Source organism: Brachionichthys hirsutus, unplaced genomic scaffold (genome assembly GCF_040956055.1).
Source record: "Brachionichthys hirsutus isolate HB-005 unplaced genomic scaffold, CSIRO-AGI_Bhir_v1 contig_887, whole genome shotgun sequence".
In the NCBI taxonomy this organism is placed as follows: domain Eukaryota; kingdom Metazoa; phylum Chordata; class Actinopteri; order Lophiiformes; family Brachionichthyidae; genus Brachionichthys; species Brachionichthys hirsutus.
The window spans coordinates 141,821-213,909 of NW_027180353.1; the positions used below are offsets into that span (position 1 = coordinate 141,821).

At 42.6% G+C, this 72,089-nt stretch overlaps 2 protein-coding genes across 2 annotated transcripts; one reads left to right on the plus strand and one right to left on the minus strand.

Annotated features, from left to right (window-relative positions):
• Nucleotides 1-35,852: 35,852 nt before the first annotated feature.
• Nucleotides 35,853-37,367, plus strand: LOC137913952 (muscarinic acetylcholine receptor M2-like). The gene has a single exon (XM_068757574.1). It carries the CDS (start codon nt 35,862-35,864, stop codon nt 37,365-37,367), a length of 1,506 nt encoding a protein of 501 aa, XP_068613675.1. The 5' UTR covers nt 35,853-35,861.
• Nucleotides 37,368-44,284: 6,917 nt separating this feature from the next.
• On the minus strand, nt 44,285-52,958 carry LOC137913957 (pleiotrophin-A-like). The gene is made up of 4 exons (XM_068757578.1): nt 52,865-52,958; nt 52,052-52,225; nt 49,882-50,043; nt 44,285-44,340 (listed from the first exon to the last, which is right to left on the minus strand). Exons 1-4 carry the CDS (start codon nt 52,956-52,958, stop codon nt 44,285-44,287), a joined length of 486 nt encoding a protein of 161 aa, XP_068613679.1.
• Between the last annotated feature and the right edge of the window lie 19,131 nt (nt 52,959-72,089).

Below are 72,089 nucleotides of genomic sequence, written 5' to 3' on the forward strand. Positions count from 1 at the left end.
GATGGAGGAGGTATCCGAGGGATTTGGATTAAATTGCCCTGATGGGCAGCAGAGGGGCGAGATGAAGCACGTGCTGAAGTTCTGTGGTTGGAGATAATGGTGGAGATTACAGGGTTTGGGCAGCAGGGGGAGCTGGCGATGAGGACCGGTGATGGAGAGGTCCCTGAGGAGGAAGAGGGGCCATCAGAGGCCGGCGTGGTGACCTGTGCCGTCGGTGGTGTGGTGGGATAAGGAGGTGCGGTCAGTCAATGATGGGGAGCTGTGGAGACTGCATGGGAGATGTTCAATGAGAGAGCACGCGTCCCCTGGAAGCTGGGATGGAGACCGTCTCTGCTGAAGAAGGAAGCTCGATTCCAGAAAAGGTTGAAATTGTCAATAAAAACCAGGTTGTGTTCCGGACAGGCCGACTGCAGCCAGGTGTTGAGGGCCAGCAGCCGGCTGAAGCGACCAATGCCTCGGTGCAGCGTGGGGATGGGGCCAGAGATAAAAACGGACTTTCTGCTGTCTTTCAGTTCGTTAAAAAGACGCTTAAAATCCTGTTTTAAAACCTCCGACTGCTGCTTGCTGGTGTCGTTGCTTCCTACATGGACGATGACGTTCCTGATGTGCGGGTGATCCGTGAGGATCTGCGGGATGTGTTGCGCCACATCAGAGACGTGAGCCCCCGGCAGAGAGTGGGTCACGGCGTGCTTGGCCCTGATGTGCTTGATGACGGAGTCCCCAACGATCAGTGAGGTGGGACGCTGCTCCGAGGACCTGCGGGGAGGGGACGTCGTCGGGGTCACGGAGGAGACAGGTCCGCCAGCTGAGATGTTTTTGCCGGCTTGTCTCGGCTGGCGGGCGGCGCGTCTCGGCATGTCGCTTGGCCGAGGGACGGGGGACGGCTGAGACCTCCGGGGCCGCCGGTGTAAGGGGGAACTGCGGTGTGAGGCAGCTGGCAGCGGGGGGAAGTCCGCCTCATCCAGGACGGTGAACCGGTTTGAGAGCTCCAGGTCGCAGGGTGGCGCGGACGGCGACTTCTTCCTGCCGCTGTGCCCGTGCGCTGCGGACCAGAGCCCGTGATTGACAGTGGAGCTATGGATCAGTAGGTTGGGCGTGAATGTGGCCTTTACGGGCCGCCTTGGTTTTGCTCCCTGTCGGAGCCAGAGATCGTCGGCGCCTGGGGACACGACCGGGATGGTAGAATCCAGGTCTGGCCCGACGGCCGCGGCAGCGGCGTCGGCAGCGGCAGCGGCGCCAACTGTCACTCGTGAATCTAAGAACGATTCACTCTCTCGGATGTGGTAAAGAGTGCAAATGCGACCCTCCAGCTCAGCAATCGTCTGACTCAGATGGTGGCAGCGATCGCAGCCGGACGGAGAGGCGAGTGACGGCATCTTAGATGAGGACGTTTTTTTGGCGGCACTTCCTTGAATGTCGCAGGTTCTTCGTTATTTTGCGGGATCTTTCCACACAAGCAGAGCGGAGGAGTTCCCTCTGTCCGCCGTCCCCACGTATCTGCTGTCAGTCTCCGATCTGTCTGGAGCCTGTAGAGCAGTCATGCATGCCTTCCCGACATCCCAGAGATGGTCCCCGTCTGCTATCCCCAGTCTCGCTGCTGTAGTTTTGGTGTGTAATGCGCTTAAGTGGTAGCAGCTAGTTTGTCCTTGTTTGAAATGTTTCTCCTGAGGTAGACTGTAATCTACCATCGTAAATCTCCACAGATCAAATTATGATGAAGAATCTAATTATATACACACATCTTGCATGTTAATGCTTTTTTCCATTCAAAGTTAATGCCTATCCAGCTTCGTCGTCGATATAAAATATGGAATCAGTTATGTGCTTCCATTTAATCTGTACTTCTGTGGGACATGTGATGCTATTTATCAATATCAAGAAACAATATTGTGTAAAACAGGGTGGAGCTAAGGGTTGAGAAAATGTGTATTTTGCAAGTGGAAACTATTTAAATGTAAAAATGTTTTTCCTCTAATTGACTATAAAGTCCCAAAAGCTCATGGCTCATGGTTTTGTAGCCAAAACTGTTCAGGTGTCATTTCACATTAAGCATTTTGAGAGAACTATACATTTCAACAGTCTGCTCTTAGATTCTTATGCATTTGGATTCGTGCATAAGATGCATTTTCACTGCTGTTTCAAGGAGTGACAATGAGCAAAATATGTGATTTAACCAAGCAAAAATTACAGCACGTTGCAAATTTGGTGCAATGAATCCAAAACGAGTTCAACACCATCTGGATATTGACCACAAAGTTGGAGTCATATATCACCCATTGATAAGACATCTGACTTCTGCAGTTGGCTATATTTTCGGCGAGGAAGTTGTGGACTATAATGACATATATTTATAATATGCTACAAACTAAATGTACTCTTTTGTACTATTGTGGTTTTATTGTGGTGAGTAGTTCTATTTAATGCACTCCATCACAGAAACACATATTCTATTTTCATTGCTACACTTCTTTAGTTTGCTGGTTGCATTTCGGGTTATATGTTGATATGCATGGCAAGCAGGGATAGGCTCCAGCAACTCCCACGACCCACAAAGCGGAGGAAGATGAATGCATGAATGAATGAATGAATGAATGAATAAATGAAGCATACTGTAATTGTTAAACATTTTTGGTTATTGTACTTGAATGCAAGACTTGCGAAGTAAACTTTCCGATCTGACATCTGATCAGAGTATGCGCTGCAAGCGGTCCGCTGACATCTGACTCTAGATTTTCGTGGCGTCCTAATCTTCATATAATAATCAACAGCCCTAAAGAGGGTTCTGCTGCAGCTTTATGTTAATCTCTCAAAAGAGGCGTCTGCTGCAGAAATGTAATTCTCAGCACCTTTGATTCGATGAGTAACAAAACTGCAGCTGATGGAAATTACTCTAAACATCTGGGGCCTGTTTCCACAAAACAATCTGCGAGCCATGGTTACTTAAAAAAAAAAATTGGGGCCCTAATTTAGAACATGAGAGTGTTAATGATAAGTGCATTCATGCTATAGTTGGAATGCATTTACAAAAGCAAAACAAAATAACACCAAAATAGCTCCTAACCCATCTTGGAAAAGAAGGAGCTGTTTTTTCTATTCCTTGACATCAGGGTCCTCCTTGTTTGCAGCAGTAGCAGGGCATCGGCTCATGAAACTTAGGAACGGGTGCAACTCTTTCTAGCTGGGAAAGCTGCATCCGTCATGCAAACTCCCCCGTCCCGTCTCTTTGAAGCGTTGTCTTGGATCTGTTGAGGCAATGTGGCTTCATCCTCACAACCTTCTCCATGGAGAGAGACACCAGATTATGAAAGGTCCGTGCTGCCGCGGAGCTGCTTATTGAAATACGCATCAAACCTGCATCCATGAGCGATGCAAAATGTTATGAGACCAGTTGTAATGCGGCCAAATCAATCAATTTCCAATTAAGCTGTGCTCCTTTAGTCATCCATAATTCTTTTCAACGTGTAAGTGTTTTTTTTTTAACTTTTCTTACAGAAGGTGTGCTTAACCCTTTATTTTTTGTCATACAATTTTGTGACTTTTCCTCATCTTGGGTCATGAACTTGTGTGTAAAATCTGGACACCTTGATGTGTAGTATAATGTCTGTGCAGACTTTGTATACGAATATGATGTTGGGGTCATTTTGACCCGGACACTTTAATGAGGGTAAGAAACTGTTCAGATCCAAAATAAACATTGATGTCTTTTATGTCCTTTATTTAGATTGCCCAATTATTTGTATTTTGACTCCCTCTGAATAGCTATTTCGACACAGAGACCCAGGTGTGAGTAGAGGAGGAACTTTTTCTCCCTTGTCCTTGTCACTGTTCTCATGTCATCTCTTTGACAAACACACCAAAAATGAGCCCCAGAAGGTTTACAGTTGATGCTACTTTGGCTTTAGTGATGCAGAGGAAGAGATTTCAGAGACCGGGGACAATGTTATTGATGATCCAGATTGTCAACTTTCCTCCAATGAGGAGGATTCAGAGGACGAGTCTGCCATTGCCTCTCCATCAGATGAAAACCAAGGAATGCAGCAATAATCATCCACAGAGGGGACATGGGCATCTAAAGTTGGTAATATAAAATGGTCAACAGCACCACACCAAAGCCGAGGTGGACTGTCATCTTCCAATGTCATCAAAAGGACTCCCGGTCCTACAAGATTTGCTGTCACACGAGTCGATGATATTCAATCAGCATTTCAGCTCTTCATATCCCCACCAACAGAGAAGATTATACTGGACATGACCAATTTGGAGGGAAGGCGTGTATTTCAAGACAAATGGAAACCACTGGATCAGACTGACTTGCATGCTTACATCGGAATTCTGGTATTAGCTGGAGTCTACAGGTCAAAGGGAGAAGCAACTGCAAGTCTATGGAATGAAGGGAATGGAAGGCCAATCTTTCGAGCAACAATGTCTCTGGAGACATTTCACATGATATCTCGTGTGATCCGATTTGACAACCGCGACACCAGAGCTGTTGAACATTGAAAATCTGAGGAAATGGAGCAAGTCGAATGAAAAAAAAAAGTGTTCATGAAGAGGAAAAAACTTCAAATAGTTCTTAAATATAGTGTTGGAATTAAAAATGTATTGTATGTCTCTTTTCTAAATGTTCATATAATCTAAAATGAAGATGTTATTGGTTTAACGCGTTTTTTTTTACTGTTTTGAGTGGATTTACACAGTGCGGGTCAAAATGACCCTAACATAAACAACGTAATTATTTTTCAACATAATACAAGGGTTAACCCATACGCCTTGGATGGAAAATGTCAAGAGGCTGGGGAGTATAGGGATTAATTGAAGGAGGCAATGTGTGTGATGGATAATATTGTTAATTCATCTTAATGACTGCATTCACATCAGGATGACACTGATGCACCGACCTACTCATTTATAGGAAAACTCCAGAGATTTACACTTTTGCTTCACCTGAATAATTTATCACTCCATCTCTCCAACAAAAGTCTGACTTGCATCTTGATTATGCATGAATAGTATAAGAGAGAGGAATTTCACTTGCATCTCAGGATTTACAGGTGATTTTATTTCGTTTTAGATTGATTTTCATGGTCTTTGGGATATTTCTTTTATTCTTATTCGGACTGTATTTGACTTTAAACTGCAGATACATGGCCTTAGCTTGAACTTGTAAGTATTTCTTGTGTCTATGGCGGTAAGGATGAGATCGAGCATGACTGGTGGCTGCTTACGCCTCCACTTGTCATATAATTCGATACCGCGATTGATTAAACTCACCTGAGAGAATTTTCAGCAGCCTGTATCCCATCCCGGGGCCAAAATGCAACCGGCCTGGCAACTGCTAAAGTTATGACATCATGAGGCCCTCATAAGGCACCTCCATTGTTTTTGAAATGAAGTGGCATCAATTTCATGGTCTCCACTGCCCCACAGATGATTTGTGAGCGCTATTATCCTTTGAAATCACCCCCCGGAAAATGGCTGCAGTGTGAAGAGAGGAATTGGTGATGGAGGGGGGATGTGGAGGCTGGTGGGTTGCATAGGAATGGGCCGTTGGTTGTAACCAATAAGAGCAAAAACAAGGCCAGAGTGTGTAGGGTAAAGACAATAGGGTGTTTTCAAAATGTGTTCATGAATCTAGATTTAAAGTTTCTTTATGAAATATGAAAGTATAGTCCATGAACATGTCACAGAGCAAGGTAGAAAAAGAGGAGGAGGAAATGGAGTGAGAGGAAGAACAGGGACTTGGAAGGTGGGGTGACCAATAGCCCAGTTGCAAAATCAGCATGCAGGCACTTCATCTTTTTCTTCTTGTAGAAGCAGCATGAACCGGCCCGACTCTCATCCATCCACCTGACAGTCGAAGTTTTCATTTCCAAGCATGACTAATTCATTTTAAAGCCATTTGAATGCCAGAGCGTCCCTTTTTTTTTTTTTTTCTTTTTCTTTAACAACCTGAAACTGAGAATTATAAACTGCTGATTGTCAGAAAGTATTTCACGGTTTAGGTCAGCATAAAATACATATTGTCACAAATTTGCCTCACTATCAACTGCACAATTTATATACCAATTTTGCATTTTAAAAAAAAGTACCAGACCTCTGATAAGAAATGTTAATTAATATAGTCGGTGCAGAATCTTCTATTTGATTATTTTGACCTTCATAGTTATTTGGGAACACAAATGTGTGAGGAGGAAAGCGAGGCCGACTGTGTGAACACAATACCTGGTCAGCTGTTGAAGTTATCAGCAGTAGGCAGACGTGAAGGAGCCTCTTCATCACTTTCGCTTTTCACACCTGTACTGAAGGAATTCCATTCATCATCAAAGCCCTGTATGACAGCTGCGCGTCATTCTGCCAGTGCCAGGCTCAGATAAAACACAACACAAAACAGTTGAATAATCAATTCCAAAGAAATGGCCGGGTTTTAACCGGAAGCAGAGGGCAGGACGGTGCCTGCTGCATGAATGCAGTATGATTTGCAGAGGGATTAAAATTCTCATCCCTTGAAAAAGCAATATGGCAATATTTATCCCCCAAAAAGACAGTTTTTATCATGTTATCTTTAAACAAGATTTTAAATCTGTTCGTTGAATTATGTGCAGCCTTGACACGGGAGGTGTTGTCAAAGCATGGCAGCAGAAGTGAAGAACATACAACGTTAGTGAGCACATCTTTTTATGAACACTACATGGGGCTAAATGAGGAATTCTGCCACAGGCTATCTGCATGTGGGGCAAACCCTGAGATGTGACAGGACAGTAATGTTTTACCAGCAATTAACAAATACATCCTCCAAATGTTTCTGCAGGATCAAGGATCAAATGTAAATTTATGAGAGATTGCTTGCCGCTAGCAAGAGCTAGGCAACAGATAGATTTGATCATTGTGGAACAAAAAAGAAAAATCAAGCTATATCCTTGCTAAAGCTATTAGCTGAATAGGAGTCTTTTAACGACCAATCCCAAGGCAGAAGTTACCAACACTTATTGTGGCGATACGGATAATCTTTGTATTTATCTGTGAGTTCAACATGGAAAAATTATTTGTGGTTTCAGAGAGACTGGAATGCATTATTTAATCACGATGTTCCACAATGGAACGCTTCAAATACTTGAACTGCCGCTTTAACTGCTGTGTTTACTGCTGTTTGCATTTGCAGGGAAGAATTATCTCACACAACACTCATTTTCAATCCAAACACCCCACATCTTTTGGGTCAGGCTATTATCGTCATAATAGTTTCCAGTATTCCTTATTTTTTCTTTTTTTTTTGGTATACATGAACATGTTCTTTTCTTAAACACAATGCAAGCATATTTCACCCTTGGGATAAAACTGTAAATTGCAGACCAGAACCCAAACAGCATGGTTTCCATTTTGTATGAATGTCTGCAACATCACAGGCACTACCAGCCACCCAGTTGAGTATGTATACTAAAATATACAATTTCAATGTCTGATCTTCACATTTGATAAGAGAATCTGAAGCTGAAATCACATCATGTTGAATTATTGTCCTCAAAAATGTTACTTCTCCAATCCACCAATGGCATTGCGTTGATCAGGAATGGTATACATGTACCTTTTCAAGAACATGCAAAGACACTAACAGAATTTCAAGAGGGCAAATAACTTCCACTCAGAGCTGCTTTGCCTGGATTTCAGAGTTATTCTCGATAGGAATATTTCCCACTGTTTGGCAAATTATTAAAGAGATACAAGTTTCCCTGAAAGAAATCCATTATGACTTTAATTACAGTCCAAGCAGAGCTTTGATCTCCTTCACCTCGATCTTTTATCTGCATCTTTTATAACACAGCGAAAGAAGCCGCTGAAGTGGAACTGACAAATCCGCCATGTGATTATGTCTATTCCAATTTTGGAGTGAAGCTTTGAAATGCAGTCGGAGACATGCATGATTATAAACCCCGATGGCATTGTGTGAAAGGTCCCGTCAGTTGTCATCAAGATTATTGTGAAATCAAAGCGCGGTGGAATTTCATCTAATCGCCTTCTGATTGGCTGTATTATCAAGACCTACCCTTTATATGATCCTTGACAAGTATTTGTTTGAGCCTTTTATCTGAAGCCCCATGCTGAACTTTTAGCTCGATATGTTTTTTCAATCTTGTCTTAGTGCAAAAAAAACTTTTTTTTTAAAGTAGTCATTTTATTTGTCTAGACTGCGAACCCAATAAAAAAATGTATTTTCAGAAGCATTGATTTTGAAAAGCTTTACAAAAATAGTCGCAGAGTGGTTCTGTCTGATCAACTTCAACTTGATTTAGACTTAGTGAAAATATTTAAAGGAGACATCTGAAGAGATACTTTTAGGAGCATCTATGATCTGCATCTTAGATTCACCTCAATTATTCTCTTGTTAAAAGCCTTAAGTGTGGTGACGCTCCCAACTCATAAAACATCATTAACATTGTTGTTGACATGTATCCTTTCACGCATCTCAAAAATGGCAGATGGAAGCCCGGCAGGAGAGTAGATAGATGCAGAATTTAGTTCAAAGCAGAGTTAGGAATATCAGCTAATGAGTCCAAACAGGCATGCAGATTCATCAAGGGGCAGGAAAGTAGGATGAACACTAACGATCTGGCAGGGAACTGAGGGCTGAGCAGAGTATATGTAGGGTGGAGATTGATTAAGGAAAAAGCAACGCTGCAATCCTGAGTGGATGAAGATATACTCAAAGTGGCACCAACAACTTGTAAAAACACTGATATGTACATGAGGGTTCACAACTTGTGACGCAACTTGACAATGCGTCAATGGAAAGGGGGCAGTCTGTCCTCAGAATGTAATGGCATATCATATACACCCCTTTGAAGTCCAGACACTGGTGGCGGTGGCTGATGAACCTGGTGAAGCTTATGGTTGATGAAGTTGGAGATTATTCAATGACAGAGGAGCAGTTCAACTCAGATTATGGCCATACACAGGTAATTAAGATGAATCATGCATGAGAGACGTGAATAAAGAATAGCTGGAGAAATAATGGAAGGCTCAAAGGTCCTGGCTGGTCTTTTGCAGGACCTTCATTTTTGCATTCATCCTGGACGTCTGCACATTTGGCCGTTCAGCTACCACTCATAATGAAATGTTTGGCAACGTGAGCATGCCGAGATACGTCACCTCCTGTAAAGGAGAACAATCTGATGCGCGCTTGGCATTTGTCCACGCGCCGTCAGCGAGTCGTGATTGAGCTCTCTGGATCGATGTAACCAGGCGGCTGTGCACTCGCATAGATCTATCATGTGTACCGAAAGGCCAAATATGCTACAGATATGCAGCAGCAGGGGGATGATTGATGCATTGGCCTGTAAACAGCCTGACATCCAGACAGTTATATAACCAAGGCTTTGTATCCAGACACATGCTTCGGCTAAGGGACTTCGGCTAAGAGCAAATAATGAAGAGTCAGTGCTCTATGATCAGGTTCAGACATAGAGAAGCTGGCCCTCCCTCCTAAAAAAATCAGGACGCCGATGTTGCAATAAAGCAGCAGCCCACACTTGAAGGAGGGAGCGGCAGTCAGGGGACACCAAAGTACTAGGAAATTGCATTACCGACAATCCCATCAGAGTATTTAAAATTGGAAACACTGGGAGCCTTGTTTGATTGCTTTTGCGTTAAACGAGGTCTCGCCAAAGCGCTTCTGACAGTTCATAGCGGGGTTGAACATGTTTTTGTAATAAGACAGCTAAAAAAAACGCACCTCTTAGGAGGATCTCGTGCGGATGCATAAGTCATCCGGCATAGAACAGCAATCTCAAGCCGGGGTACTCTGAGGCGAAGCCGTGACGAGTTGCAATGGGATGAACGCCATAGGAATGGTTTCATCTCCGTGGATATCTAATCAGTTGGCGAGCACCTTTTCTCATGTTCCATATCCTGCGTTTCATCTGTGTGTGGGCGCTCTAATTTATGGGATTTGATTATAATGCTACGCAGGGCTCACACAGAGGGAATCATATATTCAGACATGCCAGGTTCAACCGGTGACTGGTGATGGTGTCGGTGACACGGCACAGATTTATTTGACTTAGGGCGGCAGAAAAAGATTATTTTCATTACCGAGCCAGAAAGAAAAATGTCATTCACAATCCAGCGGCGATGTCGTGAAAGGCAGGATTTGCGGTTTAGGTTGCTGTTTGAATGCACTAAAGGTTATCTGTATGACAGAAACTTTGATGCCCAGAAATGTCCCAGATACAAGCAAATGAGAAAAGAAAAAGGACATTATTCATTTCATTATTCCCTCGAGTAGCTCGTTTCATCTAACCAAATTTGAAAGATAAAAAGTTAAACCAGATCAAATACTTACAATGGAGCAGCTGACAAAAACAATGTCTGTGTCTAAATGGAAATAAATTAATGTTTGACTTTGGTATTGATTAATTAAAAATGTTCAGGTTTGTTGTCTCCAATAACACAAAAAGTGAGTAAATTAATCAATTATATTCATAATCATAAATGAGAGGCAGGAAAACAACCACGACTCCAACAAGTTTTATAAATCCTGGTTTTTTCAAAAACATATCCACAACATTTTGTAACAATATTTTACGATAATATTTTATCTCTGCAACCCAACCAGCGCTAAGAAATTAAATATGAAACACATCTTTTTTTGGGGGGGGGGGGGGGGGATTAAACGCATGCCGGTGAAGGAGATTGCAATCTTAGTCAGGCCTATTAGATATTTTTTAACTCTTATCATGATCTTACAACGCTATGAATAATTTCCATCACCTTATTGCTGAGAGCCTTCAAATTTTGCTCGAGTATGATTCGGGAACGTGGAAGCGGACTTCTGTTTATGCACCGTCTTGATCAGACAAACGACTTTTCCTATTAGCATAATAAATGAATTTGGAGCGCCAGAGACAAAGATCATTAGGCACATTCTCGCCACGGGGAAATGCATTTGTTCTGTCTGGCAATGTAGCACAACAACAGCGATTTGTCTCGTACCCTGAACATGATTCACTCCGAGTCCTCTTAAGCCCCCGCTGCTCTTTGCGTTCAGACCAAGCACTCTTCCCTCCAGCCAGCTGTTGCTCCTCAAACACGTGAGCCGGGCTGGTGCAATTAGTCACGACGGTGAATGCCGTCTTTCAGACAGTAACGGCCGATGTGTCCACACAGCTTAGATGCCATAAACACAAGTTGTTATCCCCACATCTTTGTGGTGACGCAGAGCGACTTTGTGTACTTAAACAATGTAACCTCGGGATTTATCCCTTTTATCGGCCGAGCCTGATCTTCCCATTCGAAGCACACAGACAGATCCTTGTTTATTTAAGAAGCGGCCCCGGGTTAGGTAAAGACTATAAATCTCCTGTAAGGCACTCCGACTGATATTTGCATTTAAACATGAGATGTTCCTGTCGGTGGCTCATTTGGAGGTTTGAGTGAGAGTGCTCTGGGGTAATAATCTCACAGGGCTGTGGCTTCCATGTGGGACACGCATGTCAGACCACAGTCAGAGACGCCAGTATTTTGAATTGATTGCCATGAAAGATGTCTATATCATGTACCGTGTATATATAAAGCACTTTAAGGAACAATGAGAGCTGTGTAATTTACACAGTGAAGACTGGAGCTTAAGTACAACGTTGGGCTCATGCAGCTGGTCTCCGCTTTTAAACAGCATGCCTGGAATCTGATCATGGGAGACCATGCGTAGAATCCCCGAGGAGCCACATGGGCAGCTACTTTGCATATTTCCCCCGAACCTATCACCAAGAATTAATTTATATATTTAATCAAGTCTGATTCGATTAACCTTGCACATAAAGCCGTGTGTGTCTGAAGGAATGTTGGACAGGGTTACTGTTTTTTTGACGATGCTGGTGGATCTAATCTAATTCCTAACAAGACAGCTGTGTATCCTAAAATTTCATAGATTCCTTGGCGTGATTACCAAGCGAACATTTTAAAAGCACTCAATGTAATGACGCAGATTTGCATGCAGCAGCAGAAGCCAGCTGCTGATGACCATTTAAAACCTTTTCCTGCAGTGGCCATAACTACTTACCATGAAGCCGGAAGCCAGACGTGCCCATCGCTTCCTTATGTCCAAAAGAGCTGCTCTGGTGCTACCTCGAACACAAACACCCTGAATATGCCAGCCAAGTGATATTCAGAGAGGAAGCCCAGCGGACTGCTTAACACCAGCTGTAAGTACCAAAACCCCAAAAGACACAAACTCATCCTAGTGCTCCGATTTCTGACTTTTATTTTCTTCAAATTACGTCGTACACACGGATCACAGATTTATTTATTTTTTTTTTCACCCAAAGTGTTGGGTTTGTTGTTATATGTGATTTGTCTTTGCTTCATGGTGAATTTCAATTTACCAATGAAATCTTAACAGAGGGAAATGTATGCACACATAAATGACATATTTACATACAGCCCCTGAAGCCAGATCACTTCACTGAACCTGACAGGTGGCATTAATGATGCATACGAAGAAAAGTCGTCATTCTGCATACAGATAGAGAGACTCACAATGGAGGCTCGATGCTCTGGTTTATACGAGTGGACAGTATGCGGCACTTTTCTATCTTAAGTGACGCTACAATGGTTTATCCTACATAACTAGATTAAAAAAAAGAACTTTAGACCTTGAAGGAAAGCGTAGAATGCACCTTCAAATACTGCATGTATTTGTTCCTGTGACCTTGCAATGCAAAGATTCAGAAGGATTTAGGGCCGCAGGTAGGTGGGTTCAATTCCCAGGTAAGTACTTATTAGCATAAGAGTTTTATCCGTACATGCTGGGCAGCTCTGGAAAGCGTAATATGGTGCTGGGAGAATTAAATCAAAACAAGTTGGGGACAGCTTGTCTTCGTCTGTGCTCACGTAGCGATGACATAAACATTAGCGGTTCAACACAATGGCTGCTATCGGTTATCCCCAGAAGTTTGGTCAAAATATTCACACACCCCCAAGGATCTATTAAAAATTGCCCAACATATTTTTTATTCAAGTGTCAATTTTAAAAAATGTTCATTGCTAATTAGAGCATGCTAACACATTAAACCACAAACTATGAACGTCATTTCAGTGTCTCTACATTAGCATTTAAACTGTTATGTTTTCGGTACTACGCCGCTGCTGTAAATCTTTTATCTTGTGCCTAAACATCAAGAAAGAATCATGATTGAATTGTCATTCTTTTTATTTATTTATTGCCATCAAAAGAATTATGCGCATTAGTCAGCCATCACATTTTATAGCACATACATTTGAATCTGGGTAATTAAATGCACGTTGCAGACAGTCCTGTTTTGCGTAACAATTGACTCATTGGAATGGCAACAATGTCCTCTCTCTCTCCAGACGCACGACTGGTGTTCACCATTTGTTCCATCGGCCTCCCGGTGAAAACACTTTCACAAAAGCCATCAGATCAGCCGTCGCTCTGTCACGCCGGGCAATCTCGGCACTCAAATGGAGCGTCGTGTATCGAGCATCGCGTGAGCTCTTGACATCAACAGGCTCACTTCGCACGGTGGGAGTGCACGCTGATATTTTTAGCAAATGTGGTGCCGGCACACACACCCACACAATCAGCACTGTTTGATGCAGTTCCACCAACAGCACCATCAAGAGCTCCCCTCTCTGCCATTGCAGAGTTGGCCCTATCTCAAATGGAGCTGTGTGCGTAGACGTGTGCATTTTGCCCCTACGGTATCTGCGCAGCTCACTTTCAAGAGAGTCTTTATACATTCAATTTTCCACTGTTTTCCGAGTGCGCACAGGCCTGAAGGACTGACTGCCAGATCAGTTTTGTGTCAGGCCAGCCAAATTCCTGGCAAAGATTAGCAGCAGAGGGCACCGCCAGCGTTCGAGGGCACGCAAATTAGGACAGGCCAACCCTGCCCACTCAGACCTACACCCTGGCTGGCTTGAGATAACAGAAACGGCACACATGCTCAGAGAGTTGGGGAGACATGGGGAGGGGGGGGGGGGGGGGGGGCTCACGCTGCATTCACACCCACTCATAACTTGATAGCTAACACAGATGCACTAGCCAACCAAAATGCATCCATTAGCTGTAATACAGACCTGAACTGGGCTGCTGGAAGTGTCAAATAATGCATGAAGGAATGGAGGTCCATGTCTCACAATCCTCTATAGCAATGAATGCAATAGTTTCAGGGGCCAAGCACCAAGATACACAAACCTTTCCCTGGGCTTGTTGAATTTGTTTTTGAGGTTGACTAATTCCCAGGTATAATGGCCAGAGGCTTGCTTCTATGCATTCGAGCCATCTGAAAGCCATGAGCAGGCCATACATTGAAAATCATCCACCGTGCTGTACGGGGCTTTGGGGACCGCGTATTCACTGAGGAGAACAATGCTGGGAAAGCTGCATTTGCAGATTAAAAACCTTTCAATTCTGCTAATTGTAACTGCAGCACTAATTGAGTGATGATGTGGCATTAAACTGGGCTAATGCACACACAGTCCTGCTTTCACAGAGATCTTTGGTTTGAGAATCTTGATCATTTATGACACAAAAGCATGACATTTGTAGACTTTACTGTCACAGAGGATTGCTTTTTTTTAAATCCAACTCATTACGGTGCTGTTCCTGCAGAATGTGGGGTTGTCGGTATGTTCTGTAAAGCATTGAATCCAAGCCTTGCTTTTTTTTTTGTTTGTTGCTTCTGTCGATGTTTTTAGCCTTTGGTCACATATTGATTGGAATGCTCAGCCTAGCGTGAGGAGAAGGGGGCTGGTATTCATAGACTTTTTTGGGTTGGCGGCGAAGCAGTATTGATTGCGCTTAAAGTGACAAGATTGAGTAGGCCCACTTTGACATGTTACCCCCCCTCCCATTGCCGCCAACAGAGAAAGTGCGTGCCAGAAGAGAAGTGTGGATTGATTTCTGTGGTGGTGAATGGCCTGACCACCGAGAAATCAGCCGTCCAACCCGTGCTGCTCGAAAAAATAATTCAACAGTCTTTCACAGAGCTGTGGCAATTTATGGACTGACAGCCATTTTGATTTAACAGGACAAGTAAATGGTATCGTAATGATCCGGCTAAATGCACATTATGACAAGCTGAATGGCCCTCACATCTCAGGTGTAATAACCCAGCGTGTAAACCATGTAGACTGGTCGTACACGTAAGAGGACAGGTATTGTGGAGCAGCAGTTTTTTTTTTTTGGCATCTACAGGATTCTGCTCCAGATAATTCTCCGTTGAGGCGTGGAGCTGTTATAGCGCTGCTCTCGGGACCATCCATCAGCTAAAAATTATCTTTTGTTATTCTAACATTTGGCTGTCAACAAGAAATAACAAATGTAGCCATACAGATAAACACATTACAGGGTAATAATGCCCCGAGGTCAGGGAAATGTAACCTCATTCGGCAAGGCGGGCATTTAGAAACATACAACTATAGAGACAGTGGGCTTGAGTATAGAGATGATGGCTTTGAGGTGAGCCGAAGCACACAATTAATAAGTGAACGGCAAGATATAGACTGTGATTAGAGGGAAAAGGGGGGGGGGGGGATGTTAGACATGCTTCAGCAATCTTACTGTAATTTCTTCGATCCGCACCCCGTGTGTCCTCTGGGTGTCTGCGTCCATGTGCTGCACAGCCAATTGCCCCTGAAAACGAGAGAAAACGGCAGTTGCATGTGATTAATGGACACTGAACGATGTTGGACGTTGTAATGAATGACGCTTGGGGCTTGGCTGCCATTGCAGACAGAGGGATGGATGGTGTCTGAGGTAGATGCTGAACAATTGAGGAGATCTGTGCTATATTTATTTCCAAGAGTATATGGTTTAATATTTGTTGTTTTTTACATACCCGGTATATAATTTAGTTTCCAGTTACTTTTATCCGGACAACAACAGCAACAACAAAAGCATTTCATGGTCTTTGCACAGCAAAGTCCTCCCCCCTGAAGACCCAAGCTCAGCTTATGTCCACCATTGCCAGCGAGACTGAAACAAGTGGCCGAGAGGCATGTTTCTTCCTGATAAGTTAAACGCAACAGCTCAGACTCCGCTCAGCCCAAGGATGGCTTAGTGCGCATGAGCTTGTGAGCGAATAATGCAATGAAGTGCAAATATATTCTAATAAACAACTTTGTTCCATTTAAAATTCCATCTCCGATACATTTTGTTACCTAGATCCCCCCTCTCAGCTCTTACACAAAACGCAGAAGGTAATGCGGAATTTATGTGCATACATGCATCTTTAATGTCGCAAATGAGAGTTCCCTCTGACAGAGTTGTATATTTTAATCATCTCAGGATATCAGCGATTCAAATGAGCCGAGTGGGATAAGCAATACTTGACTAATGTGTGCATAGTGTTGAATAATGATTTGTCATATCGCATCACTGCCTATGCAAATGCTTTCATGCCTGTGTGTTTGGTCTTTGGCCATCTGATTGCATGGTTTTTATTTAAACACCTGTGTGAAATGACCTTCTGAGGTTTCCTGGATCATTTCCGTCCTGATTTTAATTTGTTTGCAAAATAGCAAATTATGAGCCATTCCTCTCCATTGTGTATATCAGGTATATTCTTGTTCTGGCACATGTTGGCTTGGAGGACAATCGGAGAATGTGAGCGGCAAAGACCGGGCCGTTGAATGCTGCATCTCTGAAACCACCAATTACGTCGCATATGCTTCACATGAGGTCTTATTGCTTAATCAAAGCCCCTGGAATAATGCGTTAAAGTAAACACTAATTACTGGAATGATGTCATTGATTACAGTTCTGTGTCTGACTGGCCCCGTGGGATTATCAGGCCGGGGGACATCACCAAATATCCACTTGGTAAGGACGTCATGGCGACCATTTATTGGTCGCCATTTGCATGTTGCCAAACCAGCCTTACTCAGACATTTAGATTGATGCAACTCCTTCCTACTATTCATATAAGAGAATTTACTTGTTACTGGACCATCTACCCCCCCCCCCCAATTTAGAATGGCGGACAGATGATATTAAATTTAAAGGTAATCCAATAGAAGGAGTTTAATTTATGGTGAAATGATATGGGTCACAGACAGAAGCTTGTTATTTTCGAAGCATTTGCTGTTTTTCCTTTTTGGATGATGCAACCTCCTCCAATGCCGTCTTCTCTTCGCAGCGGCTTTGTGCAATGATTAAATCGTAAGTCTGACTGAATCCTAAATAAACGCTCCTTCACAAATTTTACAGTCACACTAATTCTGGTAAGAAGTCCAATGAATGCATGGCAGCTTGACCAAGTTGGTGCATTAAATATACATGCAGTCAATTGCATGATATGTGAATGCTAGATGCAAAACCAATGTTTTTTTTCTCTGTAAGCCATACTATTGTGACAAATCAACAATGACTTCAGTAAAAAAAAAAAGCTTATTGGTAATTAAATTGTTTATTGCTGTTTGATAGGACAAACAAATAGACAAGGTTTTACAAAGGGTCACTCAGACCTGTCTTCTTTTTGTCTGTCTGTGCACATGCATGCGATTATTTTCTTCGTAAACACAATTCACGTCCACCGACAGAATGCCATCCCCGAACCGCAGCTTTGCAACATGCACGAGAGTTCTTTCACACAATGAGATGTGCTATATATTCTTGTTTTATATCATGTTAAATATTTTTATTTATCGGTTACATGTTCCCCCACAGAGTTTATAGAAAATCTAAACATCACCTGAAATAACCCCGCAGCGAAAGGGACTCCAAAAGGACGTCACCTCTAAACCACAAATTTTACTGCACAAGGCAGACGGTGCCGTCCAAGTCTCTCAATTACGTTCGGGGGTTCGGACAATGTTAAAGCAACCAGGAAAGACCATTAGCTGTGTGTCAATCTAAACAGCACTCTGTTGTACTTTAATGACAAAAATATTGAATTATCTCGATGCACTGTTTGTCTCCAGGGGGGGGTTAAAGTCCAGTATTAGCAGTGGGAACACAATAAGGCTGCACTCTCAGGTCATTACCATTCATCACACCCGTCATCATAAAAATAGGTGCGCCCATAAAAGATGCACATTGCCTCTCAGTGTGCACACATTATATGCTGCATGTAATCCATTACAAGCCAGTCCATTCAAGTCAGAGTCTCAGGCTGCAGCAATTAATATGCGCGTTAACGTCAGTGTGTAACATGAAAAATGTCATTTTCCTGTGTGACTTCTCATTCGGAATGGCAGCTGCGTGTTTGCGTCTCCGTGTGAAAGAGAGAGACGGGGATAGAGCGAGCAAGTTGCCTGTAATTGTAGGCGTGCCTGAAGTGCCTCACATCGACTGCAAGCGCAAACTGTTTAACGTCTGACATTAACCAGTGTCATGCCTCAGTAAAAGAAGCACTGTGCCATAACGCCTTTGCGAAATGTTCATGAAAACTACACAATCTTGCGTGTTCCCCGGGGGCTACTGGCCACCCCCTGCAATGAAAGTGTGTGCAGGAAGTGCACACTCGTATTTCCATCCAATGCAAAATGTTCAGCGAAAAAACTCAAGTAGCAGCAGAGACAGACTGGCTGTCCAGACCATAGTCATTTACCATTGCTCCTCAGTCACCGTTGTCATGGCAATGTTTCCGACCCTTCCAGTTCAGCCGTGGCTACCGTGCAAGAAGCTACCTGCTCATTGGGAGCGTCAACCATTCACACCTTCTACAATTTTTTCCTGTTAACATTCTTGCCTGGTGATGAGGTGGCGTGGTATCAGGGTAGATAATGGGCTTGAGTAAGTGGGGTCTTTAATTCAAAGCACATTTAGGACCAAGAGGGTACAAGAGATTTGGATTGTGTTGCACTGGTATGAAAAAGACAAATATTCTTAAAGAAACTGCTGATGCTATGCTGTGTAGAGACTTACACAGAAGCTGCATGTGCACGTAATAGAAACTGCAAATGGAAACATGAACACACAATTACTGCAGCGAGCATAAATTAAGCGCCACAAGGTCTCGCGGTTTGGCGTTGCCATTAACAGATGAATTCAGACGCCGTGCTATAAATCATAACTTTGCAGGCTGCTCCCTTGTGAAGTATAAAGCCAGTTTAGGTTGGTTGTGTTGTGATTAATGTTGGCTGCAGGTTTTTAGGAGGCACTATTGTACGTGGTGAATGCAGTCCTAATCTAAAAATTGCAGCTGTGTTTGTTGAATGATTTTTTTATTAAGTGCAATCAAGATGTTTTTGTACCCTTGAAATCCCAACAGATCCCCACTTCTATGTACGGTTTATGCAAAACGTCATTTTCTCTCATAGAACGGGACAAAAAATATAAAGAAAGGTGCAGCTGGCTCCCTGATACAAAAAAAAAGAATCCATCAGATCATAAACATTCCTCCAAAAGGTGAAAAGATGATCAAGAGTAAAATCACTCCCTGAGGCTAAATCAAACACATCAGTGACTTACTTTTATCCATTTTTTTGCTCTACACAGACAAACATTTAACTCCCTCTGTCGGATTAATGCTTTGACATGTCTATATAACCCAATGGAGAATATCCTCTAACCCCCACAGTGTCCAAGATATTTGATATGCTGGAAGCCCTTGTTCCTGTGAGGACTCTGATTCAACACATCAACAGCACTCAGTCATTTCTAAACAGAAGAATGAGTGGCCAGCACGATGAAACGCAATGTTGTCGTCTTTGGCACATGTGTGAGAATAAACCTGCATAGCCTGTGCAGGAACAAAGAGTTCTAGCATTGTGCCTTTTGGATTTTGGTGCTTTGTGTTTGTGCTCGCCGTGTCTTTGCCCTTTCATTGGACAAGGCACCAACTTCCCGGCATGCAACATTGGCGCAAAGCACCAGAAGAGTTTAGATCTGCAGTCAGAGAGCCTCAGCAGAAGAATAAACAGATTTGGGCTGGGGGGGGGGGGGGGGGGGGCAAGGGTACATGTCCCAGTTCTGGATGTTCTGTCAGTAGTTGATTAATGCCTTGCATCATTGTGCATTTTGTCTCGGGCAGGCTGATGCACACAGAGAAATTGCTGATGGATAGCTACCTTCCTCAGAGATACCGCTCTTTTTTTTTTTTCTTCCGGGATGTAGGCAATATGGGAGCTGGAGATTTTATTTTGACATTAAAGACCCGTGTCTGTATCGCATTGGAGATCTCATTACTCGTTGGTCTGTTTGATGGCCTTGAATTTGTGCACTCTTATGAACTGGCTTTGACACTGGGTGAAGGATAGGCTGGCGTCTTAGACAGTTTGCATGCTTTTTTTAGCAACTTATACAAATGATAAGATACTGAAAAACACACGACCATCCGTCGTGTGCAGTGAGGCCTCGGAGGCGCCGCATGAGCATATTAACAATTTATCAGTCTGTTTCTGTCACTTAGACAATGGTTAGTACAGACAGACAGACAATTACATAACATCCGCTTCACCTTGATGGAGGTAACTATTAACTAAGGCAATGAGGCAAAGTACTAAATACACTTTCTTTGTAATGTTTTCAGTTGAGTAGATGGAAAATAGTTTGAACAAATGTTCACATTTTGCATTTTTTTCCTGACGCAGCATCTCAACTTTTAGTGAATTGGACTGAATTGACAAGGAAACACTTTTATTTGTTGTCACTGTATGCCGAGGCTCAAAACCAGTTCAGAACCGAGGCTCAAAGAAGACGGAACAAAACCGTTTTCAAGGCTTGTTTCAATTTTCTGAAGGAGTCTGTGTTGTGAAAAGCAACAAAAGCAGCACAGTTGTAAACCCAGAAAGGTTTTTAAAAGCTGGGCGAGGCCATGTTTTTTGTGTGGCTTGCCAGAGTTCACCTGGTCTAATCTCTGTCATATACCTTCCTCATCTTCTCGCTGTAATTATGGGCCGCATTCACCACGGTTGGCTCGGCGGAGCTGGTAATCGTATTAAGTAATCCTTCTGCTCAATGGTAGCAAGGAGACATTGTTCAAGAAGATGGATCCTTAAGCATCCTAAAATGCTTAAGCTGGCGGCGTGCCAGACATGACTCTATTCCACCGTTCTAATTTCCCCTTTTGTTCTGCTGAATGTCACTTCACCTTGATCAGGGCTGAAGTTGTCGTCTGTGCTCAAATCTCTATTTGGAGCTGAGTATAGGGAGCAAAATAAACTCACGGGAAAATACACTTAAGATATTTTTTTTTCTCAAAGCTGATGCCTCTTATAATTGTGGAGCAATAAGAAATGATTAGTGAACTTTCATTCATACTGTTTCCAATTACATGTCACCTGCATCATGCAAAATTATTCCTAGTGCAGCTGCAGTGGAGCCGATTGCAAAAAAAAAGATGCCTTATTTCGCTTATAAATATGGAAGTATTTTCAAAGTAAAATGTCTTAAAAAATATGTCCATATAGGACATGGGACAGCATCCATATGGATTATATAGGCTGGTCCTGATGTAACAAATAGAGGTGGAAAACAGAATCTTATGGCACAATCTGTACATCGTGCCGGTAAAGCGAGATTGTTGTCTGATCGGCAGCAGCAGTTGTTTATTGGTCCAACGAAGGACAGGAAAACCTCTGGCCAGGTAATGGTGCAGCAGTGTGACAATCTAGAACGATTTATACTGAACTTGAGAAAAGATTTCTCATCTAACTTTTTGGCAAAGTTTTAGTTGATGGAAAAACGAATCTTTAACTGCGTGCTCACTAGCTTGCCTCTTTCTTCCTGCATGTGAAGAAACAAATAAAGTCAGACACATTTGGGGAGCCAATTTGAGGTATTCAAGAAAGCACTAACATGGTGATTCTGGAGAGGCAGGTCAGAATGGATTCCACGTTGCAAGCACATTATGGTGATGATGCACCAGTCAACTGAAGGATATATCTATGGTGCAAGTCCGCTTACCAACCGAAGAGCAGATTTGCACCAACTCATTTTATTACACTTTTTGTTCAATGTCAGAAGGTTAACTATCATAAAATGTAAATTACCACATATTAAAAGATGTCGACTGAAGCTACAGTTTATCACTCTTACCCTTAAAATGATTTAATCTGCAAATCCTGCATAATTAGGATGAGTAATCTTCAGTGGGGAAATGATTTGGTTTTTTCTTTTTACACACTCCTATACATACATATAGGCCAGGTGTCTATATGTATGTGACCAGGAGGTGAGCTGGCACCTCTGTAATGAAGGGATTTATAATTCCAGTTTTTTTCAACACTCTACCGGACTGCCAAGCTTCCAGGTCATCCACAAAAGTAAACTGGTGGAGTTAACCAAGCACCCCTAAGAGTGCTTTTGGTTTTGTTGTTGAACTGATTTATTTCCTATTTAGTGCTCTTTGAACTGTGGGTTTTACATGAAGCACTGCTTGTTGAATACATTGTGATGAACTTTAAGTGCTTTTCCGCTCGAGTCTTGAATTCATCTTGCTGTGATTCTTATAAGTGCTGAAAGCCATTTTTCCTTAATGAGAGCAATCACTGTCAGTAAGATCCTGGCTCGAGTACGGAGCGAATCAACTTTTCCACAACAGCACTTTTATTTTGAAGGATGACAAGCGTGCGTCCATAGCGAGCAGGGTGCTGCACTACAAGTCCTGGATATTGTACAATGCCTGAGAGCGAGTGCCTTTTTGCTTCAGGAGCTCTTTGGCAATGTCTGTGTCTTGGATGATTTTGATGCCGGGGGAAATGTTTTTGGGCATCATCCGATGCAGGCGGGGCGGGGCTGCTGAGGCAGCGCAGAATTAATCGAATGGGATCAACATTGCCCATTTTGGTCATTGCTCAGACTGTACTTTGATTTGGCCATTATGGAAAAATCAGTGTTTCTACAATCATTACTCTGCAGTCCCATTTATCTCAGCCAATCAGAGGACTAATAGAAAGGAGTTTCTTTCTGAACAATATTCCTGGTGGGACGTAAACATATTGGCAAATACACTTGACTTGTTTGGGCACAAACTGGAATATAACTCTTGAAGTTTTTACTTGACCCAGGTTTAGAACATAGACTATAGAACACAGGATAAATAGCTGGTACTCCTGTCAACAGGCATATGTGCTGTTTTAATCAATCTCTCCTTTTAAACAATAATATTAACTATAATTGTGACCCGGCTCCTCGGTAGGTGTAATCAATCGTTAGTCAGCATATGATGATCAGACAGAATGATAGCAGAACGTCGATACAAATGCTTTACAACAAATCAATGCCTTTAAGTACATCTGTGGAAAGAAATGTACTTAACATGAAGGAAATAAGTAAAAAAAGTTGTACTCTATTTAAATGTACGGAGTTGCTATGACGACATAATTCCCCTTCAGGTATTATCTATCCGTCTATCTCAAATGAAATATGTTGAGCGTTTTTGTGGCTGATCTGTTGGAACTGGAAGCAGAATGAATGCGTCAGCACTCAGGAACCTGAATACTTAATAGTGCGAATGTGCAGGTAAAATGTTATACAGTACTAACATACAGTATAGAGATACACTGAATTATACATGTATGAGTTCCAGGTTACTCTGTGCTACTTCCACCCACGCTTCATTATGAGGTTTGATATAATGCACAGTCAGCTTTTTTAGAATCATTTCCTGCTGTCTCAAAGAATTTTAATAGTTTCAACAAATTAATTTCCCCGCAAACTTTATTCCAAACCATCAGCATAATCATCAAATACCACTACTGCTACAGTAATTTGCCTCAATACTTAGCAAGTCATAAAATATGCACTTCTGAACTTCTGGCAATTACATCTATAGTGAGAAAAGCCATCCTCTGATGAGGGCAGCTTGCAGAGGAGAACGCTTTGAGGACCTCGCTGTTAAATGTGCGCAAGTCTAGCCTCTGGCTGCTCACTACAGGGTCTGCAGCTCAACACGCTCAAAGCGCTCAAAGCTGCTGCTGCTTTTAGGGCGACGGGGTTATCCATAATGGTCCTTTCATCACAGTCGTCTGCAAGCAAAGAGGTTCCCCGGTTCTCGCAGATTGTGTGCGTTTGTTCATTTCATTTTCACAAAGGCGTCTTGTGCATGAAAGCGTTTTCCGAAATGCGCATAAGCATGCAAGTTTACAAAACCCTCCCTCGTGCCTTCAGAGCATCTCCGCACGTACAACAAGAGGATGACAACCTCCAGCCGCCGATGCAAGCTGCTAATCTGGAGCTATAATGTCAAATTTGCAAAGCCACTCCTACTCAGCCTCAGCATAAAGGCAAGCGCAGCTAAGCGCAGCATGTCAATGCCAATCCCTCCAGTCCGACTGTGGCCATCCAGCTGGACCGACGCCTGACAGTGCTGCCGCCCGCTTCCTACTATTGGAAACACACGGCGCTAAGGACTAGGTTTATCAAACCCACTGTGCCAGGCAGCTATGACAGCATGAGGCCTGCAGATTAAAACCGCTCAGCGCTGTGTCATCACCAGAAGAAACACACAGCACTCTGTAACAATAGATTTTTGACAAAAGTCACAGCTCTGGTTCGCTGCCAGACGGAATTATCCCTTCCCTTCGCATTTATTGCCTCTCTAAAAAAAATAAAAAATAAGACCCGCAAAACAACATTCGCTCCCAACACTGACGGCTCATCCGAATTTGCTCCCAGCTGCTTGATGTCACTGTCCTTGTTGTGACAATGAGACTCCCAATGACAAACTCAAACAGAATCAAGGCTGAATAATAATCAATCTGGATGCTGGCGCTGCATGTAAAGCCCAAGCCAATTCCTCAGCCGTTGTTTTTCTTTGCTTTAAAATGCGTCAGGTGAACATCTCTAAACGCATCATTCCAGCAGCACGGTATTACTTTCCTAAGCCGGGAGGCAGCAGAAGAAATGAAGTCGTTACGCAACAGAACCGCAGCTCCGCTCCTCGGCTTCTACGGGCCCTCCTGCTCTTAGGGGAGTAAACAGATCGATAGGCCCGCTGGAGAGATGGTTGCTCGCCTCCTCCACACCGAAAGTCTCCACAAAGGCCTCTTTTCAGCCACAGCCTAATGAAGCTAATGGGGAGCAATGCTCTCAGAGAAGCGCTGATCAGGCCAACGACCTCAAATGTAATGTCGTAATCTGATTAAGAGGTAGATGCATCTGAGCAAGAGACAGGCTAGATGGAGCAGGCTAATATAGATGGGTTCCAGTTATGTGGCAGCACAGAGCACACACATGTTTGATGGGTGCTATAATTTCATCTGTCAGATGATTGTGGTCCTTAAAAAAAATGAAGAAAGTTAAAATCCGGCTTCTAATATTGTCAGGCAACTGTCTGCAGCTGTTTTTAAGAAGATATTAAAAGATATGCATGCATGAAAAATGAGAAAAAATATATTTCCATTTCCCTCATCATGAAGTGTTTGCACTGTACCGGTAATTAACCAACATGGGTCCAACTTATTCACCCACCGTGACCCATTAGCAAATAAAACTGATTGATTAGATATCATTTTCAGTATTCCCACACGGCTGCTGTGTCTCCCTTCAAACAAAAGAGGCTGTCCACTGCTGATCGGCTGATCTGAGTGATGTTAAATGAGGGGGTCGGTCTGGTCTATAGAGAATTTCACCAGCTCCCCTTGCCCTCACTCTTGCGTCACAAAGTATTACACTTGTTGTAGTAAAAACTGTGAAGTAGGAAAAGAGCTAGCAGTACTTGTAGTTCAAGTTGTTTCACTAGAAGAAGCATTAATAGTAACTGTGAATGTGTATGTGTTTTTTTTTAAGAAATCAAGGTGTGTCATGTTTGATTCAAAATTTCCTGTTGATTTTTTTTCTCCTGGATTTTTAATCAAAGTCTTCCAAGGCAAGCATCCAATGAGGTTTGACATACGGTATTTGGAATTGTATTTCTTCATACGAAAGCCCCGACCTATAATGGGCTGTTTCATTTTTCAAGAAGATTGCACCTCATCTGACTTCTCTAAAATTCAAAAGGACGAAATAATACACACCCGCTGTTAAAACCATCACGTGATCTGGGCAACTGAAAATCAATCATTTCCTCTGGGATGTTTCCTGCTGTGGCGGCTAACCCCCCCTCCCCCCCGGGTTGCCTTGCTGCGAGACGTGATTGCCACTCTAGGTGTATGTTTGTGCGCTGACTACACTTCATTTAGCACAGCTCCACAGGAGAGAACAGACAAACAAATCAAAAGCAAACACAACATAGGAGGCTTTTTTTTAAAGGACTTTTGATCCCCCATTATGCACCAGAACTGAAAAGTGTTCGTTGGTTGACTCCCCTCCTGCTGCGGGAGGCGTACGAAAATGACGAGCGCGGGTTGGGTTGCAGGGAGAATAAAGCAAACCGGCTTTCAGTCGTGGCGGCTTAAAACAGATGAACTGGATATTGACCGTAATCTTTTCTGTTTGCGCTTCTCATTCAACAACTTACTATCTTCAAGAAAGTTCAACATAGACTTCACCAAGAAAAGAATTCACTTTGCTATAACCTAAACCACAAGTGAGATCCTGGACTCGAGCTTCCGAACCACCTCGCTGTGACTCCAGTGCAGCTTATAAACGTCATTTACACAGAATCAAATGAACGTCTGCAAACATAATCCGGGCGGTGATTACACTTCCTTAATGAAACGCATTTGCCGTAATAAATTAGTCGAATGTAAAATGTCATTTCTAGGAGGCCGAACTGAATTTTTGATGAACAAAAAGGATTTATGTCCATTTATGTCTGTCCATCTTCAGCATGTAAATGAAGCTCAATATGTGTGTATGACGGTCTCAAATCCTGCAGTCTCTATTTGTACGAGCCCCCCCTCCCCCCAACATCTTACAGCTGCATGCACTCAGTTGTTGGATGATCTAATTAGATGATATAAGCTACCTCCAGAGAGCACAGAGACGGCACACAATGTAAGATTGACTTGGAAGTCAAGTCATTTCATTCTGTAAAGGGGAATATCAGATTACAGACAGCAAATACAGGTATAAAAGTGAGAATGAATACAGACAACTAACCAAGTTTGCTTTTTATTCCTCTTCTAATATATTTGATTGGAAGTCGTCATTTAACATTTGGGGAAACAGGTTTAGTCATTTCCTGGGAGAGAGCTCGAAAAGATCAAAAGTCGGTAACAGTTAGTGAGAAAGTGAATCAATACATTTTCCCAATAGTCAAACTATTATTGAGCCCAACTTTGTCAGATTGTCTTTGCTAAATGACGACTTAGGAACAGTCACAGGGCATTTTATGGAAGTGGAACGCTGTATGTCTAGAGATTCCCTTTGCTATTTCAATATTGGCTTTGCAGCAATTTTCTTTTTTTTGTTGCTAATTAGCAAACAAAATAAATGATAAATGACTACGGGTAAGTCCAACATTTTTGCTGATAGAATCTATGTAATGCATGGCTTTCTATCATTATTGTTTTGTTCATTTAGATAACCATATGAATAAGAGTAACTGCATTTCTGATCTGTATCTTATATACCTTATTTGACAGTTTCGTTTTAGCTATGATTCTCCACCAGTGGATTGTTCACGTCTATGAATTCCTTCTCTGAAACTCGGTTTACGTTGGTCTGTGCATTTTGGAGCTCAATCAGCAAATCTCAGCGTACACAAATAGACGCAATGTTCAAGGTTGACATTTCGGTTGAATGGATTCAAAATGGCTTTAGAAAGTGTGAAGGTTACAGTCTATAAATAGGCGAGAAAAGCCCTCAACCCTTCAGGAGGGTGTGGAGAAATGGAGATAATAGAAATCCTAAATTCATGAAGTACTGCCGAAGCATTGACGGGGGGGGGGGGTTAAGGGGGTAGGTGTGTGTGTGTGATGACTGTTCCTGTGAATCAAATTACAACAAAGAGGATTAAAGTCAGATGCTTTTTTCTGCAAATTACGGACGGTGGCAAATTCTGAGCAGATATGTGGGAAAGATTTATTGGAATGAAACTACATTTGTCACTGTCAAATTTGCATAGGCACTCTAACATGCACTCAGTAGCTGTGCTCAGTGTCTGTCGAAGCCAAGCTTGAAGAGGCCCCACTTTGGATTTGTTTTAGGTCAGATTTGCCCCATTAGGCTGAGTAAAGGGAAAAAGTTTGATCCTGTTTGTTAGCCAGATTCTCTTTCAGCATCACACCATTCAACATTTATTATTAATGCAGATGCTTCTAGTCTCAATTTGCAACCATCCCTTGTTTTACACAAGGCTTCACCTTAATTGCTTAATAAAAAAGTTTTCCATTGCAGTGTTTAAAAAAACAATGCTGGCTAGAAAAGGTTTATTTGAATTATTCATCGGGCAAACTTTCAATTCAGTTTCGAGGAAATCCCCCCCCCCCCACACACACACTCTACTATGGTGTGAATGGTTGAACATCTTTGCTGATGTATTTCAAAGCCTCATTTGATTTTATGTATGCATGGCCATTGGCTGTTTACTTGTCTGTTTACTTGCAACTTAATGGTTGATACCTGTTGGTGATTACAGGAATTTTCTTTTTTTTTTTATCCATGTTTGTTGGCAAGCAATCGCTTCAATGTATCCGCACAGGCTTCATTAACTTTCCAATCAAGATAAGGAGGAGGAATTACACTCCGGGAACAGCACAATACTAACAAACACAGGGGCATTGGTAACACAGCTAAATGCTCCTTGCAATTCTGTTATCAGTTTGCACATGTGTAATATTCCTATTACATTTTAAAACCGTGTGCATGTGGCAAAATACCAAGCCTGGACTGAATAATGGAAAAATATAGCACTTTGAAGAAGCAATAAAATAAAGCCTCTAATTATTAACAATCTGCCTGTGACTTATGGAGCATGTCAAAATTCCCCAACGTGCATGCAAAACAGAAATTGAGGAGTGGTTGTCACTTGCTACGACTGCACTGCATGTGCGTGTGTGTAACATGAATGGTGGGAGTTAGACGGAGAGGAGACGGTAGATCTAAATTTGGCATCAGAGTGAATGAGCACCAGCATGACTGAAGCGCTGAGAAATCAGCCTATTCCAGATTTGCTGAATTCTCCCTACTTTGCCTGAATGCGGTTCCACAAAGTAGACATCTCATCAAGGATGAGTGACAAGCTCCGCTGGAGGAGCTTGATTAGCTGGGGGGGGGGAGTGAAAGGTGTTATGTTAGCTAACTCAAGGTGAAAATAAAAAAAAACAGTTGAAATTGACCTTTGATATCATCCTTAATGCACCATAATCTTGATTGGAGCACGCCTGCCAACATATTAATTCAGTGAGAGCCGAAAGACGCAACTAATGCATTAAGTTGCTCCATTAACATAATTTGGGTGGATATTGGTATAATTTCTCAATTAGTATGAAACTGCTGGTGTGTGTGTGCGTGTCACCAGTGCATTACCGTGCATGTCTGAAGTTGTTATGAAGCAGTTTATTCCTGGTGCTTGACATGCGAACACACAAGATTTGTGTGTTTTATGTAATCTGCTGCTTTGCATAAATGAATTGATGTTATCAGAACTTGTTTTCTTTCATTGAAGAGCTGCGAGTCGGCGGCGCGGCGTTGCATTTCAACAAGCAGCACCAATCAGATTGGACTCATTTGATTGCAAAGTTTGCCAGTGAGGACGATGTCCGGGAGATTTAACTATAATTTTCAAGCAAGTTTAACCTGTTTGCTAAAATCCATGGTCCCATGCAACCTTCATGAAGCCTTATGCTAAAATGATAGTTGAGTTATTGCACTCTTATTTTATTTTATTTATGATGAACTCCTGTTTAATTACATAATATATTTTTTCCATTTATACTGCAGAGCACACTTTACTGTTTCCAGAACGAATTTATGACTGACACCGTTAAAGACCCTAATAAAATCCACTACACAGTTCCTGTTATCTTCGCCCGTTTTATTACGCCAGCTGCCAGTCATATATATATATATATATTGTCTATACCTTCTGAATAAACAGCTTAACACATACATGAATTGGTATTGTTTGTTTAAACATATTATATTTGAAGAGAGATTCTGAGCAGGCAGAAAACATGGTCGTAATCACATTGATCTAAGGAGGTCTATATATTTAGAGAAACACTGATGGGAAGCTGAGAGGTCACCTCAGGGGAGGCTCAAAGATAAGAGACAATTTCAATAAACTATGTTGCAGTCGAGGTTTGGCCAAACATTTTGGCAAATATATAATTACAGTATTAGATACTGTATTGCAAATTCCATTCTGTCAAAGCTTGTTTTATTGGTGAAACTGGGCCATGGATTGGCCTTTTCAGTGGATTTTAACTACAGGCGACAAAACAAAGTTTACCAATGCACCGAATCAGAAATGACAGCATGTGTTCTTAGGAAGATTTCCCCTTTGCATGCCGTAGTGTTGGCAGAATCGGTGTCAGATCTGCTAACGATTAATTAGTTGGAGGGATTTGATCGGCTCCAGGCAGAATGTTTTGATGAGCCACTGTAGTTCCAGAAAAAAAACGGGCAACGCCAATTAGCCTTGTCCTAACAGTGGAGAGTGTGTTTTGAGAACGCTAACCTCTGAAATATAAGACTGCCAGCCAGAACACAAGGGAATGAGATAGTGAAAGCAAAGGGGAGGACAGAACAAGAAGGGCTAATTGCATAGATGTCACCTCCTGCATGCAAGCATTTTATTTTCTTCTTCAAGTTTCAAAGTTTCACAACAACAGTGGTGTTTGGATGAGATTGTGTGCCTCTCCTATATCCAGGACATGTTTCTATTAGATGGACGAAGATGATGCAAGAAGAACAACAAGCCTTGATTTCATGTGCGGCGACAAAACCAGTTTGTTTTACTGCTTGCTATCCAGAGTTTGAAGACCAAAAACAGAGACAAATCGATCAAGTCAATTAAACAAGAGCATGCCCTTTTTTAAAAATGCTTCACTTTTCGATCAGTGGATTCAAACTGTCTGTCACCCGGTTGGGTTCAGAAAACCAACCCTACGAACAATTTATTTCTCTTTTTAAACTTTGCAAACACCTTTTAAGTCAGCAGTCGGCCAGATACTGATGGTTATTTCAAAGCAGGGCAGCCTCTTGAGGCCTTTCAACTAAGTAGAGAGCAGATAGCGGAGATGGAGTACTTAATATACGACATGTATAATTGATGACAGCGGCTTTGATATGCAGTTTACTTTCAAATGGTTGAAGATTATTACTTTTTTTTTTCCATTTGGGGATAGCCAAAAAGAGGTCCCCAGCAAAAGCAGGATTTTATTTCTATTAAGATGCCATAAATAAATAACACTTTTATATTGTTCTCGTTATTTACAGTACAGAATTCTTGGACACAATCTAAAATGGGAATCTGTTTGTCTGAATTGCGACAATTTAGGCATCATTTCTGCCAAAAGGGTTTGGAGAATTGATGCTATAGTCTCTAGGCTTCTACTGTGCATCTGGACTTTATGGATGAGGGTTTACAGTGCATTCTCCCTTCAAGGCTTTACATCACCCTTGCTGAATGCTGTGCTGGGAAAAAGTGCGGTAAATATAGCAGCCTGTCCGAGGGCGATATTGGTCTGCATTTTATCACAAGCACTGTGTCACAGGAGAAAGACGGACTGTGTACGAAGGGTATGGGCAGAAAAATATGGAAACAATAAAGTAGAACAAATCCAACAGGCACATGCTTAATCTCTTTGCCTTTTGCCTGCCTTGCCTTTTCTTCCATTTTTGCTATCTGTCTCTATCTTAATGAGCACCACCGCTTTCTATTGAGGGACGGTGCCTGCGTGATACATCATGAGCAAATACATGGAGAGGAACGAGGACAGGACAGTGGCAGGGTGACAGTGATGCTGGCAAGAGCGATTGTGTGCACACTCACTCTATTCTTAATAAAATATGCAGGAAAAATCCCCAGTGTACATTTTGATCTCATTCCCCTCACTTGGCAGAAAGTGACATATGGCCACCTACAGGTTCCCCAGGGGAGCTCCGGTCAGTTGACTGTTTGCAGATGAGAGCTATTTCCGGCTTGTCAAAAGCTCCATTTATGTCTGCTGCTTCATGTCCACTTAATAAAAGCACTACCGGAGAGTTTGTGGCTTCAGGAGGCTTTGTCATGTCTGCCAAGGAGAGGCTTTTCGTGTAATTGCGTCCTCTCATGCATAATGCCTTTGTCTGACTCCTAATTAGAGGGCAGTGTCAATTTATTCCATAATCGGTTTGATATTCCATCAGTTAATCAGATGCTTATATTGGAGAGGTAGTATGCCATTGTTACCCCAGGAGTTGTACGTCAGGGGGGCTTCAACTAAGAAGACCCCTCAGAGTTGGAACTGATAAGGGCACTTTTGCGGGAGGCTGTGCAGTAACATCTAGTTGCATTCTACACTGTGCCTGCTTTGGAAGCGAGACATGTCCTCTGAGAAGAGGATGACATGGAGGACAGTGTGTCTTCTGCTGGTTGTATCTTATTGCCAACATTCTTCCAATGTAGATTAATTAAGAGTTGAATCGCTTTGGAAACTACACCCGCCCCTCTTTCACATTGGAAAGGACTATATTCTCCATTTGATCTATTTTCTGTAACCGTTCACCCTGTGCAGGGTCGTGGGTTATCCCATTTGGCAGCGGGCTAGAGGCAGGATACATGCTGGATGGGTCTTAAATTCACAGCACTTAAACAAGTAACAAGGTTTGCCAATTGTGGAACATAAACATATTCATGATCCTTCTCATGTGGCACTCAATTTCACTAACATTTTGCATGTTAGGGGGTGCAACGCCACAAATAAACACTAAACTGCTTATTTACAATGAATTCAGCCAAAGTGCCAGAGTTATTTTCTTGCAAAACCGTGTTGCCAAATTGGTAGAGTGGCAGGGTGGAAATCCACGAGGTTACTTTTGCAGAATTTGTAATTAGTTGCATTTCTTTTCCGGTACTAGAGAGACCCAAAATTGCTAAGGTACGTGCTGCCTGCAGAGGGAGTATGTCAGATCTGCCTCATTAAATTCATTTTACTCAAATAAATAGCTGCAAGTTTCTTGAGAAATTCCTCTGATAATCCATAAAAATATTTTGCACTGAATTTTCTGGCATCTGTCAGGATCTATCCTGAACAGTATGACACCCCCGAGACAGTGGAAAGAGCTTGAGGATCTGAATGCTAATTTGTAATTAAACTATTAAACTATCAAGAGTCCAATTGTTCTGCAGCCAGTTTTCTTGACAACACAGATATGATGTGCTACTCTTGATGTTTATCAGGAGCCATTTCATTTCCTGGTAAATATTGTTTTCCGGATATGTGTATGCATTTGTGTATCTCAGCGATATGTCGGTGTTCCTGTCAGAATGACACACATCTGGGAAAATAATAATAATTCAAAACAAACTTGCTTATCGCCATTAGCTGGAATACCATTAGGAGGAATGCTGAATGTGTCTATGCCCCCCCCGTAGAGCCGCTTTGCTGCAACAAAGATGGCTTTTGCATTCCGGTCATGCTTCCCTGCAAACAGCTAGTAAATGAAGGCCCAACCCTGCACACTCCCATGGAGAGGGCCAGCAATGTAAGTGCATGTAATCACTGAAAGCAGGGGGCAGGTGCCCTGGGCTTTACCTTGGATCAGCGCTCAAAAATGAGGAATAGGAATCTTGACTCTAGGGAGGCAGCCGATTGCATCGGCTTAAGAGCAGCTGCCACATTCGGAGACAGAGCTTCATTTCCAAAGCTTGAAGCTGCATCCGCAGAAAGCTGGAACCTGTTGTCTGCCCCTGACAAAGCCATGGACCTGTATAAGTTATTTACTGCAGCGTCAAATACAAGGCAATGCAGGTGAAAAAATAATTGCTTCTTACTTCGGAAGATTTTAGTTTACTCAGCAGTCATCCTAAAGTCTTAGAGTATTTTTATATGTATTTTCTTTTTAAAGAATGCAAAAGACAGGGCGTAACAAAAAAGGGGTGAGGGGTGGCCGTTTCTGATTCCCAGAGCGCATAAGCAATTTTCAGCTCCACTGAGCCAGTTCCAGGAATATCTAAGATGGAACACAGAACAATAGTCATGCTCATTAATGCACATTCTCCCAAATGACTTGTCTCACTTCTTTCTTTTCCGAATGCACCATACAAAAATGGACAAATTCAGGATTGCACAATCAATTGACCAAACATCTCGGTCCAGAAGTATCCAGAAGGAGTAAATGAACCACAGAGCTTTAACAAAAGAATACTGCGTTTTACTGCGTTAAGTCGTGCGTTGAGCTAAATGAGGAAAACCTGAATATTCATCTCGCCCAGGATGAAATGCTCACATTCTGATTGGTCTCCGTCAGGAGCACGAGCATAATGCTGAGACTTCTCGATGATTGATAGCTTTGCCAGAAGTGCCCCCTGCTCCTCTCCCCAGGTGATGGCAGCCACACTCAAGCTTGCTGGGCTGGGATATGCCAGCGCTTCTATCATGTTGACAGCATGCATGCAGCAGAGAAGGCAATGTCTTATACTGCTATTAGCATCCTGAGCTTATCAATACACTTCTGAACAATCTAGTCCAAGTCAATAACATGTATTGCACTGTGGCTGTGATAACATGAAGGCAATCAACCACATGACTTAGCGATCTACTTCCCATGATGACTATTTGAAAGCCATGATCCCGATGATCTAAGCAGTTACAGCGAGGACTGTGAAATCGCAACGTGATGGCCGGACACAATGCGCAACTCCAGCCTTTGCTTGGAACCACAAATGACTTTCCCCAATGCTGACATACTCAAAATCTCTGGATGGATGCTTTAAAACTAAGCCTGTGCTTCCCTGGGACCCTTTCAGAAAATCACAGCTGTACAATTGAGCTGAAAAGGGATTTGTGCATCCTAAATTGAGCAAGTTGAGGTCACAGCTTCCGCTGTGTCGTGGCAGTTTGCAGGTGAGGGATAAGCTTTATGGCAGCTGGAGCTGGACAAAGAGCAGCAAGGGGGTGTTAACTGCCTCCACTGTGCTATGCCCATCCCTGTTGATCCACTTTACTTCTCTAATCCACTCGTCTCCAGTGAGCCACAAGTGTGTCCCATTTGTATTATTGGTGTTTTTGAATATAAATCGGTGGGTTTAAACATTTTATGGGGATTAGTTCAGATTAGCTCAATGCCTAATGCAATGATGAGGGATTTCTGGCTTGGCAGATAAGTGAGTATTCACTGGTTACTCAGTAACTGTGCTCTACTGGCTACTAGCTGCAGTAGTGTGTCCTTCATATGGAGGGATGAATCAGTTTCACATTGTTTTACCTCATCAGATGATCAGTAATATCTCTCTCTAAACCAGATTACCATCTGCTTTAATGCAAGTCAGAGTTTAGGTCATCAATGGAGATGACCATTTATTTATTTGCAAAACCTGGAGAAGAAGAAAAAGCAAGATGTATATCCTCAAAATTGTATGTTCTTTTAATATTTTATTGTTTTTTTTATTATGTACACCGAACCACGGTTGGATAAAGTTTGAAACACCTGAAACACCTCTAAGAACTGCGACTCAAGAGCAGAGCGGGCAAACCACATTACTTCTCATTTTACTGGCGTCTAAATTGAGCTGCGTGGAAATCAAAGCAGCGTCGATCACACGGGAAACTGTTTAAGGCTGAAAGCAAGAACCACCGAGGCACACGAGGATCAAAAGAATTTCATAGCGCTGTGTGAAAGGAATTTCCAAGTGCAAGTTGAGAAAATAAAATGTCACAGCCAATTCTGTCAATTTCTTGTAACCTTTTAGTGAAATTACAGCATATAATAATGATTAGGAGATGAATACATTTTTGAAAAGCCTAATAAAACCGTGTTTTGCCCATGAACCCTGTTAGAAATCTGCAATTTGCACCTCATTGCAAATCTTCTCTTCCCTTTTCCAGGTTCCATCTGAGTAGGAGGCGGCAACAAAAGACCAAATGCCATGGATGTATTCAATTTCACCTACTGGAATGCCTCTGAAGGCAACGACACAGAAGCTGTGGACGAGAGCGAAAGCGCCTACAAGACTGTGGAGGTGGTGTTCATTGTGTTGGTGGCCGGTTCCCTCAGTCTAGTTACAGTTATTGGAAATATCCTGGTCATGCTATCCATCAAAGTTAATAGGAACCTACAGACGGTCAACAACTATTTCTTGTTCAGCCTTGCATGTGCTGACCTAATTATTGGACTATGCTCTATGAACTTGTACACAGTCTACATAGTAATCGGGTACTGGCCCCTGGGGCCCGTGGTGTGCGACCTGTGGCTAGCCTTGGACTATGTTGTCAGCAATGCATCTGTCATGAATCTTCTCATTATAAGCTTTGACAGATATTTCTGTGTTACCAAGCCTCTCAGCTACCCTGTCAAAAGGACCACCAAGATGGCGGGAATGATGATTGCTGCAGCCTGGGTCTTGTCTTTCATCCTCTGGGCACCAGCCATCCTCTTCTGGCAGTTCATTGTTGGTGGGCGGACAGTGCCTGAGAAGGAGTGCTACATCCAGTTCTTCTCCAATGCAGCAGTCACATTCGGCACTGCCATTGCCGCCTTTTACCTGCCCGTCATCATCATGATCCAACTCTACTGGCAGATCTCCAGAGCGAGCAAGTGCCGTGTGAAGAAGGAACACCGCAAGCCATCGGGAGTGAATCCAGAGACCCTGTCCCCCGGCCAGAGGACGAATAACATGCCAAAGCCTAACAATAACAATGTTTTAGCAGAGGACACAGGACTTTCCCGGGGCCAGAATGCTGATGAAGGAGCCAACCAGCATGATGGAAAGCTCCAAAATGGTAAGGGACCCTCCTCGACAACGGCCGAAGGTGAAGCCGAAGGCGATGAGGTGGCGAGGGAGAACTGCACTCCTGGGGAAGAGAAGGAAAGCTCCAATGATTCAACATCTGGCAGCGCGGCTGCATCCAATCAGAAGGATGACGAGGCGGCGTCGTCTGCCGTGAACTCAGGCGCAGAGACGAGCCAGCCAATCGCATATCAGCGAGCCAAAGCGGGGGGTTCCAAACTCACCTGCATCAAGATCAAGACTAAATCCCCCAAAGGTGACTGCTACACCCCGTCCAACGCCACGGTGGAGATCGTCCCAGCGAACGAGCGGCAGAATCACGTGGCACGGAAGATCGTGAAAATGACAAAGCAGCCTCCTAAGAAGAAGAAAGCGCCGCCATCAAGGGAGAAAAAAGTGACCCGCACCATAATGGCCATCCTGGTCGCTTTTGTAGCCACCTGGACGCCTTATAATGTCATGGTACTTATTAACACCTTCTGCTCCAGCTGCATCCCCAACACCATGTGGACTATTGGCTACTGGCTGTGCTACATCAACAGCACCATCAACCCAGCCTGCTACGCGCTGTGTAACATTACATTCAAAAAGACATTCAAACATCTTCTCCTCTGCCAGTATAAAAATATTAGGTCAGCCAGATAAACACAGACCACTGAAAGTGTTGAAGTGTAAGTTCTCCTGTGTGTCAGTGCCATTTGTGTGTGCGTGCGTGTGCGTGTCAGTAATTTAAGGCCCGTGGGAGAACGCTAAAAAGACTGAAAGAGTATATTTAAAATGACTTTATCTGATTTTATCTTCTTTTTTAATTGCTCTCTCAATAACCAGTTGTAGCACTTTACACAAGTTCAACTGATGCCGGTTGCGTTCGCAGAAGCAGCACAGATAGAGGAGGGTTTTGAGAAATTCAGATTCATTCCGTGCAGTCAGCTCAAAAAAAAAAAGAAGAACAGAGTTTATAAAGCAGAGAGGACTTGAGAGTGACACTGAGCTGATCAGAAATGACAAAAAAAAAAAGAAGATGAGGAGGCGAGGAAGATCTGCACTGGTACAGAAAAACGGGAGAAAACTTCAAAATGGGGAAAATAGGGCTCTCTGAATTTACAAACCTCAGAAGTTTGAAATTCACTGAAGATAACCTGTAGATAACTGTACATATCAGTGCATCCTCAATATTTATGTGCGTGCGTGAGTGTACGAGTGTTTGTGTGTGTGTGTGTGTGTGCTCACTCAGAGTATGCGTGTGCCGTCTGCTGGCCTTCCTTCTGTCATTCTCATCACGGTACTTCCAACCAGCAACATGTAGAATGCAGTGCGGCATCTTGTATAGATTATGTCCATCAGAGGCCATTTAATCCACCATTGGGGATGAGTTTCTATTAAAATGTTAAATGTCAATTGTAATTTAGCCATGTAATTTAATGCAGTCGTTCCCAATTATTTTAAGTTTAAAGGTCCGGGTCAGCCATTTACATTAAGGTGCAGGTGAGTAATAACACAGCTTAGTTTGCTATATTATTATGCGTTTTATGTTTATGAGCTGCATTTTATCCTCCTGGCTAACAAATAAAAAAATATAACGTTGAAATACTTTATAGGGAATATACGTGAGAAAATATGGCATTAAATGAAATGTGCCTCCAACATTTGGACACACATTATAGCAGTAAGCAAAGCATATAGTCTAGAAGCATGCGAAATATATCTCCTTTGTTTCATTAACATTAAAACCAAACCCAAGAAGTCTTTTTTTTTATGTGTGGGATGATTTGTAATTGGTCTTAAAACCTGATGACCAGGGTGACCAAATCACTGCTGCTGCTGAAGGAATAGTTCATCATGTGAACCCTGCAGAATCCATAACGTGCCGTTTCCACATTCTGAACTTTCATTAAAGGAAAAAGGCACTAAATTCAACCTGCCACGTGTCTATTTTAGACAATAGCCAAATAGCTCTGACAACAACAAGCGTGAGCTATGGCTAAATAGAAAGAAAATTAGATTGTTCGGTCGCGCTTCTTGATTTGACAGCCATTCATAGCACATGTCAGCTTCTGCAGCAGCTGTTTGACATATATTGATTATGGCGGTTCTCACATGGCTAATATGCTGGGAACCTCCTCGCTCTGTGGAAATGGTGGCTGGAGCTCAGAGCTGAGGCATATTACCATCTGTGGGAAATCATTATGTGGTAGTGTGGATTTTTCAATGCATGTGAATGAGTGTGTAGTTGCGTAATGTAGGTGTGTGTGTGTGTGTGTGTGTGTGTGTGGTCTTCTGCCAGGTGAGTGTGGGTGTAAATGCTGGTGTGTATGTTTGCTCCAAGAGTGGAGTGTATTTCTGATCACAGGTCCATGACCTTGTGATTTAAATAAGGGCTAATTCCATCACACGTGTTTTTGAAACCATCTCTGTTTTATTTGTAAAACAATTAAGAAATTAGTTAATAAATTATACGTATCATTATTTTTTAATTAAACATAATTAATAGTTGCGCTATTCTTTTTTTCTTTTATTATGAAGGAAATGAGATTTAGTGCAAACGTGTGCTGTGTATTCATGCATGTCACCCATCATTTCAAGCTGTTAGATAATTCTCTTGCATTAATGCATGCTCACCAGTGCTAGCTATGAATATGTATGAGAATGTGCCATCAGGGGGCTGTCAGCAGCTGGTGGTGGGGGGGGGGGGGGGGGGGGGGGGGCTTTACGCAGAATTATGTCTGTGCAGAAAAGCTCCTCAAGGCTGTCTATTTAAAACAAATCTGGGACAGATCTTTTAATAAAAACTCACCATGAGCTCGATCAGATTATGAGACCATGTGGAACGCCTATATGTGATGTTAAAGATTGCCCATTACACGCTTAGCATGTTGCCTGTCCGTTCCCCACTTACTGTTCCACTATTCCCGGATCCTTTTATAGTCTCTGCCCTCCTTTATGAGGTCGTGAATACAATGTAAATATCACATATCATGAAGTCAACATTCTCTCGTTCCGTCGTGCGGATATGAACATGAACATCTGTTTGTGCAGCGCTTGGTGGGATGAAGGTTCTTGTTCTGGCATTTAAATGCCAAAGTTGGAGAAGTCACATTTTTGCATTCAATGCACACACAAAGAAACCTGGAAACCTATTCTAATACGGTAAATTATATGTTGAAGTTACGTACTGGAGCCATTTAACTTTGTTTGGACTAAAAATCAAGTTTGATTTAACATCAACTTGTGCAATCTGTTAAATCATGTTGTCGTGGGTACAGTTTGATTAGATTAGAACCGACGAGTCATCAGGTCTCGACTCAAACATTGCAAAATACACATTGGTCCACTTTTCTCAAGTTTCATCCCCTGTAACATGAGAGGCGGACACAATACATGTATCTCATATAAAACACTACAAATACTCTAAGGAGCCTGACTTATTATAAACTGAACTTTAAAATCACATGGATAAGTTGCACGTAAGATCCATTCTTGTTACAAATACTGTCAGTGATAAAATCCAGGTTCTCGCCCGCTCTATTTCTTGACATTCTCATTCGACTTTGTGAAAATGTAGGCCTGAGGCATTTGTCAATGGATTTGTCTGCAGGCTTATTGTTCCAAAATAAGTAATTGTCCTTTGGGAAATAGCCGGAAATGTATTGATTTCCGTTCCTTGAAATGTGAACTTAAGTCCCTTTTTCTCTGTTCAAAATGTCAGGAATATATTCGGGGGGTTAGATTTCTTTTTTTTGATGAACATAAGATGTTTAAAAGCAGGGAAGTACCTGAAAGTACAGAAGAATGAGCAAAATGAAAATGAAAAGTGAGCAGGCCGTGTTGTGTTTTGGACTTTTGTGCCCATTGTTGTCGTGCTTAACGTTTCATAGATGAGTAACAGCTGAATAAATGTGCTTTCCGCCGCCGCTGCTCATACACAGATAGTTCCTGTTGATCTATCAGCGCCGCTTCGCCAGGAACCGAGCCATCCATTCAAGTTCAACATCCGACCGTCCGTCACACTGATACAGTCGAGCCAGGTCTGCCAGACATCTGTCACACTTCTCAGTTGCGGGGCAATGTACTGTCCGGAATATAAGATTAATCCTCGCTAAGCTGCCGTTTGAGTGATACCAGCAAGAGCGTAAGTGGCTCGCAGCTCGAGTAGAGGTTCTGGGGGTCCCGGTTTGAGCAACCGCTCGGGTGTTTGGCAGGAGGTGACGGCTGTTTATCACTTCCTGGAGCTGGGAAGAGACGGCATGCACTTTGAACAGAGCAGCAAAGTTCTCATAAAGCTCCTCCTGTTGCCAAGTTGTCCCGCAGACAAGAACAAAACAACATTCTCGTATCACGCCTTGTTTTTGTTTTGTTTTTTGTATTGGAAGGTGGAACAGGGAGAGGATGAGGAGAGAGAACATGGGCTGACAGAACACAACAAAAAGTGATGTTGGTGACGGTGAGAGAGAACATCAGGCGATAGCGACGACGCTCTGTGCTCTGCTCACATGAAACAGATAAGCTTGTCTTTGTTGTCATGGATTTGGGGCGGTGGGGATTGGGGAGCATGAAGGGCCGTCAGAGACAAAATCGGCAGCGAGAAGATCACACCACGTGTGGACCATGTTTGGACAAGTCACAGCCATTCTGGGGCAGGTCAGCCAAGGGCTTTGCTCCAGGAATCCAAGTGTCCCAGACGAAACCTGCCGACTGGTGTAAACACAGCGTGATCCGGCGCCGTTTACCATCGCTCCTGTGCTTTTATTGCATCGCCTCCGCATGCTGCGAGAAACTAAATCCACCGCTAATACGTAATTACGTCCATACCACGTGCATGTTCATGCACAAGGACAAATGCTGATGTTCCATCCATCGTGCATGTCTACAACAAGTCTTCCCCCCATAAGTAATCAACCGATCACCATGTGCCGTCAGAGCTAGCTGGGCTCCCGTTCGTACGGCTTAATGTCAAAGGGCTAAACTCCTTTTACGGGAGCACACTTGACACGTAACGTTAATCGGAGATGACTTCAAAAACTTCTGGCTTCACTCTCGGGAGGCCGTTGCTGAGAATAATCTGAGCCTGTGTGCAGCCATGCAGAGGCATGATCTCGGCGGCCCGAGCACGCCGCGCAAATTTTATCGGAGAGTGTATATCGACAGATTGTACAGAGCAATTTGAAGTGCCTTATCCAGAGTGACATAAACAAATTGCTCTTTTATCCCGAAATCCCTGTTGTGTCATTGCCTGTGTTGAAAGTGTTTCGGTGCTGCTGAAGCGCAACGTGTCATTCAAATTTCTTGATTTTCTCCTCTTTATTACCGAGACCATTGTGTTTTCCAGCTCTGAGCTCCACGTGCTATAATTTCTTTTATCTTAGCAGCCGCCGCCTGATAGCAGAAAGAAATGGAAGTTTGGACTGAACAATCTAAAATCATGTCACTGCCTTCTAAAGTGCATAACCTGTACAGTACACAAATACACAACAGTGACATATTCCAATACGACCCTGTGTGTGTGTGGGGTGTGTGCGTGCGTGCACGCAGCCTGCTGTGTGATATTTATTTATTTATTTTTAATGGCATCCTCAGCATGAAGACATCTGATTGGACAAAATATCACGACACACGTCAGGGAAGATGTGGATCGTGTGTTTCTCTGTCATCACTCCCTTCTCTTTGAACAGTTTTTCAATAGCAACAGGCTTCCAAAGACTCAGTTTGACACAGACTTTGTGTGGTACTGGAATACACACACACACACACACACATATATGTATAGATATGTATACATTATATTGTACATTTTCTATCATATTTTATAAATCTTATTTCTTTGATCATTGTACAAAGTACAAATGTATTTCAAGTTAGAATGTGATCAGTGTACAGTTGCTTTTGGTGAAAATTGAATCTGCTATTTAAAATCATAAAGATGTGAATATTATGGGGTTATGGAAGTGTTTCAAAGATAATGTGACTATGGTATAATATATGTGTGTGTTTCTCGGGGCATGATTTCCTGTGAAGTTGTTTCCTGTCTTGCAAAATGACCAACCAGATCCAAACATTTCAAATACGGCGCGGCTCGATGGAAGACTTGTGCAGCTAGATGGAGATAATAGATCAAGAAAGAGAAAGAACCTGGACAAGGACAGAATAAAACTAGTTTCAAAGCGACAAGGGCTTCCTTCCAAATTCACATGTACATTTTACAAAGCCTCACCTTGGGATGAAGCTGGTCGCTTGCGTTTCCGGACACACTTTATAACCTTTTGTTTTTGTGGCGCAAATAGAAGTGTTTCCAGTCAAGCTGTTTTGATCTGATCTGAACTTAAAAATGTGCTTTTAAAACAAAATCAACAACAAAAAAGGAAAAAAAAATCATTAGCCTGCTGCAAGTGTGAAATGTTAAAGTATCCATTTTTCATTTGCTTATACCGTATTTGTAAATGTTCGGCACTGTGGCTTCGCTCGCAATAAGGGAAAAAAAAACGTTGATTAATTGCATTGTATATATCTATATGATAATGCATTATAAGTAATTCAAATGTAGTACATTTAAAATGTACATGCACATCTTTAATACCTACAATCTGAATTACCCCTGACCCCTCCCCAGAGTCCTTCATTTATTCTGCACCCCTCCCTCACTACACTTCCTGCAAACTAACGATTTTATTTTCAATGAATTATTGATTGATTATCTGATTTGGACAATACATCTGAGTGTTTTCTATCATTGGCCACTTACAACACTGTAAAATGACCTGCATTCAAGTGGTTTCCCTGTGCCATATTCCCCAAGAATGAAATTCAAATAAAAAAATATATCGAAAAGTGTTAGAGATTCCAGTTTTTGACTGTCGACATGCACAAGGTGGATGAAAAATGTGCTACCTTTATTTTGTATTCATTGTTTTTATTATTATTATTATTGAAAATGGAACAGGAAACAACAGGGAATGTTAACGTCAACTATCCTGGTGAAGATTTTAACTTTTAACAGCAAAAGGTTCTGAGAGTAAAAATCAGCGGGTATAAATTGAGGTACAACAGAGCAGCAGGAGGAGAGAAAAAAAACCAAGTAAAATGGTGTTGGTGGAAAGCATTACTGAAATACGTTTTTGGCTCATTTTAATGATACAAACACGTTAAAAGCTGCAATTTTAATAAAATGCATCATTATTTCAGGACGTGGAACAAAACTTTCCAAATTAGTGTGCTGCTATGCAGCTGTATGGCAAATCCTATCCAATTTGTTCTTCAGAAGATTATCCTAAAAATAGAATAATTAGGTAAGAACACGAGTAAACAAAGCGCCTCCATATCCATTGTTCACCCACTACCGTTGAGTATTATGCCTCCAATTACAACATACAAGCCGTTTCTTAGCAGGTGCTAGAAAGAAGAAACAAGTCAAACATATTTACTAAAGTCATATCCCCACTGGTTTTGTTAAAGCTCTATATGCTCCCTAATGTCAATCTACAGGACATATAAAGAGGAATGGTGTTGAAATACGGAGGCGGACATCTTTCCGCCCTCTTCTTCCTCCCTCTCACTAGCGGGCAGCATAATCAGTCCTTTTGGGTGCGCTCTCGTTTCTTGCCTTCCTTCTTTTGCTTCTTTGCATCTGCAAGCACAGAGGAGATGAAGAGTCACAACCTTGTTTAATGCAGTAACAGCAATGCAGCTCCCCCTGGGGATTGATTTTGTGTCTCTGTGTATCCCCTATGAAATCAACTTGCATTGGTACCCTGGCAGACATTCCACTAGTGAAGTCAGGTAAAACAATAGTATTTATTTTAAGGTAACCCAACAAGAAAAGATATGGAGCCAGTGATGATGATGATGAAGAAAAATTGCCTATTAACAGAAAGAGACCTTGAGCAGGTCCAAGACAAAGCCAGAAGCTCTCGGCTTTGACCATTTTGGCTAACTAAATGGGGTTAAGAGTCAAACAAAAAAGTTGCAATAGGTTGACTGGTGATCTTCTATTGTTTAAGTAGGTGCATTTGTAACCTTCATCCACAGATAGAACCATGTCAGCTGTGTCCAGTTGGATGGACAAGATAGGTTAGCTTTAAATAAACGGAACAAACTCTCACTTTTGGGATGCATGGAAGAGAGCCGTTAACGTAATTAGTGTCACCTTTGTCTTCCTATTAATGACAAGCGCAAATGTCTGCTGTGAAGAAGACCTGGAACTGGTGATTAAAAGCATTTCTCCTGCTTCTCGGTGTGTTTCATCATCGTTTTCGGTCTTTATCCGTCTGTTTTGTAATTCTTTGATGCTTAGCACTTCTATTATTGCCGCTGTATAAGTTATGTTTTCTAACAAGCTATTCAGCTCAGAGATGTTGAAGAGAAATGTCAGCCGATCCTTTGTTCGGACCGAAAAAACCAAGTTCCTGCTGCGGCACTCGGGACTAATTTGAAATCCTCCCACGTTGCTTAAATGTTCTCCCAGCTTCAATGGTTTCATATAAATGGAAGACATGCAAAATGTGAAATGAATATCGGCACGTAATTTACTGTTGCAGAGGGTACAACAGCTGTGGACGCTTTAAAAAACAAAACAATCGATGAACATGGCTGTGAAAAGAATGTAATCCATGCAAAAAAATGTGATGAATCTGGTAATATATGATAAGACAGGGATTCTAAACTCCCGAATCATTTCATTTTTTCCATGAATTATCAACATTCTCCTCCACAACTCACAAATCTTCAATGGCGTGTCGGCGAGCGGCCCCGTACAACAATGAGGTACGCTTCCTCAATGAGGATTCAACAACGTTCTGAGTGTGCATTTAATTGAAATCTTAAAAAAAATCTCTTCTCATATGTATATTTTGGCAGAAAACTTCCACAGGCGTGAAGATTTAGCATGCAAAGCACTCTCAGCCATGCAAATACTGTATATTCCGTTCCTTTATATTTGCTCGTTGGATTCGTTTAGTTTTTCTTTCCTTCCTGCAGTTTATGTCAGAATATACTTCAGGCAGTGAAAAAGACAAACAGACTCGCTTTGACTCTGAATCTGCTTAAGGAAAAAGACTGAGACTCTAATACACAGCTGAAGTACTTTCTACTGCACTTGCACATAACCTTGCCCTCTCTGCTCTCCTGTTCCTATCTTGTCCATTCAAGGTGAGTTGAGAGCAGAATCCTACAAAAAAAAAAAAAAAAAAAAGCCGCGTTTAAAGCCCGTGTTTGTTCTCAGCTACTGCAGAAACACGGCAGATTCAGCAAGAAGCGGAACCACAAGGCTCATTCTGTTCTATAAAACACAACATTTATATTTCGTTTTTGGTCAATTTAAATGATAAGTAGTAGTAGTAGTAGAAGTAGTAATAAAATTACTACTACTACTACTACTTATCATTTAAATTGACCAAAAACGAATTTAATGATAACACAATTAGGATTTATTATATTCCAATTAGCCCCTGAACCATGTGGACTGGATCCTTTTAATTACTGCCTGAAACTACTTCTTGCAAAAAGGCAAGAAATTGCACTGGCATTGCGGCAGGTAAAGTCAACTGATGCGAGAGAGCTCTGAGTAATTATATATTAAACTTATTATACTGAACAATACATTCAAATAGAATAAGAAGCTGCTGTATTTCCCTTCCACAAAATCAAAATCAGAGTGTGTCTCCCTCTGGACATTCTCAGGGAGGTCACCTTTTATTGGGGAATTTTAATCACTTAATATTGTCCCTATAATAGATTACTGTTGCGTAGCTTGATTGAGCCGCCTCAAAACCCCCAAACTCGTCAATTCTTAAGGTTTGTTTTTGCTGTTAGCGACTCCCTTTGTATGCCATCTTTTAATGAGCATAATTATATTCTGTGCTGTTCTGATTGTTAAAGTAATTAACCAGAAGAACAAAATCCAGATGGACTGACACAAACAGAAAGACTCCAAACAAATGAAATGATCAGAAATCCTTTTGTTTAACCCGACATCAGACCAGGCCGGGTGTCCAAACAGTCCCTCGCCCACTTGTGTGTGCCCCCCCCCCCCCCCCGTTCTCCTGGAAGCGGAGGCAGAGGCCTTGAGGTTTCTGCAGGTATTCATGATGTTTCATTTCTGTCACTCTTTGTTCTCCCGTTTGCTCCGCGGGGTCTGCGCTTCACCTGCGCCAGACAGCAAAGCCACGCAAGTCTGAGTCTCAGATCATTCCCGGGGCACCTCTTAGCATCGTCTCCTCCAGAATTTGGAAACGACAGACGCTCCCTCTGTCACATGAACCTGCTGCCGTGAGAGGAAACCTCCCGCCCAAACCCAGAGGTGGCTGCTCAGAATTTCAAATTTGATCAGGTAAATATCTTCTTTCTTCTGGAGGGGTTAGGCAGCCTTGTCTTTCTCCATCTCCAGACATGTCTGTTTGTGTGTGTGATTTTTTATTTTTTTAAATTCTTGATCCTGCAAGTGTCAGTTGTATCGCCAGCCCCTGACACACACAGAAGAACATATACAATCCCCCTCCCTGGACAAACGTCATTGTGCATCAGCACCCCCTCTTTCCATTCCCATCAGCCTCTCTGCTTCCTGGGGCTTATCTTCACCCTGGTGGACACGGGATTTTGTGCCACGCATCACTCAATCACATTCCTGTGATAGCGCGGCCTCTACCCAACAGCCCCCCCCCCCCCTTCATCTCAGCCACTGTCATCTGCTCTCTGCTTCTCTATCACACCTCTTAGCCTGTCACTCCACAGTCTGGCCTTCATCGGCGCTGATGCACTTCAGTACGCAGCCCACAGCACAAGGCTGCAAATCAGATGCATTTTCAGTCACGCACAAGAGCACACACACACACACACACACACACACACACACACACACACACACACACACACACACACATTTCTAGACATAAATCAATATGTAAAATTGACTGGTATTACAAAGTAAATCCAAAGTAAATACTATAACTTAATTTAACTTTGAATTTGATCTTTTTCAGTTTAACATAAGCATATCGTTAGCCTAATAGCACAACAGCCTATAAGTCTTATGCAATGCCCGTTGATAATGGCCAATTTAGCTATGAGGCTAACAATATGTCATCAGTGGACATACTGCAATGAACAATGCTGTTGTTTTTTTTCCTGCAAAGAATTTCTCAATTTCCAGCAAATGTTGTTTAACACTCAAAATAATTGGTGATAAAAAAATGAAATAAAATCCCCCACACTTTCTGTGCACCTTCCCGCGATAGATTCACACATCTACATTTCAACACCGACGTCCTGTATTATATATTTGCTGCGAAGCCTGGCACAGATGGCGAGCGCAGCTCCTCCAGAAATGTACTGTCACATTTAATTAATAATGTGGCGCAGAGCAAAACGTTTAATAGACTCCCTGTTTGAAAATCAAATAAAAGTTTGGCATAAAATCCTAAGACAAACAGAAAAGCAGACAGATGCGTTACAGGAGTCAGAGCCGCAGCGGAAGACATCCTGGAGTAAAGAAAACGGACTCAGAAATCTTCCCTCGGTCTTATCTTGGTATTTCCGTGGCTTCGCTTGACAGTTTCTGTTTGATGAAGTGACAGCAAGGTTAAGCAAACTCCATGCACCAACCTTGTGTGCACACATGTCATCTGTCGAGCGCGATAAGGGCGCAGTTTATGACATTGGCAACGATTCTGCACTCATTATCGTCCAGTTTGGACAGCAAGGCGTTCCACAGGGGGTCGGCGACATCCTTGTTTACACACTCAACAAAGGAGGGCGTCCGGTACCTTGAACTAAATCATGTGTTTGCTATACATCGGTTTCACAGCCATTTTGCCGAGCAAAATGTAATAAAATTGATTTATTTTTATGTGTCCACGTGGTAATTTAATAATTTGCCCTTCCGATTGCTTCATCTTTTTAATTACTGGAATTTTTCTCAGCATGAGGCATGTAGAAATGAAATAGTGGCCTGACTTGGAATGTGATTATATTGTGCTGACGTTGCTACACAGAGTGTGAATGCTACCTGGCCTCGGCTGACTTCAAAATACCTACACAACTTGTGCAGGCATCACAAAGAAGATAGAGGACGTTCACTCCCAAATACAACTCGACTCTGTTACCGTGAAATCCGAATTCAAAGGAAATCTAGATTCTTTCATTTAAGATTTCGACTTCCCGTGTCACAGATAAGATGCACAAACTCCAGGGAGGACAGGAAGGATATCAGCCGTTCAGCTCAATAAACATCCATGTGGTAAACACCCTTCAGCTATGCTTAATTAAGCAAACCAACTAATCCAACAGCCCCTGTAACTGTTTACAGTGATTTGACAGTGCAAGGAAGAACTGTTTTTTGTATATTTCTGCAGAGATGTAGCTTTTGATCAAAATCAATGCAACTGGGCATTTTTTATGGAGAGCAAATGACATTCCGAGCTTTCAAACGCACATTTTTTTTTTTTTTTGACTAAGTTGTATTAGTTATTAAATTAACAATTCAATCTAGCTTCATTTTGGTTGTAACTGTGTTGTAGTATAAATACGCACAATTGGGGATGATACGTTTTGTAAGTAATGCCAATGGATTTGGAAGATCCTTATCAGCGTGTCCTCTCAGGAAGTTGAACGTTTTCTGTATTGGAATGCTGTAATTTCCTCATGTAAGCAAATTGATATCAAGATTTAAAAACAAAAAGGGGGAATGTTGTTCTATGTCAGAGGAAAGGAAACCTCATTGTGAAAAGAGCAACAACAACAAAAAGCCTGTGCAAGGTGAAGGTCGTGGTGGTGGATGGATGGGCAAATCTGTGGCTATCACCAAATGAACAGTGTGTGATTCCTGTGAAAGTCAGACGTTAACATCGACTTATCCTCAGGTGAAATTAGCTAGTAGTTGTACATGCATAATCTAAATAAAGGTGAAGAAGCAAGTAGTCCGAGAACCAAACCAAGTCCAATTGAATGATTTTTACCTTAGCAAACTGGAGATGGAGATCCCTAAAAAGGTTACCTGGGGAAAGTTGTGTAACTACATGATTTTATGAAAGGTTAAATGTGTGAGAAGGAGTGAAATGTTCTTCAACGTGGTGTAATTGTTTGTCTGGCTGCCCAGCAGACATGCACGGTTGTCGTGTAATCCTCTATGAAGATTTGTGTTTGACCTTGTGGTGATTTATACCTTGCAGCTTACCTTGCAGCTTGGTCTTGGGGATTTTCCCACAGGGCTTGGTGGCTGTGACGGTTGCGGCGCAGGTTGCATCCATAAGGGCTCGCTTCAGAACGCCCGTCCTGTTCTTCTTGCCCGTCGCAGGATCGCACTCTCCCCAAGCCTGGAAGTCATACTTGCATTCCCCTGTAGTTCACAGAGGAATCAAATACGTCATTATAGGCTTTTGTTTTGGTGAAGTGGCTCTGAGGGTGATCATATAGGAGCAATCAAGAAGACATTGTGGTAAAATGACCAAAGACAGCTTCTATATTTGTTTTTTTAAAGCAGGCAATTGCAGTCAGGCCTCTTCAGCCTGGGGAGTTCAGCGCCATGCACTTTGAATGGCTGTTTTAATGCCTTGGCCATTATTTCTTTCTCATCACTGCCCAAGATCTAGAATCAGTCCTGCTGAAACCTCATCACCAGACGCTCTTATTTAAGACAACATACGAGCAGGAACAGATGGCGCCTTATGGCTTCTAATATTTCCCATATAATGAAACCCGTTAACGGATGGATGTCATCGAAAACAGACTGGTTCCTGCTCATCCTGACAATAACGGACAAAATGTACAGTGGATCGTTGGAAGTACCTCCAGCAGCACCTCAAATATTTGTTTGGATTAAATATTACATTTAAAACACAGTAAACAAATCCCAGAGGATGCAAGCCTGGTGCAGAAAAGCAGCAGTGGCTTGTGCATGTTCACAGAATGCGTTTGAAGAAGTGTGTGTGTATAGCTGTGTGTTTGTGTAGTATATGTCCGTGTCTTTCATATCTCCCTCCATTATTTTGTTGCTACTCTAGCCAGGCTCCCGAGAGACTGTGACACTCATTCCACAGCTTCCTCTCAGATGAAAGCGTTGGGCCCCTTGTCACTGCCTCTGAAATCCCAGGGTGCTCATCAGAGGATGGGAGAAGGGGACAGAAAGGGGTGAAGAGAGGAGGGGGGCGGTGGGCCAATGACAGGGCCATTGTTGCAAGAATCCAACAGGGATTCCTGAGCATCCACCTTTAAAACACCGCTGTGCCCTAATTTGTCTCAGAGAGGGAGTTTTGTTTGCTGGCTGCCAGGAATCTTGCAGTCAGTCAGCAAGCGACCTTCTTAAGGTGTCCTGTATGTGTGAAGAGAGGACGGAATGGTTGGAAAACATCCAATCTTTTGGATTTCTTTTGGGGTAGGGGGCTGCCTCACAGATTCCATGGAAATCCTTCTGGTAATTTTTTGCAAAATCCTGTCTACAAATAGCAGCAAACCAAATGGGCAGGGGTGAAAGCATCAACTCCTTAATAATACTAAGAATCATAATAATCATGAACAAATTTTTTTTTTTTACACACAAAATATTTTTCACTGAACTATTGAACAGATTTCCATCAAACATGTTTGGAGGACTGGTTTCCAGGATTATTTTTTCCAGACTTTCTACTAATCCACAGACATTATGATTCCACGCTTTTTGTATTTTTACACCTTTTCACTCAGGATTGACTCTGCGATGACATGGTCACCAGTCTTTTCAAGGTTCTTCTTTCTCATATTAATTTGTGAGGATTTTTTTTTTTATCCACTGCAAAAGAAGAAAGGCTAGTTTAATGTGTTTTCTGCCCAGAGGCATGCAACTTTTTGCCACTTCCACAAAACATTTGCTGTTATAATCTATACCGCCAGTTAGCAGGGCCATTATTTCCTGCAGTGTGTTCATCACTCGTGACAGACTCATTGCAGAGCAGCAGGTCGCTGCCTGCCAGGCCTTACTGGGGGGAACAAAAGTCCCTGAGGCTTGTCAGCATAAGACATTTTAGCTGTGAAGGCTGCACAGTCTCAAGCCCAAAAGCAAATGACAAAGTAGGATGATTACGCCTGTGTCTTCCATAATGATGTATCACATCCTTAACAGACATTTCTGTTGCACCTCTAATTAGCCAGCTTTCTCATTCCTATTGTGAGAATGGGACCATTGTTCATATGAATTACAGACCAGTATACATTATGGGGGGAGGCTGTGGGGCAAAGAGGAGGCATGGGGGATTTATAGAGGGATGGAAATTCTCTGGATCTTTTGGCTGTCATAGATGAGCCACACATGTGAAAGAAAACCTGAGCTGAGAGGTAGGTGAGGTGGTGAAGTCTGCAAGGTTCTCCCACACCTCCAAATTTCTTCTTCCAGTTGCAGGGAATCTTGCAGCGTTGGGTTTTGATGGTCTGCCTGCACTCGGTGCCGGTGCGCGTTCCCTCCCTGGTGCCGAGTCCACAATCTCCCTCGTTGGCGACGCACACGCTCCATTGCCACTCCCCGCAGTCTGATTTACGCTCCTTCTTCCCTGCAGGACCAAATGTGAATTAAACCGCTGTAGCATGTTAAAAGTGTGACCTCTGACTTGAGATTGCTGTCAAGAATCGCAACTACATGTACGTTAATTGCCCTAAAGCTGACTGTTTTTCTTTTTAACCTGTCCATTGATTGTTTTCTGATTCAGAAGAAATCATTTCATTGAAGCAGCCTAATAATTCAAGTATCTATTTATATGCAGGACAACACAGTGTCAAAGTAGACAACGTTTTTAATTGAAAATGTAAACTTGCAGTACTTGTAAAAATTAGTATTTACCCCTTGTGGGCTTGTTTTATTATTAGTATTCTCAAGGCAAATGTAATGGGTTTAGTTTCTCGCCTTAATTTCCAATGCAAATTGAGATTTATTTTTTTTTAATTAGGCGGAATCTTGTTTTTTCCCCGTAGTGGGAGTTACCTAACCTATTTTGCCTTTTTCTAAGATAATAGATAATGATCTTTGTTAAATTCTCAAAGTAGGCAAATTACTTTAATCCCAAATGCCTTTTTTTAGTAGTTGTTTCTAAAGAAATTGTTTTGACGGACATCTCTCACAGTGCATCCTGTCAGGGACACACATTATGTCCCCTTTTTTGTGTGTGAGATTTTACGACAGAATTTGTCTTCACCTTGCTTCTCGGCTTTGCCTCTTTCAGCTGCCATCACCGTCAGCACCAGGAGCGCCATCACAGCCACTCGGGTCCATTGCTTCTGTCCATTCATTCTGGAAGAGACACAGGAATTCAGAGGCGACAACTGGTATTTTATTTTGAAGAGTCACGGAAAATGTGTCCGACCTCATCGCAGTCATTTCTTTTGTACACCTCCAGAGACAATCACCTTGCTGATGGTGAGAAACAATCTTCTGCACTTGGACTTATGTAGAAAGATTGAGGCTGGCAAGGAAATGATTGCAAACTGACTCTGAGCCGCTTTGCTCCATTCTCCAAATTTTACTTGTAAATATGAAGCTAAATCTACTTAGCAAATACCTCTGAATCTAAAATAAAAGACTTAAATCGTATACTTAATTATAAGATGTTATCGTAGTGCGTTGTACCTCAGATTTAACACCGCCGGTACGCGCCGCGTGGCAGCAAATCTAATACGCCTGCCAAGAAAAGTCCGCCGAATCCTTCACATGATTGATTTTATACTTTTTCAACCGTCGCAGTGCCAACCCGGTTTTGATTAAGTACTTCAGGCTCCCATTTCCCTCTTTTTTATAATATATATACATTAGAATATTTTTAAGAGGTTCCAAACTATTCATCTTCAAAATGAAGGGGGAGAAAAAAAAAGCACATTTAATCCCAACTCTAAAAAGCTCACACGGCTTCTAAGAGTTTCAGAATCAAAATTCATTCAAGCTTCCCAGATAAAGATCATTTTCCGAGAGAAAGGCATTGTGGCTTTTCAAAAGATAAGAAAGTCCTGCCCTCAAGTTAGTCACAGACAGACTGATGGGCTCTCGGTGCAGCGTTGGCACAAAAGGAGCTGGGGGTTGATGACTTTGTGTGAGCGCACCATCGAGCCGGTTGAAGCAAGAAACAGGTCTTGACATTAAACGGAATTAACCATTTCCTGTGCAGAGGAGAATCCTCGTCCTCCTCCTCCTCCTGGTAATAAATAGAATGAAATCCTCTCCCGGCCATGTAATGCCTATTTTCAGAGAATGACAGCATCTATAATGGATGACTGGGTGGATGGCGGCGTATAACTATAATTTGGAAGGCACGTGCACTTCCCTGTGTAAGAAGCGCTGGAGGATTGCCAAGCTTAAAGGATATCACCATGCTCGCCTCCGTTAATGCTCTACCTCTCTCGCAACAAACACGCAGCCAGACACGCCTGTGACTCAACACTTTGTCATAGGGAGAAGAAGAGCGTTTCGGTTTGTTTGTTTTTTCCCTTCAAGGCCCCCCCCCCCACCCGGCAACCTGACCTTGGCGCATCGCTTCGGATATGCATAACTGAACTAAAGCCACTGGGGGGGGTTGTAATGGCACATTTGGTTTGAGGGGTTGAAAAGTGGCACATCCTGTGCAGGTTAGATGATGGAACTCTTCTCAGAATGATGTCCTATAAACTAAACTACAAGGACACATGGAGAGCTTGTACCTCTGTCAAGGCTGCAAAACAATTTCCTGAATCCCCACCTTGATCTGGATGCTTCTAAAAAAAATCTAAGATCTTCATTGTTCCAAGGGCCACCTCTCTACAAAATGTTATTAACGTAGAGAAGAGATTCTTGTCAAAACTTATCGCAATGAAAACAGTTGGCAATGAAAACAGAACCTTGACAGCCGAGACAAAAAGGATGCGGTTTGTTTGGGATTATAAATATGTAATCTGTCTTCCTTTTAAGGTTACAAAAGTAGCTCAACTCGGCAAATGTTAGCTATCTCATTTCTTTTGGTGAGGAATGAGAAAAGCAGAACTAAAGGACAGGGGTTTTTTTTGCGCTCCATCCTTTAGATTTTTGTCTACATGTTAGGGAGACATTGGGTGAGATTCTTTATCAAGGACTTGAATGCAGTGGAGATTTATCAAAAGAAAAAGCCCTGTGACCCTTGTTTGATTTTTTACATCAGCTCACTAATCTAATGAACGCATTTAACTCATGTTATTTAAAGTTACGAATGCAATGCAATCTAGGAGTGGTAACAAACAGATCACTCAGGAGCATATGAGGAAAGAAAATACGTTAGCCGTTTTAATCTGTAGCGATTAAATCCGAATATGCAGCAAAGACAGCAACGCACTCTTGCGGTGCAGACAAACACACTCTCTCGTCATCCTCTTATTGGGAATGACGTCATTACTGTTGAGACGATGGAGGCGACTATGTTGACAAGTGAGCTCCTTCGCCTCCGCCTGAAGTTAAAGGAGGAGGGGTTAAATTAGGAATGTGTTAGTGTTAAAACCAACTAAATGTGAATTATTTGAGCCGGCTGTGCAAAAGAAAAAAAGCAATATGATTCCCTGAAAAGTGGCTTCATGCATCTTTAATTTAAAGCATTAACATCTCAAACTGCAGCTTTTGATCAGAGAACTTTCTTAAATGCATATGAGGAGTACATAATCATGTACTGATCCCATCTCTGGCGCATTGATGAAGAACACTGATAGTATCATTACACACATGTATGCTTTTTATATCACTTTGCTGCACATGAATTAAACATGTTTTTAATCATGCAGAACCGCAGAGATAACAAATCAGAGGCGATGGTTTCCAAAGGAAAGTCTTTTTCCAGTCTTCTCTGTCTTTATTATGCAATACTTGAGATTCTATGAGTTATTATGAAAGGCAGGCAAATGTATAAGGGGTTGTCCATTGGGCCAGATTTGAATTGGAATGTTTTACACCAAACAGGGAACAGCCCTAAATACCAGGCCATTTGCAAAATTACTTTGCACACTCCGTGATGTAAGGCCAATTCACTGCGCAGCCCCCACAAGGATAAAAGATGAACCCCGTGTGCACTTTGTGCAAAGGAGAAAGTTGTGGATGTCAAATTGGCAAATGTGCTGCACTAAGCATGTTTTCTCTTGTGCAAAAATAAGCTTTTTTTTCCCATATTCTCCCCTCCGGCCTTTCCGCCATCTAACCGCTTATACCTTCAGTTCTCAAGATGCATCTCACACAATATGCATCGGGAGGAAAGCCAAAGTTGCTCGAGTCCTCCGCCCACAGTTTTCTTTCAAGTGGTAAATGTTGGTCTCATGTGGTTATAAAGGTTACCGAGGTCACAAAGCGCAGCGCAGGTTTAATAGAAAAGAAGCAAAATGGACCTAAAGAAAGAATAAATCTTGCTCAACTTTAGGTCCTTATCTCTGTGCTGAGAGGAGCTCTAAGAGGAGGGTAAGCAGCCAACACATTGATCTCTGTAGCAGCGTGAAGCACAGCCTCAAAGGACAAAGGGACCACAGGCAGGCACCCAGGCAATGTGGGTGAAGTGTCTTGCCTAAGGACACAACAACAGTGCACTCAGTGCCTGAGCCGGGAATCAAACCGCCAACCTCTCAATCATAGGACGACCATCTCAACCACTGCGCCACCATCGCCCATCACATTCAAATGTTGCATTCAAATCATCGCAGAACATTTTGGGAGAAAACTCTTATAATTTGTACTATTTTTGTTGTGAAATTTAGCATTGATTTTTTTTTTTTTAAAGAAAAAAGAATCAAGATAACAATCGCCAAAGTTTAAATCATAAAACACTGGGGTTACTTTCTCTTAAAGCTTTGATCTTTACTCATTTAAGTAGTTCTGATTTGCTTACCTTTTCTCTTTCAGCTTTGTTTGCTTTCGTCATACGTCCTTTGTTTCATCCTAAATTATTCATAATCGCATTGCTGCAAAAAGAAGCTCCTCTTGGACGAATGTTTTGCATAATGAGAGGCTTAAGACAGATCCTCTTGTTAAAAGTGGGAGAAAACTTTCAAAATAACAGCCTTTAAACTTTGAAACTTTACCACTTTTCCAAAGTCCTTAAGATGAACATTCTCTGTATTTATTTGAAATGTTTACCCCTTGAGCCAGCACTAATGGCACTTTATTTTTGGTATTTTACCAACCTGTCTCCACTGGGCGGGGGGAAATAAAAAAGAATCTCTTATTAAATAAAAATGACAATGATGAAAAGATTTTGATAGAAGCATGGGGGGAGGGAGTGGAGCTGCATTTAGAAAATAATTCTTCATTTGTGGAATTGAAGTTTCTAATCCTGAAAGAAGCTGAATAATTGAAAACCTCTGGATTTGTCATCGCAGTGGAAGCGTGGGTCCTCGTGAATGCTAATAATAAAGAAAGAGGGGGCACAAAGATGAGTGGGAGGATAAGTGATGGACGCGTATTTATATATAATATGATCACTATAATGGAAGCATTCATGCAGAAATGAAAGTATTCCATTTCTGCCGTTTCAGCTCCAATGCTCTTGCAGGGCCATTGTTTGTCATCTTGACCATTGTGTTTTTATCATTAGCGAACGCCGTCATTCCATCCTGCTGTTCAAACGTAATGCACACTCGCAGAACGGCACACACACACACACACACACTGTTTTTGTTCTGAGTGCGGCTCCCTGTGGAGTCCTCCAGGGCTGTTCTAAGAGATAACAGGGACCCTCTCCACACACAAACCCCCCTCCGACCCAACACCCCCCACTGGCTGACCTTTACTAAACACAAGTCAGAAATTGTGTGGTATTTTCTTCTCATCATCTGCACCTAGACACAAGAGAAATAGTGGCATGCTGCAACTAAGGAGGCATCCTTGGGCCTCATTATCACACCTGTGTCATTAGCTCGCATCTGTAGCAGCAAACTAGCGCCGGTCGCTTGGCTTTATATGCTTGCCTGCTGGTTTCAAACGCTTGCCTTTGTCCTGTAGTCAATGCACTTCTCATTCCATCGGAGTGAGAAGCTCAAAAGCTCAACTCTGGGAACACACACACTGAGGAGCTCATGAATAAGTCCCTCCAATGTGCCCTGTGTCGAGGTGAGGCAGGTACCCATCCCGAGAATCACAGCTACCGAGATGGAAAATGTGATCAAAGACAAACAAACAGTGAAAACCTGTCAGGAAAATCGCTTTTCTTTTCTGTCTATTTTTTTACAAGTAGCTGAACTCCGACCAGACGTGTCTGTGTGGAAATTTCACTTAATTTACCAAGAAATGATGCAGAGAATGCGACAAGTCTGACTTTCAGTGAAAGTAGCATCAACAGCAGCATGGCTCTCTGCAGAGTTAAGTAGCAAAAAAATATTAACGATGCTACATCAGGAGAAACATTAAACATTTATATTAAGACTGTAAAATGAGCTGAAACACCTTGGATTGCACTTCCGTAGCATTACAAAAGAAGACGATGGCTTCAGCCACTCGAGGTGAGTAAAAGCCATAGGGAATATATTCAATATTTAATTTGATATGAATGCTAAAAGGAATTTGGAAGGCATTCAGGAAAAAGCAAATGTTTGCATTCTCAGCAACAGTAGTTGGAGCATTTACAGAACGTGCTGAATAAGCATATCGTTTTTAGTCAGCGTGTTTGACTATGATTCTGTTGTGCTCAGTGGAGAAAGCCTTTCTCTGGGCATGGGAGCCTCTTGATTGCTAATAATACTCGTCCCTGTCTGAACAGTGGACGAGCCACCTGACAGGCTTGAAGCAGAGCTCCCCTCTCTCCTCTCCCAGAATGCATTCCCTGTCTGCCTTCCAAAAGTGCCAATTTAGAGGAGTCTGTCTAATTAAATTGTCCACATTTATATTTGTGTCAGTCTGTGTTCCTCTCAGGAAGACTCTGAAAGCAACCTGAGTCGCTTCTTCATTAAAATGCGTTGCATAAGAAATCCTTTGCAGACATTGCATGATCTTTACATATTTTTGATTAAGCCCTCCTGCCTCTGCCTCCCACGAATTCTTTCTCCCTCTACTTCCTGTGCCTCCGTTCGTTTAAGCAAATTATGCTCCCCGTCTTTACTTAATTTTGCTCGTAAGCAGGCTGGATTTTCATATTCGGAGCAGAATGAGCAGCACGTTTCATCAAAAGATTCCAGGGTGAAGCTTCTTTGAAATGAGGATGTGCTTAAAAAATGCTGTTGATTAAGGTGAACTGCGGTCTAGCAGATAAATCTGCCAGTCACGATTCACATGAATAATTCAACAAGAATGTGAAATTTGAATCTCATTTGGATTCATGAAGTTTAAAATAATCTCGTGTTTTGTGAAGATTTGCTCGAGCATTTCCTGCACAATGATGGGACATACTTTCATGCCATTTTGCAGTCTTGCAGGAAATTCATATAATCAAGTAGCCTTAATCTGACAATAGAAATCAGATTGATCCCCAGCAGAATTGAATAGGACACTAAAAATCTGGCCTCAGTTTTCATCATTGAAATCACAACATCGTGATTGGTTTAGTGGATTGAATGGTTTACCAGGAAGATGAAGCGTAAGTTTTCACAGACAACGGATTCTGAGGTACATTCGAGTCCAGCAGAGGTAATAACGGCGCCAAGCAGACATCTGCGAGGACTGAGTGAGCGGGCAATGCGATGGGACAGGATGGGCGCCTTGGCGTTCTGATATATTGTCCACATAATCCACAAGCAGATGATTACCAACTGAGACACTGCTGCACTTCTGGCTTGTCCCATGAGGGGTCGCCACAGCAAATCAACCTTATCCACTACGTCCACGTATCTTCTCCTGGGTCGTCCTCTAGCCCTGTTTCCTGACAGTTCCATCCTCAGCATCCTTCTACCGATATAATCTCTATCCCTATACCTGAATCTGATGCTGCAACCGCAGTGAACCCAGCACCACCATAATAAGATCAGATAAGCATAATGAATGGAGGCAATCCTAGCAAAGTTTGAATCAAACGGATGTTTCCAGTTGTAAAAGTTGTTTTGGATTCAGCCTTTGAGGATTACCAGGATGAATGAGGATCCACACAGGCGTGAGGTAGAGGCTGCTGCACATGAAAAGGCTCCTCAGACGCAAAGAGAGGAAGTTCAACTCCGACGAAGATGAGGTCTTATCAAAATGCAGGGAAACAACAAATGGGAAAAAAAAATATCAATGCAACTTTAATCGTGTGCTTGCCCCAGCGCTTTCTTTGAGAGAAACACTGACAGAAGCTACAACACTTTCAAGTCTGTGTGCACATCGACCACCTTCACTCACATGGCTGCGTGATTTCACTGTTTGTTTGAGCTGCCAGTCTCATCGTCTGTCTCATGGAGGTAAAACAGACTTCATATGTAAATGCAGAAACACATGCTGGTTTAAGTGTTTGATATTCTTCTACAAAGAGCCTATGTAAATGCTTAGCTGAAAAAAAAAATAATAATAAAAGGTTCTAGATTTATCTTCATTAGTTTGTTTGGTTTGGATAACTACCCAGAATTAGAAAGAAGAAAAATATTATTTGAATTTTAAAATATTGTCATTATTAGCACAATGACACAATTAGTTATTGGTTAGTAAATTCAAAAATGGGATTTGTGTCAATATCGAGTCCAAAATATTCGAATGTTTTTCATCCATAAACCTACATTTTCTTTTGCCCTCAAATTTGCAAATAAATTCCAATATCTTTAATACTAACCCTCAAATGATTTTGGTTTAATATTATTATACAAACTTATGACATTTTTCTTTTCATACTCTGGCCTCAGCATTTATCATGTCATATTGCTTCAATCCCCAATTTTGTCAGCATGCATCCAAATTCCAATTGTTTTATTAGTGACCCCCAGTTTATATCTAATCTCTGAAAGTATATTTCACTCACAAACTCAAATTTTAATAATTTTGTTCAAGTAGGTTTCAAACTTTTCATAGCACCATCCTAAATGTCAAACTTCCTCTAATCTCATTAGGACAAATTTTAACTAAAAGTTATGCTGAACAGGGCATTAATCAAATTTGGGCGCCCCCTGGTGGTCATGGGACACGAAGAATCAAACGTGATTCATTCATGCCAGCAGGCTCAGGCTCCAATTTGCATAACAACCACAGCAAGGTAAAAAAAGATCCTCCCTTGAACAACACATGATTCTATGCAGCACAGGATCTTATATTGCATAGCACACATCCTCTGGATTTAAACATGGCTCAATCTTAGATAACCTACATATACCACCTACACACATGCTATGTTGTGTTCCTTGAGGCTCAAGCTCCAGAGAGTGGTTTTATTTTATTCAGCGACCTAAACATCACTTTTTTTTAAATCTGATATCCACGGAGGTACAAACATTTACCGTTTGCGGCTGCAAATCTGTGCTTTTTTTAAGAAGAGTGGGATGGAGAGCAAAATCTAAATGGGTTTATGGGAAAATGTCACAGAGATTCCCTTTATAGACGTGCACAATGCAAGGCTGTTTGTTATTTCAACAAGAGAGATGAGACTTGGAGTACAAATTTACATTTGTTAAATTATAAAAAAAATCACTCCACACATCACTCCACACATCCATGCGAGTGAGGCAATATGAGGTCAAGGCCTTCCTACATGCGACTATTAGCACCTATAATTGACACCTATGATAAGATCTGGACATGCAAGAGTTTGGAATTATGCACAGCCTGAATATAATAAAGCAAAAATATCATGTCTCACAAGCCAGATGCTTCTGTCAGCATGACATCTGCAGGCAAAAATAACGTGTTCTGCAACGAGGCACCCATGGGGGTTTAAAGATATATGTCATGCAAAGCCAGCCGCCACTCCACACTTACTGGAGAACAATTGAGCTTCAAGGTCAGGCGTTTGAAATATACACGAGTGGAGGCGCTGCGGAGGATATATATGCTTTTGTCTGCAGTTAGAAAATAACATAACCTACATATTTGGTGGATGTTTTTTTTCTATCCAAAATGCATTACAGCACATGCATTTCTACATTCTGCCAGATTAAACAGGTTCATGCAGCAGGTTGGTGCTAAGTAATGTGCAGCAGGCGATTTGTTCACATATTTGTGGCTAATTCAAAAACAGGATGATCAACTCTTTTTATTTTATTTAATCTCTTTTTTCTCTCTCTCATTATGCAGGAAACATTTCAGCCTGACAGAGAAGATGTAAGCCAGTCTGAAGGATTCATTAATGATCTACTCCCTCCTCGCGGCGCATTCCGCCTGCAGATCTCGCACCTTGAGGTGAAGCCACGGTGACGTTGGCGGTGGCATTAGTTTTGCAAAGCATGCTCACCGAGACACGCTTCAGATGAGGATTTGCAACTTGTCTGACGTCGGAGTCAGACAACAACAACAACAACAGAGAAAGTGTGGGGGCGGAATGCATCTCCTCACTTTGGCAAAAACAAATGGTGGTGGACAGCTTTGACAGCGCTTCGTCACGTTTTGTGGAGATGCAACGTTGTGTTTGCAGAATTACTGTCACTCTGTGGGAACAGACGCTGGAAAATGCAATCAGTAAACTATATACGCACACACACACACACACACACACATGTATAAAATGGTCCTTTCGTGAGCCCACATGCTCTGAGTCAGAGTCACGTTTATGACTTTCTTCAGCCTTCTTGAAATATGTATTAAAAAGGTGTAGGTCTATGTGTTCTGCAAAGTGAAAGAACAAAGGCACGGCAATGTTTCTTTGTTTTGTTGAAATGCCCCCCCCCCCCCCCCCCCCGTAGCCCATGTAGCAGGGGAGCGAGGCATGAATGAACCACGAAAGCAAATAGCTGCACATTTCCCCCTTGGCTGAGGCTCACCTCAGATCACAGGGCAGCATTGTAGAAAAATGATTACAGTTCAACATCTACAAGGCGCACCTTGAGCACCTTTCAACCAGCCAAGGGGCCCCGACTCACACAACACTCATAGGTAAAAAAAAAAAAAAACAACAAAAAAGGATTATTGATTTTAAAATGAATCATAGTCTACACCCCTGCAGGACTTGGAGTCACAGCTTTGCCTCCACATCCGCCCAATTTCAGGGAAGACTGCAACTGAGTGAGTTTCAGCCTTTTAATCACCAACCTGTGCGGTTTGGTGGGAGGCAATCATCAGTAGTCGTGTTCTGTTAATTTCTCAGAAGGACGCCAGCCAGCAACCATTCCATTTTCACTGCATCTGCCTAACACGGGCAGATTTCCCGCCAGGTAGTACACGCACATCCCAAAATTCCCACCTCCAGTTTTAAATGTTCTGTTGATTAATATTTATTCGCATTCTCCTCCCCCGGTGGACGACACGCAGAGAGATGGGAATTTTAGGTGCACCAATTCAATAGCAGTGTTTCTGTGCTGCTGTGGTTGGGGATTTGCTTCTGCTGGCACATTTTCTCTTCTCATACCCCTGGTAGCATGTCTGAAAGTGAAAGATAGCCAAACGCAGTTGTGGTAAATGGCGGCAAAGTTGTTTTATTTGTCCTTCCTGACACGATTCACAAAATATGTGTCAAATTGATTTAATTTATTTTTTCCTCAGGAGAAATTAATACATTTGGACTTTTTCAACGAATGAAATGGCTCTGGAGTTGTGTGACTGAGGTGAATAAGCCAATGAAGTGAATGTAGATTGTTTTCATTCAATGTCTGAATATTATTTGACTGTAAATTAAGTAAAATCCATTCATCAATGGCGAAGGTGTTCAATTTCAAAGTATTTTATGTAAAGTAGATATGTTTTTGGGGAAAAAATAAGTGAATCAGAAATGTTGATTTGAATTCATTCCAGATGCAAAGTCAAACAGAATTTCAGTCGAAATTCATTGGAAAGCCTGAGTTAAGGTCTCTGACTTATGTTCCTAGTAACATGTTTGTCTGTTTGTGGGTTCACATCTGTGAAAAGAGGCTGCAAATTTTCACAGCATCAATGCTAAAGTAAAAAAAGAAATTACTGGTGCCCACTCTTGACAATTTCAACATGCATCTCCTCCACATTCTGCAGTAGGAGCGTGTCCATAAATAAGATTTTAGTACTAAATGATGATTACAGTTTCCCAGTCCCACTGCAGGTCACCACATGGAGGAGGAGGGGGGGGGGGGGGCATCTTATCAACCACGCAAAAATACCGTAATCAGTCTTTTTTATTTCTTCCTTTTAACGCTTGGCAGAAATTGGAAGCGGGAGACTTCCTTTTGATGGAGATGGAGATATCGGTCTCTCTTGATTCGCCTTGTCAGCAGAGGGCTCTCATGATCTATCCTCAATGGCCCTGAACTCTCATCTGCACTCAGTTGCAGGGTTTAATGGCGCCCACCACCGGCATCCTTTCATGGGAATATTGAACAGGGCTTTTCTCTCCCCGTTTTCTCTGCCTCAAACAATGGCACAGATGGCTTTAACATTTACCTTACACAACTGTCACACACTGTCTCTTTGTGCCCTGTTGCTCAATGTCCCATTGATTCTCCTCTTTGGACTAGAGAAAATGGCTTGCCTTGCCCCTTCTTTAGCCTGAACTCCAGTTAAGGTGTTCAAAAGCCTTAGTTTGCAATGCAGCAGTCGTATGGAGAGGATATCCTCATCAGTTACACACTAGCCTCTACCGAGTAACAAATGTGATTGCCTGGAAGAGGGCTGTGATTGGATAATTTCACAGATGGAAGCTGTCAGCCACATTATTTGTAGTTTCGGGGTATGCTCCAGTGCAGAAATGAGAAAGCAGAGTTTCTTCTCTGCTCCTTGTGAACCAGAGCATCTTCTCGTCTCCTAAAAATACTCTCTGGCAGCCGTTGAATTACCTCCACTCATCCCTGCCGAAATTGTTCAAATATGTTAGAAGTTGATCAAATAGAAAAGCGTTTCGCCGTACACGGCCGGCAGAACCCCCCCCGTGGGCCGTTGGGGATCAGACATGAAAATAGGGAAAGAACAAAGGCTTGTCGAGACTGCTAAAAATGCCCAGACCCAAGCAGCCCATCAAAATTCATTCAGTGAAACAGGCATGAAATACCCTCCGACTGCAGGAACCGCTCAAACCTGTCAAACCTTCACTTCCGTCTCTTGCAAAATATGGTGTTGAAACTGGGAGACAAAGATGTTGCTCTTTGTCTTACTCAAGGATAAACTGCTGCATATATTCTTTGTGAGTCATGTTTTATCAATTAATCTTAACACTTCACAGCCAATAACTTAAATGAGGTACTTTGAGTTGGTCGACTGACTACGTGTACGGAGAACGGGGGGGTTGCCTGTGGCAGAAAACCCTTAGACTGAAGGCCCTTTTACGCAGCAGCGTTTTTGCTGAGGAAAAAGTCCCCCTCCCCATATTTTCAAAAACCTTCCACATTCAAACGGCATCCTTTTGAAAGGATCTCCGCAAAACACATCTCAGCGAAAATGATGACAGAAAAAGCTGTAGTCAAGAACAGGGAGGGAAGAGAGAACTCAAAGGGACTATTTTTAACTTGTTTACTGCAGTTTCGCTCAGCTCCGACTCTGCCAGACTTTACGTGCCCCTCAATGAATCAAACGTAGCTTGTGACGCGCCACCATGCACCAGAACCCTGTGGCAGTCGTATTTACAGCTATCGAACATGCAGTAGAAACATTATTTACTGTGAATGGTGGACAGAGGAAGATTGGACATCCAAGATCTGTCAAGGATGCAAGTTTGGCTGGAAGTAAATATCTTCATTTTCATCGCATCGCCTTTGGCAATGTGGCGGGAGAGACAGAACATGGGAGCCCAACGTGTCGCATTGTCTTCCTTTAGTGCTTGTCTTGAAGGACAAGTCCAGCCGTTCAGTAGAGTCTGGAACACTCAGCAACTCTCAAATAGTGGGGTGTTAACTTAATGGAAGTTGACTCAGTTATCAGACCGATGGGTTTAGCAACACATTAAACAATATGAAACATCTCTGACAGGAGCTGGTTGAATTACCTCCGCTCATCCCTGCCGAAATTGTTCAAATATGTTAGAAGTTGATCAAATAGAAAAGCGTTTCGCCGTGCACGGCCGGCAGAACCCCCAAAAAATCCTAATAAAATAAAATAAAAACATGTTTACATAACTTATAAAGAAAAACAGAAATTGGTAATTGGCATCCAGGTCCTAGGTCGGAGGTCAACAATCAGTGTGTGTGTGTGTGTGTGAGACCGAGTTGGGGTTTACGTGTGGAGCAGTCACCACAGCGCTCCACCGCCCAAGGCTCTCTGACGTCAGCTGGAGGGACTAATGGGAATTCAAGATGCAGCATCAATGCCACCTAATTTATTCCACAATAAAAATGTGCTGGGGCTCTTGTCTGCAGCTCGATTGACGGACCGGGCCCAACGAACGTGACTGAAGTTCCACCACACCTTCCCTCAGATGAAGACGTTTGCTAATACGAGAGAGAGAAAAAAGCCAAAAAGCCTCTAACTGCGAGCATGAATTTGAAATCTAGAATCAGGCCAGTTTATTTCCTGTCATGTCTGCTGCAGCAGTTCTTATAAAATAGGGCATTGGGGCGGTTCTAATAAGCCACATTCACAAGTGAGTGTTGAAACATTCATTCGCGTTGTAATGGTGGCACTGTCTGATAAAATGGGATGACAATGGCCCTGATTTTCACTCCTGTTGAAATGTGACCCATTTACCATCCGAACGGATCCACAGTTGTTTCCTCACATGCGCAACAACACTATCTGCTGAGGCCCATCTATCGAAACCACTGCACTGCAGAATGCCGTTTCCATCCATCAGGAATGCAGCTCACCAGATATTCCGTGCGTTGTCGACATTCATCTGCACAGCACACCATTTCCTCCAGCCACCATAAATGTGGCAACACTATATATGTGCCACAATTTACAAATAAATAAGGGAGCCCTTTTTCGTCGCATGAACACATCCAATTATTTCCATGCGACATGAAAACACAGCTCAGAGCTGCTGGGCAAATTTCAGCAGCCCCGCTGCGACACAAGTTAGGCTCAGCTGTGGGGTGGGTGTAGGGGTTTAAGGCTAGGAGTGACTGGGGGGGGGGGTTGAATGGAAGTGGGTCTCGCCCACAGACCAAACCCAAAGCATTAACAGTGATCTGTGAACTTGCCACTGTGCGATAGAGCAGCCAGAGGAGACGTCGAGGCGTGGCGGTGGGGGCCCTGCCACTGCCGAGAATCGCTTCCACTTTATTAATGCGTGTCACAAAAGCTACTGCAAGCAAGGTAGTTTCACCCTGTGCACAGCCAAGTTCCCAGAAATGACATCTAGCTGATCTGATAACTCAAAAATGCAGATCCCATGGTGTCTGCCGAGCGTCCTGGGAAAGTGGCAATTTTCCATATTTGAAAGAAGAAGAAAAAGCTAAATATATGCACTTTCATGGTGATTCTCTATAGGTTTTCATATGACAGCAATTTCGGGGGGTGGGGGGGGCGACGTCAGATTGTGAATTTGTTGTAATTGTGTGCCAATTTCTCCTGAATTAAAACTAATTTAGCTTTTAAATGTAATCGCATGACGACAATTCTCCAAAATGGGACTCTAGGCAGTGCAGGATGAGGGTTCAACTCCTCGCAGCAGTGCTTGACCCCGAATGGAATGACAGATAGGGGCATCAAAGGCTGGTGGCCATGGGGAAGGGGAAGGGGAAGGGGAAGGGGAAGGGGACGGGGGGGCATTTAATCTGTGGCAAGATCCTCAATGTCCCCCGGTTATTATTACATTAGGTCAAGATAGAGTATGCTAATTCACTTGTTAGAGCTGCTGCAACCTCCGGCAAGCCTTTTGTACTCCAATACAACATAATGCTACTGAACAGAGGGCAGAGGTTAGCGCTGTCTGATGACATGGCTTAATGTGTTAATGAAGGCTTTTATTAATTTGTGTATATATAAATATCTAGCGGAAGAAAAATCAATGTGTCGCTGCGGTGGAAAAGTTGTGATTCTGCAGTACTTGCTTCCACCCAGTTCGTGCTGTTTGGGAATCTACATAATGGTGACATCCCTGGTTCAAATCCAGAGGGGGGGTCCTTGTTGCGTGTCACCTGCTCCTCTATGAGCCATTGAGACTGATTAAAACACCGGTGGGGAGGGGGGGGGGGCACGTGTTGTTCCAAATAGACAAATTCATTATTTATAAAGCAACATCTCTGGGTGAGAAGAACCAGCAAAGTGGCTTCATTTATCAGAGTTAGTCAATTACATCTCCTCGCAGGTAACTGTCGCAAGAAGCCGGTTAAAGAACGTGGAGACTGTCGCTGACAGTTTCAGCATTTTAACGTGGATTATGTCAGATATTCCCAAAACCTTGCCTTTCCTTCTGGTACCTTCCAGTGATATGCATGAAAATGTCTCCAGGGCAACAACAACAACAAAAAGAAGCCTCTACAGCTATCAGACGGTGCATCAGGCAACCCTGAACGCTCAGGTGGCTAAATGTTTTGGTTCCGCATTCCGTTTTTAATCTTTCCCCTCCGAGGACGCTGGCTCGTACACCGCCGTCCTTTCTGTGTTCTGAACGCGACACCACGAGAGTTGCTGCTACTCGTCCCTAAACTCCAGCGGACACGGAGGGCGAAGCCGCGGACCCGACTCCAGCGTTTGTGGTCGGCTGGAATGTGAACCCTGGGTGAGCAACCCCCCCCCCCTCTGCTGGTTGTTTGTTTGGACAGACCGGCTGTCTCACAGCACACGCTGTGGATGGAATACTAATGTACATGTCCAATGACTCTCCCTCACCTCTCTGCCCCCTTCCTCTGTCTCACAACCCCCTTCACTCTTTTCTCTCATGTGAGGGATTTGGATTTTGTTCCGTCCGCAGGAGACATGTTTGCCACGCATGTGCATTTTGAGGTATTTCAGGCACATAAGCATTTCTTCAGTGGAAGGTTTTCTCCCTTGGGGCTTTGTTGAACACACCTCCACCATGACTGAGCCTGGTTTCTAATCATTTTTTTTGGTGGGTGGACATAAAACCATCCTTAATGTTTGTGGGCCTGTATTAATCCCCTGCATATCCATCTGAAGACTTTAACTTTGCAAGGAATATTTTCTGCAGAATCCAGTGCCTTAAGGGATGAACAGGAAGACATCCCAGAGTTGCGGAAACGCTGGGCCAGATTAAAACCTGCTGAGGCCAAGGATTAGACACCCCACCCCCTTTAGCATTAGCTGTATGAACTTAATTTTTTATTATGACGTATTGAAGATTTGCCACTTAAAGCGCCCTGGCAACTATGGCCTGGCCTAATAAAATAGATCAACCATGAATTAAAATGTTCAAGAAATCAAACCATTTTTATTATAACTACAATTGAAATACAGCTGATTTGTATTACAACCCATTCTAGACACAGGGATTGGTCACCTCTGTTGCAACATTACCATTAGAAATCCAATTAGCAGTGGGACTGGAAGCGAGACGCAACGTAGAACACAGTTTTCCACAGTGAGCCTCACAATCAATTGAACTTTCTCTGCAGCATTAATGGCTGCATCACAACAAAAGGGTGGTCTGCTGCTGCCACGTATTTGAGAATGTCTTTTTTTTTTCTTACACTTGTGGTCCACACTACCAGGATGAAAGTCGCTCTGCAGAAATGATTATAATATCGCTAATAACTCTACCGGCCGGATCGAAATCCAATCCTGTTGAAGTGGCTCTAAATAAAAGGAGATTGCATTGACTAAAACAATAGATTACAGCATTTAGGTGAAGCCATGGCAGGATATTGCCTCTTCCTTATTTAGTAGTCTCCGCAGGCTTCACCCCCCCAACAATTTAGCAAGGTCCTGCCTTGGGGTGAAACTTTTCCAAATCAATAATGAGGCATACTTTTATTTCTGCTGCCGAAGGATTAATGGAAGTTGCACCCCATTTAGGAACAGTTTTATGAACTAATACTTTCATATGATTCCAACGTTGACAACAGGATTGGTCATCCGGCTCGTCTTTGCTGCCTTCCTCCCTCTTCCGCTGATGACAACGGAGAAATATAAACACACCTCACTCCCCCTGTGCTTCTCACTCTGAAGACTGTACACACAAACTAGTCACGGACACCCCCCCCCCCCCCCCAAATATGAATCCCTCCTGCATCTCTGTCCAAAGCATCTGCCCTGCACTGTTTAAACTGCTTAATAAGAAGTAACTGAATGTCACACAAGCTGACTTGCATCCTCCCGAGACTTAGTTTCAACCAACCTGCCACTAATCAATATTTGAAATGATTAAAGAATGGGGTATGAGAATGCAGTGTTAGATGTAAAAATTTGATATTTGTAAAAGCAGTTTTCTTCAGACCTACAAAGCATTTTAGCTCCTCCTAGTTCCATAGTTTCTCATTAGTGACAGATCTCGTGTTCCAGCCCCATGACCCTTGGCCATGTAGATTGTTTATGTACAATTGTGCATGCTGTGAGGCTATGTGTGTGTGTGTGGGGGGGGGGGGGGGGGGGACTCAAACTATTTACAGGGGAAAGATCCGGGTCACCTTTAGCACTCTGAGGATCGGACACACCCCTTCAGCCAACACCAGGGCAGAGAGACCCAGGAAAACTAGAAGAAGCATCTGCATTTGAAGGCAAGAAATTAGCACATTTAGCAGTTTCGCAGAGCGAGATGTGGTATAAGACTTTAATTTTGATCAGAGAGAGACAAGCAATTCTCATTGTTTCCCAGCTAATGCATCAATCCAAATACCAACTTCCATCCATCCATCCATCTTCCTGTCAATGAGGCGATCGTCTCATCTACAGCCGGTTTTCCACCTTGTAGGTCACTGGTGTTGCTGGAGCCTATCTCAGTATACGGACGAGAGACGGGGGTACACCATGAATGCATCGCCAGCGCCATACAGAGAGAGAGACAATCATTCACACACACACACACACCCACACACATACACTAAGGACAATTTGAAGTGATCAACTAAATTGCATGTTTTTCGAGTTGGGAGGAAACCGGAGATCCCAAGTGGACACGGGGAATAAATACAAACTCCACACAGACAGGATTCAAAACCCTCTGTTTCTCAAAAAGCTATTGTTAAGGGATATTTGTGTTTGTGGTGTTTACATGCTAACTAACTGTGCTGAAATGTAGAGCAGCAAATGTCGAGCAGCATGAAAGAAAATTGTCAGACTGAGAAATAAGGTAATAAGAAGCAGCTTATTGAATTGGAGGAACTGGAATCAAAGTGGTGCTTATAATCCATAATTCCACACACACGACCCTGAGGAAGGTAAGTTAAATGTGATCTCCAAAGTCTGCAAACTGTGATGGATGTTAACTGCAATCTGGACATTATTTCTGTACTTATTTCATCCATTAAGATCAATCTGTGGGAATCATGACTGTTGGGAAAAGATGCTAAATGTTCCCATTTTGCATCGGTGAGTGAACTTTACCTTGGAGATACTGTTAGTTTAATCAGAAGATACTGGCTGACTGTTTTAGGACCCATATTAGGAAACTAAATGTCAGCTTTAGTTCTCTTTTCCTTTTGTCACTTGCCTCCTCGGTTGTTTCTTTCAGACGTCTTTTACCACAGCTGATATCCAGGGCTGGATGCAACGAAGGCTAGTTCCTCGACAGGCCCCTCTTCCTGGCATCCCTCCCCTACTCTTTTCTTCAATTCCGCTTTATCTCGTTATCCCTTTCTTTGGAGGCCCTCTGGACCCCATCAAGGCTCATTCTGTTCATCCCCACATGTGAGGGGTCAGTGCGTACCCCGCAAGAATAAACCAGCCTCTCAAAGTGAGGATCATTGTGCATGCCCTCACCCCCCCTTACCCTCTTTCTCCCTCACTTACTTGTGCCTGATAGTAGAGAAATGGCTCCTTTCACAACTCTTCCCCGCCCCCCCGTTGAGGACTCTCTTAGGGTCCTAACAGTGCAATTCTATGCCTTATTGCTGCAGTTCCTTCATGGATAGCCGTCTCGTCAAAGCATTTGTGAAGACCCAGGCGGAAATGAACTGGCTTTTGTGAGTTGTCTTGACATATAGGCGAGATCGTGCGGTGAAGTCTAAGGGGCAAACGCTTAACAAGGTGAAAGGGCAAAATGCCTCAAATGTCTGTTAAGGGTCTGCAAGTGGCCATCCCAGAAAAAAATCCGCTTGGAAACTAGACATTTTAACGTGTCCGACCCTGCTGGCCGGTGCCCAGCACAAACCCACAATACGTTCTGACTTCCTGCAAGCCAAAGCCGGTTTCTCAAGCTCATCTCCACCTTGTCTTTAATCGCATCGCCCCCCCCCAAAAAAAATTCTTTCATGAGGACCACACCGTGTGTCGATTCTAAAGAAATGAAGCGGACACCTCATTTTGAGGAAGAATGAGCCGGAGGAGGCTTTTTGTCCACAGCAGGGATGCCCATAAGACATAGAGGAACTCTGTTTAGTCAGAGATGGGTTGCTATA

What these genes read in the sequence shown, in the direction of transcription:
- LOC137913952 (XM_068757574.1), top strand. Translation starts at nt 35,862, where the DNA reads ATGGATGTATTCAATTTCACCTACTGGAATGCCTCTGAAGGCAACGAC.
- LOC137913957 (XM_068757578.1), bottom strand. Translation starts at nt 52,958, where the DNA reads ATGAATGGACAGAAGCAATGGACCCGAGTGGCTGTGATGGCGCTCCTG. An exon ending in AGGCAAAGCCGAGAAGCAAG is followed by an intron (nt 52,226 to 52,864) that starts GTGAAGACAAAT and finishes TTGGTCCTGCAG; the next exon opens with GGAAGAAGGAGCGTAAATCA. An exon ending in CTGGAAGAAGAAATTTGGAG is followed by an intron (nt 50,044 to 52,051) that starts GTGTGGGAGAAC and finishes TGTGAACTACAG; the next exon opens with GGGAATGCAAGTATGACTTC.